The following is a 72089-nucleotide window of genomic DNA, read 5'->3' as shown; positions in this document are numbered from 1 at the left end:
CCACCTGGCCATGCTGCTGCTCCAGTTTCAACTGTTCTGCCTGCGGCTATGGAACCCTGACCTGTTCACCGGACATGCTACCTGTCCCAGACCTGCTGTTTTCAACTCTCTAGAGACAGCAGGAGCTGTAGAGATACTCTGAATGATCGGCTATGAAAAGCCAACTGACAAATACTCCTGAGGTGCTGACTTGCTGCACCCTCAACAACTACTGTGATTATTATTATTTGAACAAGCTGGTCATTTATGAACATTTTAACATCTTGGCCATGTTCTATTATAATCTCCACCCGACACAGCCAGAAGAGGACTGGCCACCCCTCATAGCCTGGTTCCTCTCTAGGTTTCTTCCTACGTTTTGGCCTTTCTAGGGAGTTTTTCCTAGCCACCGTGCTTCTACACCTGCATTGCTTGCTGTTTGGGGTTTTAGGCTGGGTTTCTGTACAGCACTTTGAGATATCAGCTGATGTAAGAAGGGTTATATAAATATATTTGATTTTGATTTGATGTAGCCTATAGTTTAGGGATCCCCATCGTTCCCATGGATGTGCCCTTCCCCGTTCACACCTTAGATAGTCGACCATTAGGGTCAGGGTTGATTAGGGAGGTCATCGCGCCTTTGGGCATGATGACGCAGGGAGGTCATACGGAGAGAATTAGTCTCTTCCTCATTGACACTCCTGCATTTCCCTTGGAGATGGGCCTACCCTGGTTAGCTTGTCATAGCCCCATTGTTTCTTGGCAACAGAGGGCTCTCACGGGGTGGTCACGAGAGTGCTCAGGTAGGTGTTTAGGGGTTTCCGTTGGTGCTACAACGGTGGAGAGTCCAGACCAGGTCTCCATCGTGCGCATCCCCCTGAATATGCCGATTTGGCTCTCGCCTTCTCCAAAAAAAGGCGACTCAATTACCACCTCATCAACTGTGCGATAGACTTCCTGGTAGATGCTGCACTTCCCAGGAGTCACGTGTATCCCCTCTCACAGGCTGAGACGGAGGCTATGGAAACATATGTCCCCGAATCCCTGCATCAGAGGTACATTCAGTCTTCCACTTCACCCGCCTCCTCAAGTTTATTTTTTGTGAAGAAGGAGGAGGGGGGCCTGCGCCCGTGTATTGACTACCAGGGTCTGAATCAGATCACTGAGGTATAGTTACCCACTACCGCTCATAGCCACAGCGATAGAGTCAATGCACGGGGCGCGATTCTTCACCAAACTCAGGAGTACTTACAACCTGGTGCTTATTCTAGAGGGAGACGAGTGGAAGACCGCTTTCAGTACCATCTCTGAGCACTATGAGTACCTCGTCATGCCGTAGGGGTTGATGAATGTGCCATCAGTCTTCCAAGCCTTTGTAGACAAGATTTTCAGCGACCTGCACGGGCAGGGTGTAGTGGTGTATATTGATGACATTTTGATATACTCCGCTACACGCGCTGAGCATGTGTCCCTGGTGCGCAGAGTGCTTGGTCGCCTGTTGGAGCATGACCTGTACATCAAGGCTGAGAAATGCTTGTTTTTCCAACAGTCCGTCTCCTTCCTAAGGACTTGCATTTCCACTTTAGGGTTGGGGATGGAGAGTGACCGAATTGCAGTCGTGCGTAATTGGCCGACTCCCACCATGGTAAAGGGGGTGCAGTGGTTCTTAGGGTTTGCCAAGTACTACCGGAGGTTTATCCCTCCCATTACCTCACTGCTGAAGAGGGGCCCGGTGCGCTTGCAGTGGTCAGCTGAGGCGGACAGGGATTTTAGTCACCTGAGGGCTCTGTTTACCTCAGCTCCTGTGTTGGCCCATCCGGATCCCTCCTTGGCGTTCATAGTGGAGGTGGACGCGTCCGAGGCTGGGATCGGAGCGGTGCTCTCTCAGCGCTCGGGTACGCCACCGAAGCTACGCCCCTGTGCCTTCTTCTCGAAGAAGCTCAGCCCGGCAGAGCGAAACTATGATCTGGGGGACCGGGAGCTGTCGGCTGTTGTCAAGACCTTGAAGGCGTGGAGAAATTGGATTGAGGGGGCTAAACACCCCTTTCTCATCCGGACTGACCACCTCAATCTGGAGTACATACTGGCGGAGATGAGACTGAACCCTCTCCAGGCAAGGTGGGCCATGTTTTTCACCCGTTTTGTATTTACCCTTTCCTACAGACCAGGCTCTCAGAACGTTAAGGCAGACGCATTGTCTGAGATCCCACTCCCATACTCACAGCCTCTTGCCTGGTGGCACCGGTAGTGTGGGAGCATTGCGTACAAAGCCGCTCCCCTTCAGTGTCCGGCTGGGCGTCTGTACGTTCCGTTTGCTGTCCGCGACCGGCTAATGTATTGGGTCCATACATCACCCTCCTCTGGTCATCCTGGTATCGGTCGGACTGTGCGCCGTCTTATTGGGAAGTACTGGTGGCCCACTTTAGCGAAGGCCATGAAGGTTTATGTTACCTCCTGCTCGGTGTGCGTCCAGTGTAAGGCTCCAAGACACCTGCCCAGAGGTAAGTTACAACCCTTACCCGTTCCACAACGGCCATTTCCTGACTGATCTTCCTCCTTCACAGGGTAACACCACGATCCTGTCGTCTCCTCCCTTTGCCCGTTCTCCCTACGGCCCTACAAACTGCGGAGGCTCTATTTACACATGTCTTCCGGCACTACGGGGTGCCTGAGGATATTGTGTCTGATCGGGGTCCCCAGTTCACGTCGAGGGTTTGGAGGGCGTTTATGGAACGTCTTGGGGGTCTCGGTCAGCCTTACCTCAGGTTTTCACCCCGAGAGTAACGGGCAGGTGGAGAGAGTTAACCAGGATGTGGGTAGGTTTCTGAGGCCTTATTGCCAGGACCGGCCGGGGGAGTGGGCAGCCTTCGTGCAGAGATGGCCCAGAACTCGCTCCGCCACTCCTTCACTAACCTTTCTCCCTTCCAGTGTGTATTGGGGTATCATCCGGTTCTGGCTCCTTGGCATCAGAGTCAGACGGTGGGGTGGATGACTGGTTCCGGCGCGCGGAAGAAACATAGGACACCGCCCATGTCCATCTTCAGTGCATCGTACTGCGCCAGAAAGTTGGATGCAGACCGTGACCGCAGTGAGGCCCCGGGGGGTACTGTCATTACTTCCGCTGAAGTCGGTCCCTCTCCTTGTTCGGGTGGTATTCGGCAGTCGACGTCACCGACCTTCTATCCATCACTGATCCATTTTTCATTTTCTATTGGTTTTGTCTTGTCTTCCTTCACACCTGGTTCCACACACATGTTGTGGATTTAACCCTCTGTTTCCCCTCATGTCCTTGTTATGCGCAAGTCATGTGTCGGTGTACGACGGGTTTTGTACCCACTTATATTATTTGTTGTATATTTAGATTTTTTGAGTTTTATGAGCACTTATTAAACGACTCTGTTTAAACCAAGTTCATTTTCCTGCACCTGACTTCCCTGCCACCGACACGCACCCATTACACCCTGCCAATCAATGAACCAACAGCATCGCCTAGGCCTATACATTCTCTGCCAGACTCATGGATAGAAAGTTTGGAGCATAGTATAAGCTAACCAGTCCATCCAGTATGCATAATAATACAGTCCGTACTCAAAGGCGATTACTAGATTTTGTTTCATGTTGGAGTACAGGCTAGACCAATTATGTACCAAAAACATCTTAAATCTATGTAGTAAAAAAAAATCTGCAATGTGCAATAACTGATAGGCTATTAGGCTAGGTATTGTATAACAGTGCAATCATTATAAAACATTTAATTATTATCGGGCTTGTGCTCATATTTAGGCCTATGCATATGCATAAGCTCTAATACGCATATGGGTGTTTTGAATTAATCATCACCTTAGAAAGTGCTGTCCATTTTGTCGTGTTTAGCTTTGAAACAGCGTCCACAATTACCATGTTTTCCTCTCAGTTTCAACCTGTTGTTGAAACTTATCATTACAGTGAAGTGAGCTTTAAAATCATTATACTGTTTTGATGATAAGTGCTTGATGGGATTTTCGATAGCATTTCCATTGACATCAGAGTGGTTAGAGGGACAATAGAGCGCAGAGTACTCCCAATGCATGTCCAGAGTGATATTACTGTGACTCGAAGGTAACATGGAATTTGACTGTGATCAGGACTCCTGACCGCTGGTGTGGCGGTAATATGTTCACCACACCCCAAAAATCACGGGGGCTAGGTCCCATGTCAGTAAATTGGAGAATTTAGCATTTTTTAAACACCTGCGTAGCTTTTTCCTGCAATCATTATGCTTAATTCAATGTTTATTTTTCTCAACGCCGACGGTCTACAGACCTGGCAACTCACATTATGCGCACCTGCTCCCCGTCATTATGCACAACTGGACTTCATCATTACCTTTGATATGGAATACCAGGACGTGCACTCAAAGCATGTGCGGACATTTTAAAACTCTCCCTGACCGAGTCTCTAATACCTACATGTTTCAAACAGACCACCATACTCCCTGTGCCCACAAAAGCGAAGGTAACCTGCCTAAATGTTTACCGCCCCATAGTGCTTTGTAAGGCTGGTCATGGCTCAAAACAACACCATCATGCCGGAAACCCTAGACCCACTCCAATTTGCATACCACCCCAACAGATCCACTGATGACCCAATCTCAATCGCACTCCACACAGGAACACCTATGTGAGAATGCTGTTTGTTGACTCCAGCTCAGTCTTCAACACCATTGTGCCCTCAAAGCCCATCACTAAGCTAAGGACCCTGGGACTAAACACCTCCCTCTGCAACTGGATCCTGGACTTCCTAATGGGCAGGCCCCAGGTGGTAAGGGTAGGCAACAACACATCTGCCACGCTGATCCTCAACACTGGGGCCCATCAGGGGTGCATGCTTAGTCCCCTCCTGTACTCCCTGTTCACCCACAACTGCGTGGCCAAGCACGACTCCAACACCATCATTACGTTTGCTGACGACACAACAGTGGTAGGCCTGATCACTGACAACGATGAAACAGCCTATAGGGAGGAGGTCAGAGACCTGGCAGTGTGGTACCAGGACAACAACCTCTCCCTCAATGTGATCAAGACAAAGGAGCTGATCGTGGACAATAGAAAATGGGGGGCAGAACAGGCCCCCATTAATATCGAAGTGGTTGTAGTGGAGCGGGTTGAGAGTTTCAAGTTCCTTGGTGTCCATATCACCAATGAACTATCATGTTCCAAACACACCAAGACAGTTGTGAAGAGGGCACGACAACACAGTTTCCCCCCAGGAGACTGAAAAGATTCGGCATGGGTCCCTAGATCCTCAAAAAGTTACACAGCTGTACCATCGAGAACATCCTGACCGGTCGCATCACCGCCTGGTTTGGCAACTCCTAGGCATCTGACCATAAGGCGCTACAGAGGGTAATGTTTACGACCCAGTTCATTGCTGGGGCCAAGCTTCCTGCCATCCAGGACCTATATCCTAAGCGGTGTCAGAGGAATGGCCAAACAATTGTCAAAGACTCCAGTCACCCAGGTCATAGAGTGTTCTCTCTGCTAGCGCATGGCAAGCTGGTACCGGAGCACCAAGTCTAGGTCCAAAAGGCTCCTTAATAGCTTCTATCCCCAAGACATATGACTGCTGAAGAATTTAACAAATGACCACCTGGACTATTTACATTGACCCCCCCCCCCCCCCCCCCCCCCTTTGTTTTTACACTGCTTCTACTTGCTCTTTGTTATCTATGCATAGTCACTCTACAGATGACCTCAACGAACCTGTTCCCCCGCACATTGACTCGGTACTAGTGCCACCTGTATATAGCCTCATTATTGTTATGTAACTTTCTTGTGTTAATTTTTTATTCGATTTGATTTTTATCTTTATTTTAGTTTATTTAGTGAATATTTTCTTAACTCTATTTCTTGAACTGCATTGTTTGTTAAGGGGTTGTAAGTATATCTTCATGTTCCTTGTTATTAAACTCACCAACTGTACTTGCTTCCTGACTCCCTGTAACTCCCGTTACTTAAGCATATCTCTTGAGCTGTCTGTGTCCTCCTGACTGGTGGTTATGTTTTTAAAGAAACTAAAAATGCTTCTCTGTATTTCTGCTCAAATCTGGGAAAAAGATTGAAAGGAATGTGAGTCTTATTCAGTACATTTAGTAATTGCTTGCTTTTCTAAAGTCTTCCAATCTTGCCAGCAGGCATGCCAGCTAAGATAGTTAGACAAGCTAGCTACTCTAACTTGACTGATAGCCTGAAATGGCTTCTTGGTAACTAGCTCAGGTTGGGAGATTGGAAACATATCTGAGCTAGCTATTGCCAACTTCCTAAACTTGCTTGGTGGCTAGTTGTATTACAGAGAAACAATAACAACAAATGTATATATGATACATATTTTTAAACAGCACAAATCTGAGGGGGACCAACTCAACATTGTATCTGTCCTATTACGGCGTCTGTGAGAGCATGGTCAGCGCCATTGAGACCATCCCCATTTTGAAGTAGTTCATTTGATTTTTCTACTACTTCTATGACTTGGTAAACAAACTAAAAGTGTACATACTGCCACCTGGAGTGTGTTGTTTGAACAGGTATAAAAACCAAGGTTGGTGATTTACTGCCACTTGCAGTTATAAAATGTTTTGTCATGAGTATAATTAATTGGCTGATCCCTCCTGACGACCTGGAGGGAATTACGTGATCCTTCCTTAACCCAAAAAGAAGTTCCACCCAGGCGACTACTTCAACATGGGGAAAGTCTTCAATGGTGCTGATAAAACGGGCTTTTTGGGCAGTAGAGTCCTCTATCTATCTCTATGTGTTGGACTCAAGTCCCTTTGATGGACCTTTTTATCAGTTGTGTGTACTTGACATCACCTCAACTGTAACCAGCGGAACTACCACACAACGCTGTTGCTGGGTGGTGGCCATCTGAGACTCTCATATCACAGATAAATAATTTTACATATGCAAAATATCAACTTACTCTACGCCATTTTCATTGAATCCCACGGCGGTGTTTTCTTTGAACATTTACCTGACATCAATTATGCCAGCTAATGGGAACTTAGGTGGGAACATAAGTTGGCTCGTGTTGCTGTGTTACACAAAAAAGTCTGTAAAACTGCAAACAGTAAGTGTATCTTCTGTATTTATAAAGTTATGTTTGGATGATAATTAAGTTTAAGTGTTAAGGTTTCTGAAACCGCAAGGAAAAAGCATGGATCAATTTGTTTCCAGATAGTGTTTCACACTTGAATAATCCCCTCAGCTAATCAAAAGGGACATGTAATGTATTGGAGTCATGATAAGGGCAAAGACAACACTTGCTTTTGTACAAGTTGTTGTACATAAATCCATACTATATACAGTATCATAGTCACAGGAGGTTGGTGGCAGCTTAATTGGGGAGGACATGCTCATGATAATGGCTGGAACAGATCAAATGGAATGGTAATCAAACTCATCAAACACATGGTTTTCCATGGTTTCCATGTGCTTGAGACCATTCCATTGATTCCATCCCAGCCATTACTATGAGCCGTCCACTCCTCAGCAGTCTCCGGTGTCATAGCTGATCGACCTTGAAATCATCCAGCTTTTCTGATGTACACAACCACCATGAATGCTACAATTGCCTTTCAACTTCAGCCCATTTATGTCTACTTTCCATGCTCAAACTGCACCCCCTCCAGTATGATAATTCAGAGCATAATGTGACTGTGAGCTGTTCCTGGCTACTCTCTCATTTGTGATGTATTGATCTGATTCTGTCGAGGCTGGCATTTTTTTTCTCTCCAAACCTATTCACTATTCATCCCAGTGGGAACCCTTATAAACTTGTTTAGCAAGCAGTAACTTTCAAAGGCTACCACTTCAAAATCCTAGCGCCACCCAGCTTAGCATTTTCCATCTATACGTGGGAAGCATTTTTAGAAGAAAGTTGTGGTTATTTTAGCATACTTTTGAAGTAATTTGACAGTTTCAAGGATTCCTGCATGACATTTTGTTGCATGTTGAGGAGTTCTTGAAAATATTTCAGCTGAACATCGAATATAACCTCAGGGGTCCATCCTTCACTTTAGTCTTGATTGTCTTCATGTTCCCTCTTGCATCCTCAAAGAACAATCAAAAAGTAAAACGCTACTTGCCAAAAATAGTATTTATTATTGCTGTGAGAGTGTGAGGGAAATTGTGATTGGTTCTCTATTAAAGGGAAAGTGACATTAGGTAATGCAAGCCATTAGTTTTTCTACAGATTCACTTCTATACACAAAAGTAGCATTTCATTTGTATCAATTTAATTTGATTAAACTTGTCATATTTCAATTTTGAATACACAGTGCAAGAAAGACATTCATAGTAATTAATGAAATTACACACACACACATAATTGGGAGATTCCCAACAGCACATTGATATTGAACAGTGATAATGCTTATCTAAAAAAAAAACACAACGTTCTTGATAATAGTCTAGTGCATATATTGGACATATAGGCTGTGCTTTGTCTTTCCGTACGAACGGAAGGATGATCATCTACAGTTCTGGTGATGAATTGGGTCCTTTTTTAGTAGAGATGAGTGCAGATTACTATGATGTATGGAGTAACGACCCATGTCTGCGTCCTCTATCACTTAAAGCTACCTGGATGTCCCCCTTGCATTAGTCAGTGTGTCACCGGTTGCGACTTGCACATAATTGCAAATTAAATTCTGATTATGAAAAGAGTGTCTATGAATCACTTGGTTGGGCTTGGCCTGCAGAACCAATGGGAAAATCAATTCTGGCAATTCGACCGAAGTTATTGATTTATGAGTAGCAATGAAAAAGCATACAGTCATGGATACTCGGGGACCAAAGTTGCTGGTCAGGGCTATGCATTAGCTGAGAGGGGAATGACAGTGTTATCTATCCCGCTCTTAATCAGGTCAAATGAGACTTGTCAGGAGCTGGAGAAGGGAGCGAAAGCGTGGGGTAGGATACGGTCTATTAGCTCATATTTCCTGCTTTCAATATGAGCCGTGTCCTGGTTTTGCAGAAGATGGATCATAGCATAGTATAGCCACTCTTGGGCTCTCAGATGGCAGCACAGAACTCTGACCACAGAAAGCACTCCCCACAACAGTCTATTAGTTCATATTTCTTGCTTGCAGTGTGAGATGTGTCCTATCCTGTTTTGTAGAAGGAATAACATAGCATAGCCCCTCTATGGGTCTTGATGCCAGTTATAGCATTCTGAATATAGCCAGGGCTCTCCTAACCTTCAAATCCTGACTGGATCACTCTAACATGAAGCTTAATTCAGTGTGGATTTCCAGGATAGCACTTGCCACCAGGCCTAACAATACAACCTGTCTACTGCTGTTGATTGTGCTTTCTCAAAATGGCAGGAGTGAGATGTAGGAAATAACGTGCAGGAAGAACCATCTGTTGCACTAAACCTTCATACTGGTGGTGGCGATGATACTGAAAGACAGCGAGTGGGAGAGAGACTCAGCCTCTGACACAATTACAGTGTAATAGAGTGCTACATTATTGCCAGGATTTTGGGCACCCTGTGAACTGAAGTGTGTTATGTACCTCTCAGCTGGGAGGATGGTTTGATCCCGATAAGGTTTACTCACTGACATAACAATGCGTTATGTAACATCGCAGGTCCTCTGTGCATTGTTGGGAAGGATAGCGAGTTGTATCATGCAATAATGCTGCCATGAGATATCCGTTATGCATTGCTTATTCGTTATTGGCAAACATATGCGCAATTGAAATCATGTGACCCGATCTTCTATGAGTTGATTTCAGTAGCTTACACCGTAGGCTAACAAGTGACGTCCCAAATGGCCGTATTTCAAATCTGAATCATTGCTGTGGCAGAGGTGGTTTGGTCAACTACGCTCATTTGATGTGATGAATAACCATGTCCAAAACATTAACTCTGATAGCTAATGCCTAGGCTTTAGCTCAGTGGGCTAATGCAGTTGTCAGTCGAATGTAATACCCAGGATGCATACCCAACTTGTCACACAATTTTAGATCTAACATTGTCATGTTTAAAATAGAACTGTGATTGACGTTACGGTAACTAGTCCTGCTCACTGCTTTTCTTTAAAACACCTCAGGGCATTAGCTACAGGATTTACAGATTGGAACAGAGCAATTGTATTAGAGACTATATAGCCGTATGGATTTCTCCTTGTTGTGGAGGAACAGCCATGGTTATTTGTAGATATGTCGGTGGTTTGATGTGGAGCAGACGGATATTGTGGCTTTCCTTCATTTTCTCATCTCCCAACACCTGAGTTGCAAACTTTGTTTGCGAAGACTAAAGTGAATTTGCTTTGACTGGCATTAGGAACAATTTTTGGGTTATTATGTTTTGGCTTATTGCACTCTTTTTTGTTGCCATTCTGGTTTTGCTCTGTCCACATTTATTGCCTCCTAATGGCGATTTTTGTGTATTTGGCTACGATGTTATGTGTCCATAAAAGTTATCTTTAACCCCCCCCTACCCCCCCCCCCCCCCCCCCCCGTAAAACACAACAGTGTTACGACCATAGGCGCTGTATGATCTGTGAGTAAGTGGCTTGGAGCAGTTGCCACATCTGTATTGACCTCTACCGTGCATTTAAGAGGAACGCCACATAACCGACAAAGGGAATGAGGCACATTCAACGACTTTTTGCTCAGCTATAACTCCATTGCTTATTATCAAGACAAATCAAGTAAGCTTTTAATACCGTGGAAGGTAACAAAAAAAAGGATTGGGCTAAACAGGGGGATTACATTTGCATTACAGGATCCCTATTCTCCACATCTCACGGATTTCAGTTCTTTATCCTGTAATTGTAGACATGCAGTTTGAACATTGCACTACTATCTCGTAGGGCAGTGAGGCATTGGCTTCATATTTGCGCTGTCAACACAAGACGCACCATTTTAACATCTGTAACGTGTCACAATTGCAATTCCTTCTTTTGTTGTTTTATGTGCAGGACCTGTTATCAATCCCCTTTTTTTGAATAGCCCATTACAGGCGTCACCTATCCCTCATGCTTCGGTTCCCTTTCGTTGACATTGTGTCTTATGTAGCTCCGGCTCTGACATAAATCATAGCTCTGCCTACATGACAGCTGAAGGTGAAATCAAAATGGCTCCTGGAGAATATTCTCCCCTACCTCCAGATTTTAAAGAGATGAATTACAGTGGAACCTAACCTTTAGTCTCAACGGCCTTAGGCCAATAGGATATTTCCCATTGTTTGTGGATGCGTGTGCCGTACTATGACCTCCACTGTGCAGTTAGAAGCTGCCTGTGCTATATATAGTAGAAACATATCATTATATCTGAACTATGATTTATCAAACTTTGTGGTAGCATTTCCTTGAAACAATCTCGGGACCTTTTTTTCTTATATTTTCGACTGCGCAAGTTAGAGAATCACAATTTGTACATACAGTATGTCGACACTGGTATGCTGAAGATACTGAATATGAGGTTAAAATTGTCAATTGTTCTTTTTAAAACGTTCTAGTTTTGATTCCCTGTGCACTCTGTACTCATGTCAATTAGGCACCTTGACCGTATCAGTATAGTTTTGTACTTGATCTGTCCGTCTGTCTGTCTGTCTGTCTGTGTGCCTGCCTGTCTGTCCAGACTGGGAGCTGAGGTGAGCAACAGCTTGCTGCTGTGCTGTAAAGGCTGCCAGTATCACACTGCATCATTTATCTCCTTTTTACACCGACCAACTGACCACCATAACCATAGCAACCTATGCTACAGTACATGGGGCTGTGTTATATTGCTGTTTGGTAGTGTGCCTCTCAAACAAACAATCCTAATGACTTTGTATTCAGAGGAGCAGAAAAGGAGAATGGTGAGCTGTAGATGGTACGAGTTAAGCCAAAGCCCCTGTAGTAACTACTCCACAAGACTGTCTTTGTGCCGGTAACAGTCAGAGAGAGGTGAGGCCTAAGCAATTCTGCTCAGAGCCTTCTGGTGCACTTAGAACACTGGTCATTATTAAGGACCGCGTAGAGGAAGCTTTTAAATAAGGCATAACTACATTCCTAGAACTTCTCTTGCTCTGACGAGCACTAGCTGTTGCCAGGGTGCAAGACAGTTTGGGCTGGGGAGCAGACAGACTGACAGAGAGTGGGGGAAAGAGAGGGCCAGAGAGATAAAGAGGGAGAGAGTGCGAGAGAGAGCGAGTCAGAGAGCGAGAGAAAAGGAGAGAGAGAGAATGTGTATGTGTGTGTGTGTGTGTGTGTGTGTGTGTGTGTGTGTGTGTGTGTGTGTGTGTGTGTGTGTGTGTGTGTGTGTGTGTGTGTGTGTCTGTGGCCTGACGGGTGACCACCAGGGTGATGATGCATGAGTCCGAGCTGAAAATGTCGATAGTTAGCTAGCTTCTGCCACTGAGACAGCTACGTGGATAGGGTCGGACAAACTCAAACTGAACCATACACCTCTCTCACTGGCCATTGGGATACGTGAACAGGTACATGGTTCTGTATATGCAGGACTCGAGGAGAGCTCAGACGCCACGATGGAGCGATTATAGCCTTATTTGGACACATTAGAGGCCATTGTAAAGTGACAGGTGTCTCTCAATGGATGACATTTTATTTAATTGAAAGCAAAGCCGACATTTTCATAAATGTCTTTAACTTTATCTCTCTAGTCGTGTCAGAAAACCTGTTCTGCCCTACGTTATATCAGGGGATTGACGGATTGAACTCCTATACTTTAACTGCACATGATTGAGTTTGCTGGCGCAATGGAACCAATGGAATAGTCCCAAAAGTGCAAGCTAAGTCTGCCCATCTGGCACTCCTGGCCGGCTGTTTTTAAGAAAACAAATATTATTATTATTATAACCCAGTTCTGATATCCAAATGACCAGTTAGACTGTTAAACGATCTGTCCTGTTGCTTTCCTATTGGCTTAGGATTCAGTCTGTCCACGTCATTATACCTTGTCCTATTCTTTCGTTTCTATGACGTTGTTCTCTAAATGCGAGCACGTAAGCCTTTATTATACAAAAACGACCCGGAATAAGGAATCTATCTGCATATAATATTAATCGTTATTGTGGCTGTCCTCGGTTAAAGCGCTATCGATCTCGCCGCAATTGCATTCCCGACCACCTCCCCTCAGGAGAAGAGCTAGCAGTTAGAGAGGACAGGAGACACTGAGGCATCTTGCAGCTCAATAAAAAAAAAACCTCTCTCCTCTTGTTAATTAAAAATCATAGCAGTGAGCAAAATATATTTTTCTCTCCCCCAAAGGTAGCTCATTTTCAACTTTATGTTGGACTAATTAACCAGCCATTAGTCAAATAAAGGTTTATATATATATATATATATATATATATTGGATAGGAATTGTCCACTTTAAAAAAAAAATCTCATCTTCTCCTGGATTTGACATTAGCATTACAGACAGAGCCTGATGACAGAAGAGGAAAAGAAGGAGGAGAATGGAGATTCAACCTTTGCTGTGCAGCCGTTTTAATGTTTCAATGATGGACAACGGCAGGTCTGGGACCAGGGTTTTGTTTTGGAAATAACTTCATAGCCTTTGAGGCTTTTGCTTAACTTTGTTTTATCTGCAGCACAGATCACAGTTGTTGAGAGGCTACGGTAGCATTGTATTTGTCTAACTTTTGTTACGCATTGTATTGGGTACCATTATTGTTATTGTGTTGGCATCCAATCCATCTCTTCCGGTATTTGACAATGGACTTTCTAAAATGTGATTTAAAATGCACAAGATATTTCCATTACAAACTGTCTAGACTCCAGAAGGTAGCAGACAGGGAGGTCGTCTGCCTCTCCTTAGTTGCGATGATAACATTCCCCAAGTAATCTGTCTAATAATATAAACTATTGGTCAATATGCTAATATACACAGAAATACACCCAACAGAACAATGGTAGACAAAAGGTTCCAGAAGTGTACAACTAAAACGTAAACGTCTAATATTTTTCATACAGACTGTGATTGACATTGACCACAATATAACGGCAAACGCATATCTCCACTATGTTGACAGAATGCAACAACAACAAAAACAAGATAGCTTAAACCACAACCACGTCCAAAGCTCTAGAATTCCATTTAATCTGTTGGGCAGCCTTCATGTACTACTGTAGCCCTCTTCAGATTCCCCACACCCCCGCTCTCCCTCCAATCCCTCGCTCCCTCCTCTTTTCCCTGTACACAAAGCCAAGACTCAGAAGGGAAAGGAACAGATTAGCCTCCCCCTGCCTCTCCCTCACACCGCTCACACCCGTGGAGTGCTCTTTCCAGGGTGGCTGGTTGAGCGATGAGGAAGGGAGAGCCGGGTAGCAGGAAATAACCCTCTGGTACAACGTCAGCAGAGGCGTGCGCTGCATTGTCAATGGCGTGTCTACTGCCGACTCTGTCTCACAAAAGCTGTGTGGGAAGCCTGCGCAGTCGTCTTGCAGGGGGGTGATGTATGACAGTGTTGGACAGATTTAAAGGAGGTTGTGCAGCGTGACCTGTTGTTTGTCTCTACTCTCTGCTGGGCTGCAGTGGCAAATAATGTGCAACTATGACACATCCATTTGCATTTCATTCATTTATGTCAGAATATTGATTTTCGTCGCTTTTCTCTCTGTTACCCACGATCCCTCTCTCTATATCGCACACTTGCTATCCCTCTTTATTCTATATCTCTTTCTCTATCCTTCTCTCGCTCTATCTGTCTGTCTCTATCCCGCTGTCGCAGGTTCCATCTGTCTGTCTCAATCCCACTTTCTCTGGTTATGTCTGTCTGTCTCTATCCCACCTTCACTCGTTCTGTCTGTCTGTCTGTCTGTCTGTCTCTAATCTACTATTGCTCCTTAAATCTGTCTGTTTCTGTCCCACTGTCGCTGTTTCTATCTGCCTGTCTATATCCCTCTGTCGCTAGTTCTATCTGTCTGTCTCAATCCCTCTGTCGCTAGTTCTATCTCTCTGTCTCTATCCCACTGTTGCAAGTTCTATCTGTCTGTCTCTATCCCACTGTCACTCGTTATATTTGTCTGTCTCTATTCCTCTGTCACTGGTTCTAACTGTCTGTCTCTATCCCACTGTCACATGTTCCATCTGTCTGTCTCATCCCACTGTCGCTGGTTCTAACTGTCTGTCTCTATCCCACTGTCACTGGTTATATCTCTCTATCTCTATCCCACTGTCACATGTTCCATCTGTCTGTCTCATCCCACTGTCGCTGGCTATATATGTCTGTCTCTATCCCACTGTCACATGTTCCATCTGTCTGTCTCTATCCCACTGTCACTGGTTCTAACTGTCTGTCTCTATCCCACTGTCACTCGTTATATTTGTCTGTCTCTATCCCACGGTTGATGGTTCTATCTCTCTGTCTCTTTCCCACTGTTGCTAGTTATATCTGTCTGTCTCTTTCCCACTGTCACTGGTTCTATCTGTCTGTCTCTATCCCACTGTCACTTGTTATATTTGTCTGTCTCTATCCCACTGTCGATGGTTCTATCTCTCTATCTCTATCCCACTGTCGCTGGTTCTATCTGTCTGTCTCAATCCCACTTTCGCTCGTTCTGACTGTCTGTCTCAATCCCACTTTCGCTCGTTCTGTCTGTTTGTCTGTCTCTAATCTACTATTGCTCCTTAAATCTGTCTGTCTCTTTCCCACTGTCACATGTTCCATCTGTCTGTCTCATCCCACTGTCGCTGGTTCTATGTCTCTGTCTCTATCCCACTGCCACTGGTGCTGTCTGTCTGTCTCTATCCCACTGTCACATGTTCCATCTGTCTGTCTCTATCCCACTGTCACTGGTTCTATCTGTCTGTCTCTATAAGACTGTTGCTCCTTCTATCTGTCTGTCTCTATCCCACATTCTCTCGTTCCGTCTGTCTGCCTCTGTCCTACTGTCGCTCCTTCAATCTATCTGTCTCTATTCTACTGTCAATGGTTCTATCTGTCTGTTTCTATCCCACTGTCACTGGTTATTTCTGTCTGTCTCTATCCCACTGTCACTGGTTCTTTCTGTCTGTCTCTATCCCACTTTCGCTCGTTCTGTCTGTCTGTCTCTGTCCCACTGTCACTCGTTCTCTTTGTCTGTCTCTATCCCTCTGTCGCCGGTTCTATCTGTCTGTCTCTATCCAACTGTCGCAGTGTCCATCTGTCTGTCTATACCACTTTCCTGGTTCTATCTCTCTGTCTCCATACCACTGTCACTGGTTCTATCTGTCTGTCTCTATCCCACTGTCGCTGGTTCTATCTGTCTGTCTCTATCCCACTGTCACTCAATTCTATATATCTGTCCTTATCCCTCTGTCACTCGTTCTATCTGTCTGTCTCTATCCCACTGTCATTCGTTCTATCTGTCTGTCTCTATCCCACTGTTGATGGTTCTATCTCTCTGTCTCTATCCCACTGTTGCTTGTTCTATCTGTCTGTCTCTATCCCACTGTCACTCGTTATATTTGTCTGTCTCTATTCCTCTGTCGCTGGTTCAATCTATCTGTCTCTGTCCCACTGTCGCTGGTTCTATCTGTCTTTCTTTTTCCCACTGTCACATGTTCCATCTGTCTGTCTCATCCCACTGTCGCTGGTTCTATCTGTCTGTCTCCATCCCACTGTAGCTGGTTCTTTCTGTCTATCTCTTACGCACGGTTGCTCGTATCTGTCTGTCTCAATCCCACATTTGCTCGTTCTTGTCACGTTCTGACCTTAGTTCCTTTGTTTTGTCTTTGTTTTAGTATGGTCAGGGCGTGAGTTGGGGTGGGCAGTCTATATTCGTTTTTCTATTTTGGTTTTTGTGTTCGGCCTAGTGTGGTTCTCAATCAGAGGCAGGTGTCGTTAGTTGTCTCTGATTGGGAATTATACTTAGGTAGCCTTTTTCCCCCTGGGTTTCGAGGGTGTTTATTTTCTGTCTTTGTGTTACGTGTGTATGTCACCAGACAGGACTGTTTCGTTTCGTTCAGTTTGTTATTTTTGTATTGATTCAGTGCTTTCTTTGATCAAAATTATGAACACTTACCACGCTGCGCTTTGATCCTCCTCTCTATCTCCAGACAACATCCGTTACAGAAACACCCACCAACCAAGGACCAAGCACCGTGGTAAAGGGCAGCAGCAGCAGCGGCTAAAATCACAGGACTCCTGGACATGGGAGGAGATATTTGATGGCAAGGAACCCTGGGCACAGGCTGGGCAATATCGCCGCCCCAAGGCAGAGCTGGAGGCAACGAAAGCTGAGTGGCGGGGATATGAGGAGGCAGCACGGCAGCTCGACAGGCACGAGAGGCACACGGAGAGTGGGGCAGAGCCAGGTTGGAGACCTGAGCCCACTCCTCGTGCTTATCGGAAGAAGTGCAGTACTGGTCAGGCACCGTATTATGCGGTCAAACGCACGGTGTCACCAGTACTCGCTCACAGCCCGGTGGACTATAGGCCAGCCCCCCGCAAGTGCCATGCGAGAGTGGGTATCCAGCCAGGGTGTGTTGTGCCAGCCCAGCGTGCTTGGTCTCCAGTACGCCGTTTCGGTCCAGGGTATCCTGCGCCGGCGCTGCGTGCTGTGTCTCCAGGGCGCTGGGAGGGTGCAGTGCGTTCTATGCCTGCGCTCCGCCCGTGCCAGGCGAATGTGGGTATTGAGCCGAAGGGAGAGGTGCGCGTGGTAGGCACCAGATCTCCAGTGCTCACCCACAGCCCGGTTCAACCTGTGCCTGCACTTGGGAGGGTCCGGGCTAAAGTGGTCATCCAGCCTGGAGGAGTGGTGCCAAGGCTGCGCACCAGAGCTTCAGTGCTCCCCCACAGCCCAGTCCGTCCGGTGCCTCCTCCGCGCACCAGGCCTCCTGTAAGTCTACCCAGCCTGGTGGGCACTGTGGCAGCCCCACGCACCAGGCTGTCTCTCTGTCTCCTCCCTACAGGTGCTCCCGCCTGCACGGCGCTGCCGGAGTCTCCCGCCTGTCCGGCGCTGCCGGAATCTCCCATCCATTAAGGACCCGTGGCGAGGATCCCCAGTCCGAGGTCAGCGGCGAGGGTCGGCGCTCATAAGAGGCCACGGGCGCGGTTGAGGAGGCGGACAAAAACTATGGTGAAGTGGGGTCCACGTCCTGCGCCAGAGCCACCACCGCGGACAGACGCCCACCCAGACCCTTTGGGGGGGGGGTACTGTCACGTTCTGACCTTAGTTCCTTTGTTTTGTCTTTGTTTTAGTATGGTCAGGGCGTGAGTTGGGGTGGGCAGTCTGTTTGTTTTTCTATGTTGGTTTTTGTGTTCGGCCTATTGTGGTTCTCAATCAGATGCAGGTGTCGTTAGTTGTCTCTGATTGAGAATCATACTTAGGTAGCCTTTTTCCACCTGGGTTTCGTGGGTGTTTATTTTCTATCTTTGTGTTACTTGTGTATGTCACCAAACAGGACTGTTTCGTTCGTTCATTTTGTTATTTTTGTATTGATTCAGTGTTCAGTGCTTTCTTTGATTAAAATGATGAACACTTACGACGCTGCGCTTTGGTCCTCCTCTCTATCTCCAGACGACATCCGTTACAGTTCTGTCTGTCTCTAATCTACTGTTGCTCCTTAAATCTGTCGGTTTCTGTCGCACTGTCACTGGTTCTATCTGCCTGTCTCTATCACACTGACACCTGTTGTATCTGTCTGTCTCTTTCCCACTGTCGCTGATTTATGCTGTCTATCTCTATCCCACTTTCGCATGTTCTATCTGTCTGTCTCTATCCAACTTCCGCTGTTTCTGTCTGACTGTCTCTATCCCACTGTCGCAGGTTCCATCTGTTTGTCTCTATACCACTGTCGCAGGTTCCATCTGTCTGTCTCTATACCACTGTCGCAGGTTCCATCTGTCTGTCCCTATACCACTGTCGCAGGTTCCATCTGTCTGTCTCTATACCACTGTCACAGGTTCCATCTGTCTGTCTCTATACCACTGTCGCTGGTTCTGTCTGTCTTCATACCACTGTCGCTGGTTCTGTCTGTCTTCATACCACTGTCGCTGGTTCTGTCTGTCTTCATACCACTGTCGCTGTTTCAATCTCTCTGTCTCTATAACACTGTTGCTCCTTCTATCTGTCCTTGTCTATCCCACTGTCGCTGGTTCTGTCTGTCTCTATCCCACTGTCGCTGGTTCTGTCTTTCCGTCTCTATGCCACTGTTGCTGGTTCTGTCTGTCTGTCTCTATCCCACTGTCGCAGGTTCTGTCTGTCTTTATCCAACTATCGCTGGTTATATCTGTCTGTCTTTAACCCACTGTCGCTCTTTCATTCTTTCTGTTTATATCCTACTGTCGCTGGTTCTGTCTGTCTGTCTCTATCCCACTGTCGCTGGATCTGTCTGTCCCTATCCCATTTTCGCTCATTCTGTCTCTTTTCCAATGTTGCTCCTTCTATTCTTCTGTCTCTGTCCAACTGTCGCTTGTTCTGTCTGTCTGTATGTATCCCACTTTCGCTCGTTCTGTCTGCCCGTCTCTATCCTCCTGTCGCTGGTTCTATCTGTCTTTCTCTATCCCACTGTCTCTGGTTCTATCTGTCTGTCTCTATCCCACTGTTGCTGGATCTGTCTGTCTCTATCCCACTGTCTCTGGTTCTATCTGTCTGTCTCTATAAAACTGTGACTGGTTCCATCTGTCCGTATCAATCCCACTGTCTCTGATTCTAACTGTCTGTATCTATCCCACTTTCACTGTCTGTCTGTCTGTCTGTCTGTCTGTCTGTCTGTCTGTCTGTCTGTCTGTCTGTCTGTCTGTCTGTCTGTTTCTATTCCACTGTTGCTCCTTCTGTCTCTGTCCCATTGTCACTGGTTCTATCTGTCTGTCTCTGTCCCACTGTCGCTGATTCTGTCTGTCTGCGGGTCTGTCTCTATTCAATTCAAGGGGCTTTATTGGTATGGGAGACATGTGTTAACATTGCCAAAGCAAGTGAGGTAGGTAATATACAAAAGTGAAATTATCTGAGGGAAATATTTGTCTCTACATTGGGCAGGAAGTTAGGAAGTGCATATAGCCTGTCTTCTCTTGAGAGCCATGTCTGCCTACGGCGGCCTTTCTCAATAGCAAGGCTGTGCTCACTGAGTGTACATAGTCAAAGCTTTCCTTAAGTTTGGGTCAGTCACAGTGGTCAGGTATTCTGCCACTATAATCTCTGTTTAGGGCCAAATAGCATTCTAGTTTGTTCTGTTTTTTTAAATAACTCTTTCCAATGTGTCAAGTAATGATCTTTTTGTTTTCTCATGATTTGCTTGGGTCCAATTCTGCTGCTATCCTGGGGCTCTGTGGGGTGTGTTTGTGAACAGAACCCCGGGACCAGCTTGCTTAGGGGACTCTTCTCCAGGTTCATCCCTCTGTAGGTGATGGCTTTGTTATGGTAGGTTTGGGAATCGCTTCCTTTTAGGTGGTTGTAGAATTCAACGGCTCTTTTCTGGATAATGATAATTAGTGGGCATCGGCCTAATTCTGCTCTGCATGCATTAATTGGTGTTCTACATTGTACACGGAGGATATTCTTGCAGAATTCTGCATGCAGAGTCTCAATTTCGTTTTTGTCCCATTTTGTGAACTCTTGGTTGGTGAGCGGACCCCAAACCTCACAACCAAAAAGGACAATGGGCTGTATGACTGATTCAAGTATTTTTAGACAGATCCTAATTGGTATGTCGAATTTTATGTTCCTTTTGATGGCATAGAATGCCCTTCTTGCCTTCTCTATCCCACGCCGTCTGTCTCTATTCCACTGTTGCTCCTTCTATCTCTCTGTCTCTAACACCACTGTCACTATTCTGACTGTCTCTTTCCCACTGTCGCTGGTGACATGACGTTGGCCTCTTTGGGCATAGCAAGCCCCATCCCCCTCTCCCTGCCTCCCCCTTGCCTCCTTCAACTAGGCTGCTGTGGTCAGAGAGACGTCGTAAATTCCTGAGGATCTCCTCATGGACACAGTACAGAGAGAGTCAATTTTCATAGAGAACAAAGGAATTCCTTCCACCTCACAGAACTTGAGGTACGAACAAATTTCATGTTCTGGAGAAAGTATAAAAGATCGGTGAAGAATCCAACTACGAACTGGTCCGTTTGTCACAACTTGGGGAAGCTCATGGGAGACGGTGAGGCCACATTACCATAACGCTATTTATATAATAGCCTCAGATATGAGGTTTACATCTAATTGTTGTATAAGATGAATGAGTGAGTATGATACTGTTTACACAATTTTACGATGTGATTTTGGACTGTTTAATGAAAAAGGGATTGGAGTTAACTAAATCAGAGGACCGCCCCATGAGCACAGTTAGGGTCAGGCGTCCTGGGATAGCCCTTTTCTGCCATTCCGAATTAAACTTTGAGAAATTATCACGAGACCATGTTTTTCTCCATTAGGGGAGGACAAAGGTTGTGGACCATTGCTGAATCTTTTAACCATACCACGTGGTTAAACTCAGACTATCGAAACCGACAGAATAAGAACAAGTCTTTGATATTAATTATTAGTCTGCAACTAGGAATTCGGTATCATTGAACGCGAAGAACAACAACCGCCGAAACATCCACTCTATAACGAATTAATGTCACTCTGAACTATCCCCTATAACCACGACAGAGAGAGAGAGAGCGAGGGAGCGAGACGGACAATTCTACAAAAGAAACAAACTTTTCACCAGCGATCAAGACGACACACTGAGCGTAAATATATATATTGACTGCAATTGTTCCCGAATGAGTGAGCGTTCCTGTGCAAAGGATTAGCATTTAAATTGTTATAATTATCACTCTGTAGTGGCTTCTTAGTCGACCCCTATTTCCCCTTTTGTCTAACAAGCCTCGATGCCGGTTTAGCCCACTAGGGCACATTCCCCTATCATTTCTTGTAACCACATTTACCTTGTTTGACTGTTTGTTTATGCATTTCTATGAATTACTTAGTTAGTAATAAATAAATGATTTAAGACAATTGATGTATGGATGACTCATAGTGAAGACTGGGTTCGTGCAGATAACCAACAATTTACAACGTTTGGAATGAGACTAACGTGAGGTAAAGTAAATAATTCATTAATCAGAAGACTTGGAAATTATAACCCTGTAATCTGAATATTTTTCCTTGGTGCCCCGACTTCCTAGTTAATTAGTTACATGATTAATCAGTCTACCAACATAGACAGGGCTCTAACTCCTCTAGCTCCACAATGAAATAGGGTGCAGGCCAGGCAGCAGGCTGTTAGCCAGCCTGCCAGCTTAGTGGAGTCTGCCACTAGCACAGTCAGTGTAGTCAGCTCAGCTATCCCCATTGAGACTGTGTCTGTGCCTCAACCTGGGTTGGGCAAAACTAAACATGGCAGTGTTCACCTTAGCAATCTCACTAGGATAAAGACCTACTCCATTCCTGTCATTATTGAAAGATATCGTCATACCTCACATCTCAAAATAGGGCTACTTAATGTTAGATCCCTTACTTCAAAGGCAATTATAGTCAATGAACTAATCACTGATCATAATCTTGATGTGATTGGACTGACTGAAACATGGCTTAAGCCTGATGAATTTACTTTGATAAATGAGGCCTCACCTCCTGGTTACACTAGTGACCATATCCCCCGTGCATCCCGCAAAGGCGGAGGTGTTGCTAACATTTAAGATAGCAAATTTAAATTTACAAAAAAAAATGAGTTTTTCGTCTTTTAAGCTTCTAGTCATGAAATCTATGCAGCCAACTCAAACACTTTTTATAGCTACTGTTTACAGGCCTCCTGGGCTATATACAGCGTTCCTCATTGAGTTCCCTGAATTCCTATAGGACCTTGTAGTCATAGTAGATAATATTCCATTTTTGGTGACTTTAATATTCACATGGAAAGGTCCACAGACCCACTCCAAAAGGCTTTCGGAGCCATCATTGACTCAGTGGGTTTTTTCCAACACATCTCTGGACCTACTCACTGTCACAGTCATACTCTGGACCTAGTTTTGTCCCATGGAATAAATGTTGTGGATCTTAATGTTTTTCCTCATAATCCAGGACTATCGGACCTCCATTTTATTACGTTTGCAATTGCAAAAATAATCTGCTCCGACCCCAACCAAGGAGCATCAAAATTCATGCTATAAATTCAGAGACAACAGAAAGATTCCTTAATTTCTCATAAGAAATTAGCTCCCTGGTATACAGAAAATACCCAAGCTCTGAAGCAAGCTTCCAGAAAATTGGAACGGAAATGGCGCCACACCAAACTGGAAGTCTTCCGACTAGCTTGGAAAGACAGTACCGTGCAGTATCGAAGAGCCCTTACTGCTGCTCGATCATCCCATTTTTCCAACTTAATTGAGGAAAATAAGAACAATCCGAAATGTATTTTTGATACTGTCGCAAAGCTAACTAAAAAGCAGCATTCCCCAAGTGAGGATGGCTTACACTTCAGCAGTAATAAATTCATGTATTTCTTTGAGGAAAAGATCATGATTATTAGAAAGCAAATTACGGACTCCTCTTTAAATCTGCATATTCCTTCAAAGCTCAGTTGTCCTGAACCTGCACAACTCTCCCAGGACCTAGGATCAAGAGAGACACTCAAGTGTTTTAGTACTATATCTCTTGACACAATGATGAAAATAATCATGGCCTCTAAACCTTCAAGCTGCATACTGTACCCTATTCCAATTAAACTACTGAAATAGCTGCTTCCTGTGCTTGGCCCTCCTATGTTGAACATAATAAACGGCTCTCTATCCACCGGATGTCTACCAAACTCACTAAAAGTGGCAGTAATAAAGCCTCTCTTGAAAAAGCCAAACCTTGACCAAGAAAATATAAAAAACTATCGGCCTATATTGAATCTTCCATTCCTCTCAAACATTTTAGAAAAGGCTGTTGCTCAGCAACTCACTGCCTTCCAGAAGACAAACAATGTATACGAAATGCTTCAGTCTGGTTTTAGACCCCATCATAGCACTGAGACTGCACTTGTGAAGGTGGTAAATGACCTTTTCATGGCATCAGACCCAGGCTCTGCATCTGTCCTCGTGCTCCTAGACCTTAGTGCTGCTTTTGATACCATCGATCACCACATTCTTTTGGAGAGATTGGAAACCCAAATTGGTCTACACGGACAAGTTCTGGCCTGGTTTAGATCTTATCTGTCAGAAAGATATCCGTTTGTCTCTGTGAATGGTTTGTCCTCTGACAAATCAACTGTAAATTTCGGTGTTCCTCAAGGTTCTGTTTTAGGACCACTATTGTTTTCACTATATATTTGACCTCTTGGGGATGTCATTCGAAAACATAATGTTAACTTTCACTGCTATGCGGATGACACACAGCTGTACATTTCAATGAAACATGGTGAAGCCCCAAAATTGCCCTCGCTAGAAGCCTGTGTTTCAGACATAAGGAAGTGGATGGCTGCAAACGTTCTACTTTTAAACTCGGACAAAACAGAGATGCTTGTTCTAGGTCCCAAGAAACAAAGAGATCTTCTGCTGAATCTGACAATTAATCTTAATGGTTGTACAGTCGTCTCAAATAAAACTGTGAAGGACCTTGGCGTTACTCTGGACCCTGATCTCTCTTTTGATGAACATATCAAGACTGTTTCAAGGACAGCTTTTTTCCATCTACGTAACATTGCAAAAATCAGAAACGTTCTGTCCAAAAATGATGCAGAAAAATGGATCCATGCTTTTGTTACTTCTAGGTTAGACTCCTGCAATGCTCTACTTTCCGGCTACCCGGATAAAGCGCTAAATAAACTTCAGTTAGTCCACCTGGTCGTGCTGCTGCTCCAGTTTCAACTGTTCTGCCTGCGGCTATGGAATTCTGACCTGTTCACCGGACGTGCTACCTGTCCCAGACCTATTATTTGACCATGCTGGTCATTTATGAACATTTGAACATCTTGGCCATGTTCTGTTATAATCTCCACCCGGCACAACCAGAAGAGGACTGGCCACCTATCATGGCCTCGTTCCTCTCTAGGTTTCTTCCTAGGTTTTGGCCTTTCTAGGGAGTTTTTCCTAGCCAACGTGCTTCAACACCTGCATTGCTTGCTGTTTGGGGTTTTAGGCTGGGTTTCTGTACAGCACTTTGGGATATCAGCTGATGTACGAAGGGCTATATAAATAAATTTGATATGATTTAATTGCGTAATACTAATTACAGAGAATCTTTGATAAAAATGATAATTCTTCAGTTTAATGATAGTAAACACACAACACTGGTTCTTTCTGTCTGTCTCTATTCCACTTCGGCTCCTTCTATCTGTCTGTCTCTATTCCAGAATCACTCGTTCTGTCTGTCTGTCAGTCTGTCTCTATCACACCGTTGATCCTTCTATTATATGTCTGTCTCTGTCCCAATGTCACTTGTTCTATCTGTCTGTCTCTATCCCTCTTTCGTTCGATCTATCTGTCTGTCTCTATCCCACTGTCACTAGTTCAATCTGTCTGTCTCTATCCCAATGCCTCTCCTTCTGTCTGTCTGTCTGTCTGTCTGTCTGTCTGTCTGTCTGTCTGTCTGTCTGTCTGTCTGTCTGTCTGTCTCTATCCCAATGTTGCTCCTTCAAACTGCCTGTCTCTATCCCACTGTTGCTGGTTCTATTTGTCTATCTCTATCCCACTGTTGCTTCTTCTCTCTGTCTGTCTTGATCCCACTTTCCCTCGTTCTCTCTGTCTGTCTGTCTCTGTCCCACTGTCGCTGGTTCTACAGGTCTCTTTTTCCCACTCTCAGGTCAATCTATTTGTATGTCTCTATCCCACTGTCGCTGGTTCAATCTGTCTGTCTCTATCCCACTGTCGCTGGTTCTATCTGTCTGTCTCTATCCCACTGTCGCTGATTCTGTCTGTCTCTCTCCCACTGTTGCTGGTTCAATCTGTTTGTCTCTATCCCACTGTCACTGGTTCTATCTGTCTGTCTCTATCCCACTGTCGCTGGTTCAATCTGTCTGTCTCTCTCCCACTGTCGCTGGTTCATTCTGTCTGTCTCTGTCCAACTGTCGCTGATTCTGTCTGTCTCTCTCCCACTGTCGCTGGTTCATTCTGTCTGTCTCTGTCCCACTGTTTCTGGTTCTACCTGTCTTTCTCTATCCTACTGTCACTTGATCTATCTGTCTCTTTTTCCCACTCTCTCATCGTCACTTGTTTTTTCTGTCTGTCTCTATCCCACTTTCACTCGTTCTATCTGTCTGTCTCTATCCAACTGTTGCTCCTTCTCTCTGTCTGTCTCTATCCCACTCACTCTTTCTGTCTGTCTGTCTGTCTCTGTCCCACTGTCGCTGGTTCTATATGTCAGTCTCTATCCCACTGTCGCTGGTTCTATCTGTCTGTCTCTGTACCACTGTCGCTGATTCTGTCTGTCTGTCTCTATCCCACTGTCACTGGTTCCATCCGTCTGTCTCTATCCCACTGTCGCTGGTTCTGTCTGTCTCTCTCTATCCCATTGTCGCTGGTTCTGTGTCTTTCACACTTTCTCTCTGTTTTTGTGTCCTGTAATTATGCTCTCCATCCTCTCCTCTCTCTCTTCCCCTTCTCTCTCTCTTCCCTTCTCTCTCTCTCTCTTCCCCTTCTCTCTCTCTCTTCCCTTCTCTCTCTCTCGTCCCTTCTCTCTCTCTCTCTTCCCCTTCTCTCTCTCTCGTCCCTTCTCTCTCTCTCTCTCTTCCCTTCTCTCTTCCCTTCTCTCTCTCTCGTCCCTTCTCTCTCTCTCTCTCTTCCCCTTCTCTCTCTTTTCCTCTTCTTTCTCTGTTCCCCTTCTCTACCCCTCTCTCTCCCCCTTCTCTCTCTTCTCATTCTCTCTATCTCTCTTGCTCTACGTCTTCTCTCTCACTCTGTCCCTCCCTGTCACATGTGTATATTTTTGTCTCTGTGTATCTACAGACAGAGTTGTGTATAGTGTGCAGGCATGCGTGCATGCAGTTTGTGTGTGTGAGATTGCATATGTTCTGGTTGGGTGCATGTCAAGCCATGTTATCACCAGCTGCACACCGTGGAAATGCTTTTGGCAGTGCCTGCACCTGTGGGCAGCAACGGGGTCATTTGTGATGTGTCTGCGCCTGTGTGTTGGTGTGTGCATGACTGCCTTCATGTGTGTGTTCTAATTGACTGCCTGTAATACCATCCGATTAAAATGTCATCATGTCATACAAAACGTAGGGGCTAGAAATACTGTCTGTGCTCATGGGTCTGTCAATGTTCCTCCGTGTCTGTGCGTGTTTGTGTGTGCACGCCCGTGCACGCCTGTGTGCATGCAATTATCAAGGACCTGACTGGTGACCGCAACGACGACCATGGATCTGTGTCACCGTGTGTGTGTGAGTTGGGTGGAAAAGAGAATGACTAAATGTGTGTAGCGACGGCAGATTGCCAGCAGTTGAAACACAACAAGAAGTGTTCGTGAGTGTGGCTGTATCCCTGGGCTATGTCTCTGTCATCGGTAATTACGCTGATGGTCGTTGTGTGTGTGTGTGCACCAGTGTCCACATGCTGCTGCAGGTGAGAGAAATGCATTATGGTCCACTCTGCGCCGCCGCCACCCAAGGTCCCGTAAGTACTGCCAAACTGTCGCCCCCTGTGCCCCTTGCTGTCATACTGTCAAATGTCCATTTGTAGGGGATGATTGAGGCTTTATTTGACAGCATGCAAACCCTGCTGTACATCCCCTTCCCTCCCCTCCCTGTCTCTGATCAGTCATTATCACGCAATGACAAAAATAGAATAGCAAATGAATTAAATTAATAAATACAAGCTTGATCTGCTTTCACACCAGTCGTCTGTTTTGTCGGCCCTAATCCAGAAACATGGATGCTATTAATCAGCTGATTCTGAGTTGGAGAGGAGAATGAGGGGAGAGGAAATGGGATGATGAGGGGAGAGCTGGATGAAGCAATGGGTGGGAATTTAGGTTGTGACCCTGGAACACTCAGGCTGATCTGTGGGGGCTTGTGTATGAGGCAGGGAGGCATGGGGAGGCAAGCAGGGGGGCCTGTATAGAGAGAGAGTGATGAGATACATCAACCTGCAGGCTTAATTTGCCCTCTAGCAGCAATGTGAAGAGAGAGAGATGGAAGATGGATGGGTGGGGGGGTTAGAGAGGGAGCGAGATGGAGGCTAATAGAGATGGAGAGAAGTGGTAGAGAGAAAGGGAAAGAGAGCGGGGGGGAGATGAATGGAAGGGCAGAGAGGGGGAGAGAGACATATGAGAGATGAATGGGGGGGAGATAGGGAGAGATGAGTGGGGGGAGGGAGGGGAAGAGAGAGATGGAGGAGAGGAGAGAGGGGGAGAGAGAGATGGAGGAGAGGAGAGAGGGGGAGAGAGAGATGGAGGAGAGTGAAAGATGAACGGGGAATATTAGATGGAGATGGTGAGGGAATAAAAACAAGAAAGAAGGAGGGAGGAGAGTGACAGATGAGCCAAACCCTGGAGGATAGAGAGATCATTTTGTCTGGGTATCCTAAGCAGCCGAGAAGGTCAGCAAAGTAAAAACCAGATGCCCTGTCAAGTGAGACATAACTAAACAGCCAAAGTTCATTCACAATTACAGCACATAATTACCCAATCATTGCACTGATGCAATTCCAATTGAGATGTCCTTCTGCAGTTTTTACTCGTGTCTCTGATAGTTCAAAAGGCTGCTTATGACCAGCGCCAGAGTGCGATGGCACTCTCTCAAGCCATGCAGAAATTATTCAAGTTAATTTATGAATGCAGCGTATGGCTTCCACCCATTTGCTGTTATGTAATGGAACTTCAATGCCTGATGTGTAAGCTATCGTTACAGTTCTGTTACAGTAGATTGAGGAAGATAATTATCATTAAATAGCATTACAGCAAGGGCACTTGGTGCAGTTGGATTTGTGGGCTGATACACTACAGAACTATTTTATTTCCATAAGGCAATTGTTCTGTGTTTCTTAATCACAAGATCTAAGAAGAACAGTATTTGAGTAATTTTCCTTCTGTAGCTTCGCAATCCCCAATTCCCTTTGAAATCAATAGCGGTCTTCTTTCTCACGTTTCAGAGGTGCATCATTCTTTCAAAGCCTGTCTATACTACAGCTTTACAATGGTGTGGTAAGACCAAATCCAGCAAAAACAAAATGAACACAACAACATAGCCTACATCCTGTATAAAGATCCATACACAATGAGATGTACCACAGGGAGGCAGGCCAGCTAGCAAAGAAATGCGTAGGCTGTCATACACCACTGCTGAATGCAGACAACTCCACAAATTAAACTCTTGGGAGACCCAGAGAGAGGCCTAGAGACACACAGCAGCATCTCATACGGAATATACAGAGGAGAGAGTGGGAGGATCATTGCTTTTCTTTCTTTCTTTTCGACTGTGTCTTTTCTAACACCACAGGCTAGAATCATTTCATCTTTAACACGCAAAGAACCACCAGCCGGTTTACACCTTGGATGACATAAACAGGAACTCTTATGGAGGAGATCACAGAGAGATTCCTAGGACAAATAGATCACATGGGACTTCCTGTGTGATTTACAGCAGTCAGCCACCGCTAGCAGGCTCACGGGGCATCGTTGAGTCGTTCATCACCAAGCTATCAGAGAGGGACAGTGACAGAGCATGGATCGCCTTATCCTTTACAGGGAGATGACAGGTGACAAGGTCTTTGCGCTTTATCACGATCAGACATGGCTTGACTCAACATCAAATCCAGGGATAATGCGGCTAGCTCTTCTATAGCTAGCACTAGCACTGTACTGAATCAGGACTGTGCTGTCCTTAGTACTGCTTCAGTCATATTCCACCACCACCTCCTCTCCAGTGGAGGATCCTCAGTGGAGGAAGGGGAGGACCATCCTACTCAGTGAATTTTTTTTTTTTTTTAAATGTAAAAAAGGAAAAGTTATAGTTTTAGATAAAAATATTCTAAATATATTCACATCACCAAATAATTGATTAAAATACACTATTTTTCAAATAAGGTCTACAGTAGCCTCAACAGCACTCTGTAGGGTAGCACCATGGTGTACCCGGAGGACAGCTAGCTTCCGTCCTCCCCAGCGGAGGACGGAAGCTAGCTGTCCTCCGGGTACACCATGGTGCTACATTGACTTCAATACAAAAGCTTGGAGGCTCCTGGTTCTCACCCCCTTCCATAGACTTATACAGTAATTATGACAACTTCCGGAGGACGTCCTCTACCCTATCAGAGCTCTTGCAGGATGAACTGACATGTTGTCCACCCAATCAAAGGATCAGAGAATGATCCTAGTACTGAAAACATAAGTTACAGCTAGCTACCACTGCAGAACATGAAATGTAGTGAGTAGTTGATTCAACGAGAGAGAAAGACAATAGTTGAGCAGTTTTGAACAAATTAATTTCTTCCAAAATGAAGGAGAAGCACAAGAGAAATAGAAAGAGAGATATTGTCTGTTTAATTCAGTTTCACTTACTTAACTAGAAAATGCAGCTACAAGTTTAGCCTACTGAAAGAAACGCCTCAAACAGAGGGATGCTATGTCAGCTAGATGGCTATGACAATCCAACACAATACTGGAAGTTTACCAAGTCAAGGAAAGCATTTAGTTTACTAATATATTATCACTGGGGCTCACCGGTGTAACTGCTTACTGACTGAATACTGTAATGTTACTACATGATTGTAGTAGGTTTACTAATGCTTTAGTTATATTAGCTATGCTGACTATGATGTTACTTTAGCTAATATGGTGACAACAATGTAGGCTGTGTCTAGTGGTTTGGCTTGGAAAGTTTTTTTTTTTGCCTGGTCACATACAGCTGATGTGATGTGCATTGAGGTTCACATGATAATGTGAGAGGAGGAGAGCGCATAGATGCGAGAAGGAATACAATGTGGCTGCTATGAAAGTGAACTGTGTTTACCGGTGATCAGCGGTGTGTTCATTCCGTCGATTCTGTTGAGAAGCATTTCTTAAACGGAAGCAAACGGAACACAATGAGGTTAAACATACCTAAATTTGTCCAATACAAACTCTCGTTTGCAACTGTTGGACTATTGACTACATCCTATATAAGATAGATACAGGCATACAGTGTGCAAGGCGGTTTTGAAAGCTACCGTCTGTCCATGTGTCACTGTCTTTCACATCAAATTTGTCTCTTGACCTGTGTGCAGCTACATTATAATCGTTCATTCATAGGCTTGGTTGTAGCAGCCTCATGAGTATAGGGAACATTTGAGTGTCATGTAGTAGCCTAAACCTATCGCTGTTACATTGAACTGGGTGAATGGAATATGAATGACAGTCATCCAATATGATGTAATAGAAATAAGGCCATGCTCATAAAAAAAAAATCATCCTCCCTCATCTTAAACGGCGCAGACCGCAAACTGCTCCTCTCCCACACCTTTTCTTAGATGACACGGCTCAAAGGTTGTTTTCATTATTTGTCAGGTGGTATTACAGCTAGACACAGCTAACTGAAGCTCTACCTCCTGTCCAGGTCTAGCCACAGCCTCTACACTGACAGTGGTCTGCTCAGTTAAACCAAAATGACTCCTTCAATCTATTAATAGCCATGATCAAATGTACACAAGCTTCCCACAGCTTAGTTCCCACTGTCAAAAGAGCTACAGTTGGGTAGAGCTATATATAATGTAAGCCTGGAGGCTTCTAGCTCCATGGCTAGTTCTGCAAATCCAAGTCATTCCAATATATTTTGAAATGGCCAGGTCGTATTGACTCCAATGTCACATCAAATTCCCCAAATCTACATAGAAATCTATACCACTTGCCCTTGGCCATGCTCCTTAAACGCTTGGCAGGGAAAGCAATCAGAGCAAATTGGCCAGGCCATGGGAATGATGTTTAGGCACCGATCAAGGACCTCACAGGCACTGCAGTAACAGACTGGCCCAGAAGATTGTTTGATAGTTGACAACATGCTATTGTGTTCACATTAAATGCCATGTAAGACCAAATCCACCTACAGTAAGATAACTGTTAGAAATTCAGCAAACACAGAATGAATGCACCATGAAATAGTAAGACATACGTTGCAATTTGCAATAATTTGCAGGATTGTTCATTCTGCTGCAGGAGAGCCTTTGCAATCACTTTTATATGCTCCTCAAACAGTGATCACAAGGCAATTGTGGATCCATGTATGGTGTTTCAGTCTTTGCCTTTGGATTTAGATTCCAACAGAGACCTCAAACCACCAAAGACATGACTATGTATCTTACAGTGAACATACAAGACTAGCCCCTATTCAGTTATTTATAGCCAACTTCCTGATCTTGAGTAAATTGCATCTTTGAAACGTTTACATGTTTGTCTTTGTATTCCCTACATTAGGTCTATTTCACAAATCTATCTCACAAAAAAAGACAATTGGCTGCAGTTTTAATAGCATGGGAATGTAAAACCTACTAATCTGCTTGTACCCTGCTGTCGTTCATCCCTCACATAGCGTATGGATGAGAATAAAAATCCATTGTTCTTGGGATGAGCCCAAAGCTGAACACTCACAGCATCTGTTGACCCAGCTAACATTCCCAGCTAACATAAAATGTATTTTGGCTCCCATGTCTCTGGTACTGAAGGTTAGGGATAACATTTCTCTAACGTTTGTTTGTCTACTTCTCTCAGCATTCCAAGGACATAACATTCCATAACATTCCAACAATATTCTAGATGAGTTTTCGGAGCTATAGAAGGAGTTTATTTTGTAAATAGAAAGACAGTGTTTAATTGAATTCAAACCAGACCTAGATGAACATGTTGTTTGCTAATGAACCAACTGACATCCTCCCCTTAATAGGGACTGAAAACCACATAAATATGTATATTTGAGGAGATGTTGGGAGGTCCATTGAGCAACACTCAAAAGAAACCATGATCTGACAGTTAACGTCCTCGAGCGAGTGAAGGCCACTGACTGAATACATGATACTGGTTTGCTTCAGAATAGAGAGAAAACATGATGACTTTAAATAGGAGAGGAGAATATAAGAGATGGCTAAGACAGGCCTATTTCCCAGCAGATGCCTCAAAAGAACATCATTGTCAACTAGTATGTCAGAGTAAACAATTTCTCTGACATTTACAGTACACAAACGCAGCATGGGTAGCATTGAGGATCCAGGTGTACTTCTCTCACTGCCTGCCACTCTCATGAGCACACACTGAGTGTGTGGCATGATCAATATGCTCTCTTTGAACAATTTATTGATACATTGGCCATCAATGACCAGACTGCTCTAACAACAGCCTATAACCAACACTGAGAAAGGAGATGGAAAACAATCAATGAAACCACAACTGAGACAGGAAATCCTTCAGCTCTCTGTGTCCATATATTATTTTGTGTGTCATAGTTTGCTTTCCCATCTGCCTGGAGAAGTCTAGGGGCTGTCCTCAGATCTGATCTCAACCCATATTCACAATGTGTCTCAGAGTAGGAATGCTGATCTAGGATCGGTTTTGCCTTTTAGAGCATAATGATTTACATTACATGAAAAGAGGATACCTGATCCTAGATTAGCACAGCTACTGTGAGATGCTTTGTGAATACAAGCCAAGGGTTTCATGTACAAAAGAAGGCACTGAAAGGAAAGCTTGCCATGAGATTACCAGACGCCCTGGAATCCATGAAAAACAATCAAGGCAAACTAAATCCAAGCATAGTAATAGTCATATTTCTCCTCCTTCAACCTAATTGGCTTTATATGTGGTATTACTTGCTACATTACAGAATTACAGAGAACCATTTTACCATCTAAAATTAAATTGTAATACCTTCTTTCTATGTGTGTGTGTGTGTGTTTGTGTGTGTGTGTGTGTGTGTGTGTGTGTGTGTGTGTGTGTGTGTGTGTGCGCGTGTGTGCGCGTGTGTGCGTGTGGGTTCCATCAATAGGACATGTTAACCTTGGCCCAGTTACGATCAGCACTTTGACCAGCCCGATAATTGTAAAAAGCAATGGAGGTAGGTTTCCCTTGGGCCAGAACAGAGAACCAAGAAAGCTTCAGCAAATTATAATGAGGCAGGTTGGAGGGGTGGGGGCAGTTGGTCTCTCACATCCAACCTACCTTGGTCTACATTTCCTACTTCCTTCCAGGCTACTACATAAACCTTACAGCACCAACTTGGCAAAAGTCAATTTTACAAGTCTACAAAAACCTTCATGCCAGCGAAGGATGATCGCTATCTTAGTCTAAACGTCTTATTTCAGTATCTATGCAACATTGTATCATTTGTGTTATTGTTACCGACAAAGGCAAGACACATTATATTGAGCAGGTAGAAATGACAAAAGCTTCAAAAGCCTCTGAAAGATGGAAACAATAGTGCAGCGTGCGGCTCAAAACAAAGTCAATGATCGAGTCAATAGATCCAATCAATACGTGGAGGCTGAGAATTGAAGAGGTTAGGTCACAGGCAGCACTTGGTGGTCCGATCAGTCATACTGATCAACAACAGCTGTGGTATTTACACCGGCATTGGGAGTAATCGGGAAAGTAAACTCCCGAGGTGTGCTGCTGATGGGTGCCGTGCTGCGAGGGTTGCAACAAGCTGCCAGCTTCTCAGGGAGATGATCAGTTAAGTGTGTGTAGCCTGCTGGGGTTGCAGAGAGCAAAACAAGAGTAAGTTAAGCTCTGGTCAGAACTGTACAGAGCACAGCTGGGGTTCATAGCTAAAATACAAATCACTGCAGTGAGCAAATCCACAGTAAGGTTAGGCTTTGATCTGTAAACTGCAGCACATAACTGGACAGTAGTTGATATCAAACATCTAAATGACTTTTCCAAGGAATTTGGTTTCCAAGGAATAACCTGTCAAGTCTCTACTTCACAAATGAACAAAGGATCAGCACCTTTGCATTGCTATACAGTAAAACAAAGGCTCGCATTTGATAAAAACTGAGAGCAGTGAATGCTTTGGTCAAACATCATGTAATACTGCATATGAGGATAAGAGGAGGAAGCCAGTGTTGGGGTCATTCTTGAACTCTGATGTTGCAAGCACCATAATACTCCTGCCATCAAAAGCAACATAATATTCTGTGTTTTGAATGTACCCAAACACAGGTATAACTGTGGACAGCATTGCATTACCTCAGAGATGAAACCACGGAGCACAATGAGCACCCCATATAACTGCTATCTCATTAGTAGAGACATGTGCTGTCCACGGTGCTGAAATAAGTTGGCTGCAATAGCATTTTTCTGCTAATGCAATCGCACAGCAATCAGTGTATGCACCACGGACAACACAGACCAAGTGGTTATTATCGAAACAAAACAAGCACATTTAGCACACACATATCCAATAATACTGTGTTTCAGTTCAACCCAGGTAAGAAGGAAATGTCTTAGAGACGCATAGATTTCACTCAACCTCAACCACATTTTATTTAACAAAATAGAAGCAGGTCAAATGTAGTAAAGCATATAAATGTAACTCTGGGACACAGCGTTGAGATATGACCAATAATTCATGAGCCATGGTAAAACGTTCCACAGTGGAGACTGATAATTACCCTTTGAAGCAATACACCAACAGACTCGAGTCTGAAGTGATGGACAGCACTGTTGTTGCCAAAGACCTGCTAAGATAATACTCCCCAAGGTCAGCCTATGTGATTGGTTACATTTAGTGATGGGGGGGTGAGTGTGTGAGCATACAGACAGACACACACATGTAGACAGACACTAGTGCACATGCACACACATTTAATCAATAATTTGAATTATTTAAATGCATACATACACACACACACAGCCCAGACACTCGACAATGAACATTGTTCTGCTAATGCAGTCACACAGCTAACCATATAGTCTATCAGTCCACAGTGTTAAAAAGGCATGGGGGAAATGCTTGTTGCTGTATTAAGATAAATGATGAATCAGACAGGGTGGAGACATGTTTGATATTGAACTGGCTCTGAGCACTTTGACCTTTTGCAGGCCAGTGCATGTCTGACTTGTAATGCCTTATTGACATATATATGCACATATATGCACATATGCTTATTTATAAGAAAATTAAAAACAGTGGGTACATTGATGGACCTGATCCTAATGAAAAATAAAAACCAGTATGAACAAAACGAATTCAGTGCTTGAATTTACAGAGTATTCATATAAAACCAAAACATTTCACAGTCGTGTGATCTGTACCGTTTTACTGCAGAATCAGTGACATTGATCAATTTGAATGGATTATCAGAATATCACGTTTAATGCTAACCATTATTGTACACTGTAATCATCATCTTGATATCACTATAGTTGTTCAGTAAAATGTCATTGCATTGGGCAACAGACCGACTGCTGAACACTTCTAATATTGAAGAATATATATGTTTCTTAATGCAACATTGCCCATTCACACCCGATTAAATTAACATCTCAAGATAAAAATTCCCATTCCAAAACGCCCTCTTGCAAAACACCTATACCTCAGCCCTCCCTCCAATGGAGAAGATGCAACAACAGCGACATCGTGAGTTTCCTCGTCTAGAGTAATGCGGTGATCCTGCCATGTCTTCCCTATGGCATCAGACTAATACTGTTGATTGTTAAGACGTGTTTTTATGTCATTTTTTACTGTATGCAAACTGACCATTGCCCAATCTATTTTAAGCACGTTAGTTAAAAAAAATGTAAGTCCATTTGTCATATTTGGACACAATAGATGGCTTTACAAAAGCTCACATAAATGGAGGTGAATCATAGCCTACGCTTTGTGGAGGAATACTTTTTACATAAAAAAAGCATTTTAGTCTACCTGCGCTCTGTACATAGATCAAACTGCACATACCATTACTTCCATTGAAAACATTTTAATTTTGAAAAAATATGCAGTTAGAAAAAAACCCATATAATTCGGTAAAGCCTTCTCCTCTCCCCCAAAGCAGGCTATAGTCATTAACACACAAAACCACGAACTGTTTTTAGCTACATTAACCTTGCAGCATAACCATGAGTGACGTTAATTGGTCATGCTCATCTGCATCCTGAATATCTGAAATTCAACAATTGGCACACCATAAAATAACACATTGTACATTCATAAAGAGCTGAATGTGCAGATATGATGAGATCTGCACCAATTATAAATAACCCCGATATTTATCGACAATCAACTGATAAAACAAACTAAAAAAGAACATGCGTGGACAGCGTTTATCTTCTTTTTCGTCCCAATGTGTTCTTTTTCCGTTTTTTTTACCGTTTTAAAACAACAAATACAAATCCTATAACGCAGTTCACAAAAAAATAGAGAAATGGCACTTTGTATATATTCATATATAGTTTTATATGCATATATATACTGTATATATTCATATTGACAACATGAAAGAAGGGTCGAGTTGGCTTCTTCGTTACTTATGGTATGGTTCCCCTGTGTGTGTTGAAACCATGCGAAATCATGCAGATCTGATAGTCAGTTATTTACATTACATTCATGCGCTCGTGCACAATTTCCCGATTCTTCTCTCTCAGATCGTCAGTCTGATTGCGGCAAATAGCTGTACTGGGATTCGGGGGCGGGGAGGGGGTCTATACATATATTACAGTTGGTTCTGTAGCAGACTCATTGGCACCACAGTCAACTGGAGCAAACAAAAAATGGTCTATCTCCGACAAAAAGCGAATGAAGAAGCTTCGTAACATAGCATTTGTTTATTTTTCTTCAATTGCCATTGTGTCAAGAGAACGCAGTATATTTGTCTGTATGCTTGTATTCCAGGTTTAATTGTCAATAGTCGTTTTACGCATCATTTGTTGTGGAGAAATGGGCGCTACAGTCAAACCCTCTTTGCGCGCCCCCGTCCGCATGGTAAGGCCCGCTATGCCAATAAGACGAGTCGCACACTGTCTGCAAGGAATTGATCTCTGACGCAGAGGAATTACCATCCCTCCGCTTTGATCTCTTGCGATTCCGCAAAATGAAGACAAGCATCCCTACAACAGTGAACGCAGACGTGACAAATACCAGTAGTAGCCCAGGGACTAGTACAGAGATGGATACCCTGTTCGGCTCCACATAGGAGTTCGAGCGCGTACCCGTGTCTGCGGTGAATGTGCTGTTTTTGGAGAGAGAGGTGGGGTAGACTTTATCATACAACTTGGGACACATCAGATCATTTCGGACGTGACGGAAATCCCTTTTCCAGAACTCTTCTGGGGACTCACACTTGAGATCACTAACGATCACATCTGCCCCCAGTTTCTCCGTCCACTGTTTGAAAGGGACAATATTACACGAGCAATCCCAAGGGTTCCCATGCAAATCAATTTGTATGATCGAATTGAGTTGATCTAAGACCCCTGCGACAGGGAGATATGTGAAATAATTATTATGCAAGCTAATCTTTGATAAAGACACTCCAAGGAAAGCATCCACAGGTAGCGCTTTCAGCAAGTTATTGTTGAGGAAAAGCACTCGCAGATTAGGCAGAGGGCTGAATGTGCCTGCCAGTATCAACTGTATGTCATTATATTCCAAACTGAGATATTCCAGATTTTGAAGTCCAGTGAACATTTCCGCAATGAGCGTATCCAGGTAATTCTTATCCATGTACAACCATCTTAATTCGGTGAGATTTTGAAAAGTACTGTTGTCTATCAATTTGATGTTGTTTCCACCCAAATCAAGGAGATTCAGACTTGAATAGCCATTGAGATGGTTCTTTTTTATAGCATGGACGTTGTTATCTCTCATGTTTAATTCGTGCGCAGTGATGGGTTTGGGTTTTAGGTTAGCCAAGCTCTCTATCTTCTTGCCCTCGCAGTTAACCCCTAACCCCTGCCTGGATCCAATGAGCTTGCAGCTGCATGGCACAGGACATGATGCGTTCTGCACAATCTGCAGCTGCTCTCTCTCTCCATTCACACCTGTCATAGATGTGGGCTTCGTTTTCAACTGCCAGTGCGATTTAGAGCGTCCCTTTTGCCCATTCCCTGGGGTTGGGGACCCCGGATCACCACTAGCTTTATAAGGCGTTGGAACGGGCCCAGGTACAGAGGTCTCCTCTTGGGTAGGAGGTGCAACCAAACTCTCGTCAGCACCACTTTTCATTGAAGGACACAGATCCATCTCCGATGTCTCGTTCAAGTCGTTCCCTTGCAGTGGCGTTGGAGCCTCGCAGATCACCCGGCCGATAAGCGCGTTCTGCGGTATATTCTCCAGCCATTCCTTCAGGGAAACCAGGTCGCAGTTGCAGTCCCAGGGGTTATCCTCCAATAAAACCTCCGCAATGCCCGGTATTTGTTCGAGAACTCCCTCATAAGGCACCGTTTTGATTCGGTTCCCTCGCAGGTCGAGGTGGGTGATGGGGACGTGTTGAAACACATTTATAGGTAGTGCACTGATGAGGTTATCATTTAGAATTAACACTTCAAGTTTATTTAAGTCCCTGAACACGGCCGGGTCAATGTCTCTCAATAGATTAAAATCAGCCTGAAGATATTCCAAGTCATCTAAACCAAGAAAGGTGCTTTTCCTAAATGACCGTATCTTGTTATTATTTATGTGTAGCCTTTTCACGAGTTGCAGTCCCAGAAAAGCACCAGGGACAATGTCATGCAAACCGTTGTTTTCCAAATGCAAGCTTACGGCATTGTAAAAGTTAGCAAACTCATTGGGAAAAAGCCTGGATAAAGAATTCCCATGCAATAGCAAGTGATAAAACTGGGAACTGGGACCAGTCAAATGGTGCAGATTAGTAAAGCTCCTTTTTTCGCAGTCAATGTGCAAATCGCCTTCAATCTCATTGCAGGAGCATATCTGCTCCTTACAAATGTCCCTTGTAACATTTCCAATGGCCACACAAAGAGCCGCCTTCAGCAAGACAATCCAAAGCAGCATTTTCAATACAAACAATTCATCCCCGATTTCAAGACATGAAAACGAGCTGTTGAATCAATGTTTTTTAGTCCAGTTTATCCCCAAAAAGATAGACCGAGGGGTCTAAAAGAAAAGGCGACAGTCCTTTATAATATCCATGCTCTTCTAGCCCGTTATGGCCAGGCGTCCAGCTTTAAAATGACCATATATAATGCCTCAGATGGAATGGATCCTTTTGCTGGTATGAAAATAATTGAAAACAACAAACCGCAATAGCATCTGACACATTTTTAGGTTTTTGTTCGGTAATGACTGACCTTGCAAATTTTATAAATCCGTGATTTTCTCGTAGTGCAGCGGTAGCAGTGGGTGCTGTTCTTTCCCCCTCGGTGCTGAATTCACGCCGACGCTGGGTATTTAGTGCTGATCACACTGCCACTGAAAAAAAAATAAACGCATTCCTCACACCTTTCGGTGTTTCCTTGCGTTTGTTTCCAGTGCTTTTCTTTGGTAATTTTGAATCACAAAGAGGTTACACAGAGACTGTGCTCGTTCTTGCCCGGTGCTCTTAGAAAGATCTCACACCCTCTACTGAGCTGCAATGGAAAAAATCCACCGTCTGAGGGAATGCTGAAAAAAATCTATCCACATACAGGACTAGCAAGCGTTAAAATGTTCACACTAAAAGCTGTTGATCTGTTCAGTCTTTTTTTGACCAATAATATTCATATTCTAAAGCCAGCAAGGTTATGGATTCCAAACGACGTTCCTTATGTCATGTTACTGCTTAGGCTGAATCCTTGCTTTAGATCCGCTTCTGTTTTTTATTTTATTTTTAATTTTTAAAGTAGACTAGACGACATAACGCATTGCCAACGTATTGGAGACAACTCTTTTCCAAATCGGAGGTTGGTTATAACCTCATCTAATTATTAATTTGCGCATTTTATGAAGACTAATAATCTCTGATGTGTGTATTGCATCAAACCCAGCATACGAGTGCCCTCCAGCGTGAATGTTACTTTCTCTCTGCTAGGAACCGCTGTTGAATGCGGTAAAATAATTAACTACATAGACTACAACGTACACGCCACAACTCAGCCAAATGATACGGCTCTCAGTTGACTACAACAAACAATGTGTCTATGTATAAACGTCACGATTTCAAAGGGGATTGCAAAATGAAAATAAAAATTGCAATTAAAAAGCAAAAGTGCTTTGCGTCAACTAACCCAAATGTTTCGCTGTGGATTTTTTGTCATAGTCTCTGCTTCGATTCTATTGTTAAAACACACCTTGCAGTTATAGGCTAACTCAACCTAGTTGGTAGCACTAGATTTATGGAACATCATCGTTTGCTTTTGTTTTATTCATGTGGTAGGCCTGGTCTACATATTTGATAGATAAAACAAAATTACAACATAACTGGAGTTATGAGATTGACATCACATCTCTGACATAATATAAATAACGTCCAAAAGAGGAGGAATTCTGACAGGGTCGGGCTCAACAACTCATATTGATTACTTTGCTAATTCTACATGCATCAGTGTCTGTGGCATTTCAAACTGTAGCACATGCCAATAGCTAAGGATAAACCTGGGCTCAGGGGTAGACTTAACAAAGTAAATGTAAATCCAGGACACTCCAATTAGTATGATATGTTACGCTTCCTATGGTATGTATTCATGTTTGGATGTCCATCAACCATTTCATATGATATGTTGTGAATTACAATAAATTTGTTATGAATTGTATGATATGCTACAATTCATACAATATGTTACTCATTTGCAAAGCATTTGATCTTTTTACGAATTCCTATTTGTTGTGGTTAACGTTAGCTAAGTGTCTAACACTAATGTTAGCTAGGTGGCTAACGTTAGCTAGGCTAGGGGTTAGGGTTAAGATTAGGAGTTAGGAGTTAAGTTAAAGGAGTAATGTTAGTGTTAGGGGAAGGGTTAACTAACATGCTAAGTTGTCCCAAAATAGCTAAAATGCTGAAGTTATTTGTGACGAGATTCAAATACTCAACCTTTGGGTTGCTAGACAATCATTTTATACACCTACCCATCCAGCCCGACCAACCACCCTACTTTCATTTTTTTGCTTTAAGTAACCTTATGTCTTATGTAACCATATCAAATGTAACATACCATTCTAATTTGAGGGCCGGATTTACATCTCCTGCGTTACGTCTCGTCTATGAGACCAGGCTGTAAGGATAGAAGCAACCAGCACTATTTTCAACCAGGGTCAAATGCCGCATTCTCATTTAGGGTATTCTAACGAGGCTCTCTCACAAATGATCATCATTTGTTTACAAATATGGAGATGTGCAGTAGAGATTGCCCAATTTTGCCTAAAGTTGCTCTGTAATGGGTAGTGCTATTGTAGTCCATACAAAAAAACTGTATGGTTTCACAGTAACACATTACATATAGTCCCAGATTCCAATTTCTAAAGAAGTCTTTATCAAGAGAATGTAGTAGCAAGATCATGTACTGCTGGCTAAGACATACTAAACATGAACCAAATGAGGACATAACCTTAACTTGACCAGCAAACACACACAGTTCAGTTTTCATTAAGCCTTTAAAATGTCAGAGAAATAATCTCTGAAAGCATCAGGAAATTGGCATAAAATGTTTTTAATTATCTTGTTCTTTGGCCATTTAGAATCATTCTATGAACATTCAGTAACCTAAGTATTTTTTGTTGTTTATCAGTCTTTTGTGTGTCAGTCCTTCAACCCAGCATGTGTTCAGATATCATCCTTTCAGAGTCAATCATAAAAACAACAAAAACAACTCCCACACACAGAAGAACAAGGAGGTTTGCAAAATGCCACAAGTCAAATGTTGAAATCACACACACAGACACACAGACACACACAGACACACACACTTCCGCATGCACACACTCACACACACACACACACACACACACGCACGCACGCACGCACGCACGCGCACGCACGCACGCACGTACGCACACACACACACACAAAAACACACACACACACACACACACACATACACACACACTCGTGGTCTCTTATCCCTATTGAAACCTATAGCCAGTTCAAAACAGGCAGGGATGTGTTCAAGCTAAACTATGTAACCAATAGTCAATTTGGCCAGTCAAACAAACACCGCACAGAGGAGGAACAGGCATCCAAGGGCACATCAATCATGCACACTCATCAATGGGTGTGTGTGTGAGAGATAGAGACTGCAAAAAAAGGGAGACTAAACCATGGCTGAGTCATGATCGATGATTAATATTCACAGCAAAACACAGTTATTCATGCTTCCTAGGGTTTATTTAGTCCACATATTTAATATTTTCAACATGCAGTTGTTAACAGATAGTGTCAGAGTGATTTGTAGCGGTTCTCCCTCATATAGCTTATTGTTACAGTATTCTATGTATAGTCACTTTAATATAAATTGGACATAAATAGGCATACTTGAGTTACACCAGGGTATTAAAAGCATCTTAATCTGGAAACTCACATTGTGGAGCAGCAGATATGGTGTTGTCTAGCGTTATGTTGATTCAATATTTAATATGTGAAAAAACACCTTTAGACATACGGTTTGAAGTCAATGCAACATCTGCCTTTTGAAAACTTCATCTTGGTCTTAAAGGAAGGATAGTAACTCACAGAAACGCCTGACAATGGGGCTGTCCATAGTGCTGAAATTGTTTCATGAGTGATTTTATTATCAGATTATTTTAGCAGATCATTTGGTGTGTGTGTGTGTGTGTGTGTGTGTGTGTGTGTGTGTGTGTGTGTGTGTGTGTGTGTGTGTGTGTGTGTGTGTGTGTGTGTGTGTGTAACACATCTGAATGATTTTCCTCATGATAATACATCTACATGATCTTGATTAGACTATTACCCTCCTATAATGAACATCTGTGTAACAGACCCATATTGCTAAAATCAGTTAGAAATAGTGTTGTCAGTAAGGCATCACAAGGTCAGACATGACTGGCCAGCAGAAGGCTGAAAGTCAGTTTAACATCATGCCTCCAAACATGTTCATCCCTGTCTGATCCTTGATATGTCTTCTAAATAAAGTAACAACCTACATGATAACACAAGAGTTTCCCACAGGTTTTTTTAACCACTGTAATCTGACCGATAGGTACTGTCCATGGTGCTGAAATGGATTGCTTTGTGATTTCAGCATCAGAACAATGCTCTCTCTGTGTGTGTGCATGAGTGTGCGTTAACCTTATCCTCAACTCTAACTACAAGTTTAACCCATCTATTTGCATGCACACATGTCTATGAATTATGCTAAAATGTTCATGAATCTCAATGCCAATGTAAAGTTAATGCCAACAACATCCGCAGTACCAGTTTTGTAACTATTTTTGTCTTTGAATTTGTTTGGTTATTCAATGATGAAACGCACTTAGTACATCAATAAACTATTCAAAAGTGTTCAATGCGTCACACGGTTTTATAGACCAATCTGAGTACTGTGTCATTACAGTAAATACACAGTTTGGACAAATCTGGCTTATTTTGATCAATAACGCCTTTTGAATGTCTTTAGCAAAGGGTGATACACACTGAGCCTTTGTAGTAATGGCTGATCAATAAGTTCCAACTAAGTGGTTTGATAATGTCCAAATATTCTCATCCCAGATTGCCCTTTTCTCAACACTCATATTGAGCAAGCATCAGGAACATGGTTGGGGTCTATTCCATTTAATTTCCAGTTAATTCAGAAAGTAAACCAAATTCCAATTCCGATTAAAAATGTTCCTCATTGAAAAGCTTTGAAGATAAATGTATTGGAATTTCAGTGTACTTCATAAATTGACCAGAATTTGCAATGCTTTGCAAAAGTATTCACCCCCCTAGGCATTTTTCCTATTTTGTTGCCTTATAACCTGGAATGCCTCTCTTGGGTAGGGGGCAGTATTTTGAAGTTTGGATGACAAACGTGCACAAAGTAAACTGCCTGTTACTCAGGCCCAGAAGCTAGGATATGCATATGCATGGTAGTATTGGATAGAAAACACTCTAAGGTTTCCAAAACCGTTAAACTAATGTCTGTGAGTATAACAGAAAAATAAAAAGTTAGTCTTTAAGCCGATGTATAACACTTGTATATTTTAGGAATATTTATTATGAGTATTTCTGTATTTTGAATTTGGCGCTCTGCAATTTCAGCGGATTTTGGCCAGGTGTGACGCTACTGACCCACCTGCCCATAAGAAGTTAAAATATATTTTGGGGGGGTTTGTAATCATTTGATTTACACAACATGCCTACCACTTTGAAGATGCAAAATATTTTTTATTGTGAAACAAACTAAATAATAATAAGACAAAAGAAGAGAAAACTTGAGCGTGCATAACTATTCACCCCCCCCACAAAGAAAATACTTTGTAGAGCCACCTTTTGCAGTAGTTGCAGCTGCAAGTCTCTTGAGGTATGTCTCTATGAGCTTGGCACATCTAGCCACTGGGAATTTTGCCCATTCTTCAAAGCAAAACTGCTCCTGCTCCTTCAATTTGGATGAGTTCCTGCTAGTGTACAGCAATCTTTAAGTCATACCACAGATTCTCAATTGGATTGAGGTCTGGGCTTTGACTAGGCCATTCCAAGACATTTAAATGTTCCCTTAAACTTCTCGAATGTTGCTTTAGCAGTTTGCTTAGGGTCATTGTCCTGCTGGAAGGTGAACCTCCATCCCATTCTAAAATCTCTGGAAGACTTAAACAGGTTTCCCTCAAAAAACTGACCAGTTTCTCAGTCCCTGCCGATGAAAACATCCCCACAGCATGATGCTGCCACCACCATGCTTCAATGTGGAGATGGTGTTCTCAGGGTGATGACATAGCATTTTATGTCTGGCATTTTCCTTGACGGCCAAAAAGATAAATTCCACTCTTACCTGACCAGAGTACCTTCTTCCATGTGTTTGGGGAGTCTCCCACATGCCTTTTGGTGAACACCAAACGTGTTTGCTTATTTTTTTCTTTAGGCAATGGCTTTTTTCTGGCCACTCTTCCGTAATGCCCAGCTCTGTGGAGTGTACGGCTTAAAGTGGTCAGCTCCTTCAGGGTTATCTTTAGTCTCTTTGTTGCCTTTCTGATTAATGCCCTCCTTGCCTGGTCCATGAGTTTTGCTGGGTGGCCCTCTCTTGGCAGGTATGATGTGGTGCCATATTCTTTCCATTTTTTAATAATGTATTTAATGGTGGTCCGTGTGATGTTCAAAGTTTCTGATATTTTTTTATAACACAACCCTGATCTGTACTTCTCCACAACCTTGTCCCTGACCTGTTTGGAGAGCTCCTTGGTCTTCATGGTGTCGCTTGCTTGTTGGTGCCCCTTGCTTAGTTGTGTGGCAGACTCTGGGGCATTTCAGAACAGGTGTGTACATACCAAGATCATGTGACAGATCATGTGACACTGAGATCGCACACAGGTGGAATTTATTTAATAAATGATGTAACTTCTGGAGATAATTGGTTGCACCAGATCTTATTTAGGGGCTTCATAGCAAAGGGGGTGAATACATACAGTATGCATGCACCACTTTTCCGTTTAGGTTTTAACAAGTTCTTTTTTTGATTTCACTTCACCAATTTGGACTATTTTGTGTATGTCTATTACATGAAATCCAAATAAAAATATAGTTAAATTACAGGTTGTAATGCAACCAAATGTTAAAAATGATGAATATTTTTGCAAGGCATTGTACATGTTCAGGTTCCATACTCACAAAGTGAATATGATCAGGGCCCATATTCAAATAATCAGGGCCCATATTCACAAAGTGTCTCAGAGTACAAATGTTGGGGTATATTCATTTGTGCAAAATGTGAAAAATAAGATTAAAAAAAGATAGTTGTTTTTGTTGGACAAATGAATGAATGTCCCTCCCTATTTAGGCCTGTTTGGTTCTGTTTGATTCCTACTGAATACACCCTTTATCTAGGATCAGTTTAGCCTTTTAGATAACCATGAATAAGACAGTGGGACCTGATCCTAGATCAGCATCCTACTCTGAGATACTTTGCGAATCCAGGCATGATTTCAAACCCATGCTTCGCACAAACCATATGCTATGCAGCCCTGAATGAAATGTTTGTAATGTTTCAAATCAGTGACTCCCTTTGAGATTTAAGAAAGACCAAAACAAACAAATAAATATCTAGCTACATCCGAACAGAGGTGTGAGGGAGATGAAGCTTGTGTGATCAATCACATGGGTTTCTGTGTATTATGCAGAGGAGCCAAGCCAAGGCGGGGCCTTACCTGGGGGTGAGTGCATGGTCTGTGGTCTATGGTCTGTGAAAATGTTTGGCATTGATGAATAGAAAGCATACAAACCGTAAAAATTGAAGATTTACTCACATGGCAACCACGGTGAAATCCTTGGGAGATCAGACAGAGAAACAATCCACAATCTGAGTGTTTCTCCCAGCGTTTTGTCACATGGTATATCAGAGACTAGCACTGGCAATGGTGCTGAAATCGGTGTGCGGTGTTCTTAGCCGAACATGGATCGTGTGTGTGCACGCATGTGTGTGTAAAGCATAACTTGACACGTGTTGCCATTATACAGTCCACCTTTGAATCATAATCAAGTTCATGAAAAGCAATGCCAATAAACTCAATATCATTGTCAGCACCAGTCCATCCATGTTTGTCCTTGATGAGAAAGTATACAAGCGGTGAACGTTGACTCATATAGCAACTGCTTTGGCATCCGTGGAACATCAGACTATGAATTTCCCCTGCCCATTCTTTTCTTGCCACACTTTTCACATGCAGGAAAGTATTGCAGGTGTATCATGTACAGAAATAGATAGGTCAAGTGGCGACTTTAAACCAATAGGCAGATTGGCAGGGCGGTAGCACCTCTTGATATACTGAACTGCAATGTTTCATGGGGAATCAGCTAAGTGTCCTTGATAATCTGTCAAGCTGTTTGCAGCCATTGGCATAGCGCACCTTTACGCTAACGTGCGTCTTCCTCAGACTCCTCATCATAGCTTGTGAGTTTTTTTTCGAAGAACACAAATCATTGTTTGGATATACACTGATAACCCTGTCAGGCCATAGAGTGACATTTCCCCCTCTGACAGTGTCTTCTGTGTAATTACGACTAGTGTGTTGTTCAATGCAGCAGCTGCATCGCTCATGATATCAATACTAATGCACATGATATGAGTGACGGAGGAGGCTAAGCCTAGCTAATTGTATGCACAGTGCTGAAACCTCTGCCTTCAGATGTCTCAATTAACTCCATCATCATTTCGGTTACCATGGTACCCTCCTCTCACCACTGAATAATAAGAGCACACTTAGATTAAAACCACAGTTAGCACGGGAGTAGCACTTAATGTTGGAAACTCTCTCTTATAACATGTCTAACAATATTATCAATATTCACAAGTGCCCCTTATGTACTGTACTTGCATGGTAGTTACATAGACAGGCACAGTTTGTTTACATTGGTACATAGAGTAATTCTAGCTGTTATATCTGTTTGAGATTTGTAACACATTGGTATGTGTACAGTCATGGCCAAAAGTTTTGAGAATGACGCAAATATACATTTTCACAAAATCTGCTGCCTCAGTTTGTATGATGGCAATTTGCATATACTCCAGAATGTTATGAAGAGTGATCAGATGAATTGCAATTAATTGCAAAGTCCCTCTTTGCCATGCAAATGAACTGAATCCCCAAAAAACATTTCCACTGCATTTCAGCCCTGCCACAAAAGGACCAGCTGACATCATGTCACTGATTCACTCGTTACCACAGGTATGAGTGTTGATGAGAACAAGGCTGGAGATCACTCTGTCATGCTGATTGAGTTGGACTGGAAGCTTCAAAAGGAGGGTGATGCTTGGAATCATTGTTCTTCCTCTGTCAATCATGGTTACCTGCAAGGAAACATGTGCCGTCATCATTGCTTTGCACAAAAAGGGCTTCACAGGCAAGGATATTGCTGCCAGTAAGATTGCACCTAAATCAACCATTTATCAGATCATCAATAACTTCAAGGAGAGTGGTTCAATTGTTGTGAAGAAGACTTCAGGGTGCCCAAGAAAGTCCATCAAGCACCAGGACCATCTCCTAAATTCAGCTGCGGGATCGGGGCACCACCAGTACAGAGCTTGCTCAGGAATGGCAGCAGGCAAGTGTGAGTGCATCTGCATGCACAGTTAGGCAAAGACTTTTGGAGGATGGCCTGGTGTCAAGAACGGCAGCAAAGAAGCCCCTTCTCTCCAGGAAAAACATCAGGGACAGACTGATATTTTACAAAAGGTACAGAGATTGGACTGCTGAGGACTGGGGTAAAGTCATTTTCTCTGATGAATCCCCTTTCGGATTATTTGGGGCATCTGGAAAAAAGCTTGTCCGGAGAAGACAAGGTTAGAGCTACCATCAGTTCTGTGTCATGCCAACAGTAAAGCATCCTGAGATCATTCATGTGTGGGGTTGCTTCTCAGCCAAGGGAGTGGGCTCACTCACCATTTTTCCTAAGAACACAGCCATGAATAAAGAATGGTACCAATATATCCTCCGAGAGCAACTTCTCCCAACCATCCAGGAACAGTTTGGTGACAAACAATGCCTTTTCCAGCATGATGGAGCACCTTGCAATGAGGAAAAAGTGATAACTAAGTGGCTCAGGGAACAAAACATCAATATTTTGGGTCCATGGCCAGGAAACTCCCCAGAGCTTAATCCTCAAGAGGCGGGTGGACAAACAAAAACCCACAAATTCTGACAAACTCCAAGCATTGATTATGCAAGAAGGGGCTGCCATCAGTCAGGATGTGGCCCAGAAGTTAATTGACAGCATGCCAGGGCAGATTGCAGAGGTCTTGAAAAAGAAGGGTAAACACTGCAAACATGGACTCTATGCATCAACTTCATGTCATTTTCAATAATAGCCTTTGATACTTATGAAATGCTTGTAATTATACTTCAGTATTCCATAGTAACATCTGACAAAAATATCTAAAGACACTGAAGCAGCAAACTGGTGGAAATTAATATTTGTGTCATTCTCAAAACGTATGGCCACAACCTTATAGATTTGCAAAACAAACAACGGTGGCTCAACCTCCTTTCACACTAGTATGTCTGTTTGAAATCACCCAGATATCTTCATTGTGAGTTAAACTGCAAATTCCTGGAATTAGTGATATGTCAGTTGCATCGCAAGTAAGTGGTTTGGATTGATCAGGGCCTAAATGTGTGGTAAAGAGTGAGGTGCTTGCCAGGGACATACAGAGACCAGTGGAGCCCTGGACAGAGCCCTGGCTGCATGGGATTCAATTAAGTCCGAGTTTTCATCAAGCAACTCAGTCCTCGTCATTGTTTCCAAAAATCAATAGGCATTAAATGAGTCCGGGCTTCCGTGAATTAGAGTCGCCATGTGGCAACAAACCCGGCGTATGAACGTTGTATAAACTGTCTCCAAACCACCTGGGGTTTTATGCTTCAAATTATCACCGACTCCATGCGGAGTGTAAACAACACATTGTGCTTGCTCGTGGAGTTGAATGACGATTGCAGTAGCTGACAAAATAGGAGGCTCTGTCTGCTTCAATGAGTGGTTGAGTGGCTCGAGGTTTTGATGGTGTGATAATTATGTATGGAGTGTTTTTTTTCTTTTCGTTTTTCGTTTTTTTTTAGCCCAGCATCACTTTCAGAAGCGTACCTGTGTGAAAGAGATTTAAAAACATGATGTTAATACTCTGTACATGTACATTTAAGTAATTTAGCAGACGTTCTTATCCACAGCGACTTATAGGAGCAAACGGGGTTAAGTGCCTTGCTTAAGGGCATTGGCCCAACGCTCTTAACCGCTAGGCTACCTGTCACAGTCATAAGATTTGTATAATGTTCAGTAGAGTAATACTGTGTAGCAGCTAAACTAACACTGAGACTTGAGGCTTTGCGGTAAAGGACATTTATCTACAGAGGGTTTTATGTTTATATATTGTAATACAACTTCAAAGTGATTCTCCAGTGGGGCTGTGTATATCAAGTATCATTATATGAAATGACTTGAAACATATAATGGAATAAATGACCGAAATACCATCAAAGTGGATGGGGCTTGGTTAGTTAACCATCTTCCATGTCTGTCTGTCCTATCATGACCAAATGGCTTGTGCAAGGACGGAATAGAGAAATAGGAAAAGAAAAACAGAGACAAAACACGCACCATATGGTTTGTCTGCATGAGTAGTGACAATGTTTCAAAGAAGTGGGTTGATGAATTTAGATCAGGGGATATCATTGTATAATACTTTCGCCATATTTCTTAGTGTTATGACACTGTTGTAAGGATACTTGTTGGTGTTATGACACTGTGGTAAGGATACCTGTTGGTGTTATGACACTGTGGTAAGGATACTTGTTGGTGTTATGACACTGTGGTAAGGATACCTGTTGGTGTTATGACACTGTGGTAAGGATACTTGTTGCTGTTGTGACACTGTGGTAAGGATACTTGTTGCTGTTGTGACACTGTGGTAAGGATACTTGTTGCTGTTGTGACACTGTGGTAAGGATACTTGTTGGTGTTATGGCACTGTTGTAAGGATACTTGTTGGTGTTATGACACTGTTGTAAGGATACTTGTTGGTGTTATGACACTGTGGTAAGGATACTTGTTGGTGTTATGACACTGTGGTAAGGACACTTGTTGGTGTTGTGACACTGTTGTTAGGATACTTGTTTGTGTTATGACACTGTTGTAAGGATACGTGTTGGTGTAATGACACTGTTGTAAGGATACTTGTTGATGTTATGACACTGTGGTAAGGATACTTGTTGGTGGTATGACACTGTTGTAAGGATACTTGTTGGTGTTATGACACTGTTGTAAGGATACTTGTTGGTTTTATGACTCTGTTGTAAGAATACTTGTTGAGGTTGTTATGACACTGTTGTAAGGATACTTGTTGAGGTTGTTATGACACTGTTGTAAGGATACTTGTTGGTGTTATAACACTGTTTTAAGGATACTTGTTGGTGTTATGAGACTGTTGTAAGGATACTTGTTGGTGTTATGACACTGTGTAAGGATACTTGTTGGTGTTATGAGATTCATAAGATTTGTATAATGTTCAGTAGAGTAATACTGTGTAGCAGCTAAACTAAACACTGAGACTTGAGGCTTTGCGGTAAAGGACATTTATCTACAGAGGGTTTTATGTTTATATATTGTAATACAACTTCAAAGTGATTCTCCAGTGGGGCTGTGTATATCAAGTATCATTATATGAAATGACTTGAAACATATAATGGAATAAATGACCGAAATACCATCAAAGTGGATGGGGCTTGGTTAGTTAACCATCTTCCATGTCTGTCTGTCCTATCATGACCAAATGGCTTGTGCAAGGACAGAATAGAGAAATAGGAAAAGAAAAACAGAGACAAAACACGCACCATATGGTTTGTCTGCATGAGTAGTGACAATGTTTCAAAGAAGTGGGTTGATGAATTTAGATCAGGGGATATCATTGTATAATACTTTCGCCATATTTCTTAGTGTTATGACACTGTTGTAAGGATACTTGTTGGTGTTATGACACTGTGGTAAGGATACCTGTTGGTGTTATGACACTGTGGTAAGGATACTTGTTGGTGTTATGACACTGTGGTAAGGATACCTGTTGGTGTTATGACACTGTGGTAAGGATACTTGTTGCTGTTGTGACACTGTGGTAAGGATACTTGTTGCTGTTGTGACACTGTGGTAAGGATACTTGTTGCTGTTGTGACACTGTGGTAAGGATACTTGTTGGTGTTATGGCACTGTTGTAAGGATACTTGTTGGTGTTATGACACTGTTGTAAGGATACTTGTTGGTGTTATGACACTGTGGTAAGGATACTTGTTGGTGTTATGACACTGTGGTAAGGACACTTGTTGGTGTTGTGACACTGTTGTTAGGATACTTGTTTGTGTTATGACACTGTTGTAAGGATACGTGTTGGTGTAATGACACTGTTGTAAGGATACTTGTTGATGTTATGACACTGTGGTAAGGATACTTGTTGGTGGTATGACACTGTTGTAAGGATACTTGTTGGTGTTATGACACTGTTGTAAGGATACTTGTTGGTTTTATGACTCTGTTGTAAGAATACTTGTTGAGGTTGTTATGACACTGTTGTAAGGATACTTGTTGAGGTTGTTATGACACTGTTGTAAGGATACTTGTTGGTGTTATAACACTGTTGTAAGGATACTTGTTGGTGTTATGAGACTGTTGTAAGGATACTTGTTGGTGTTATGACACTGTGTAAGGATACTTGTTGGTGTTATGACACTGTTGTAAGGATACTTGTTGGTGTTATGACACTGTTGTAAGGATACTTGTTGAGGTTGTTATGACACTGTTATAAGGATACTTGTTGGTGTTATGACACTGTTGTAAGGATACTTGTTGGTGTTATGATACTGTTGTAAGGATACTTGTTGGTGTTATGACACTGTTGTAAGAATACTTGTTTGTGTTATGACACTGTTGTAAGGATACTTTTTGGTGTTATGACACTGTTGTAAGGATACCTGTTGGTGTTATGACACTGTTGTAAGGATACTTGTTGGTGTTATGACACTGTTGTAAGAATACTTGTTGGTGTTATGACACTGTTGTAAGGATACTTGTTGGTGTTATGACCCTGTTGTAAGGATACTTGTTGATGTTATGACACTGTTGTAAGGACACTTGTTGGTGTTATGACACTGTTATAAGGATACTTGTTGGTGTTATGACACTGTTGTAAGGATACTTGTTGGTGTTATGACACTGTTGTAAGGATACTTGTTGAGGGTGTTATGACACTGTTGTAAGGATACTTGCTGGTGTTATGACACTGTTGTAAGGATACTTGTTGGTGTTATGACACTGTTGTAAGGATACTTGTTGTTGGTGTTATGACACTGTTGTAAGGATACTTGTTGAGGGTGTTATGACACTGTTGTAAGGATTCTTGTTGATGTTATGACACTGTTGTAAGGATACCTGTTGGTGTTATGACACTGTTGTAAGGATACTTGTTGGTGTTATGACACTGTTGTAAGAATACTTGTTGGTGTTATGACATTGTTGTAAGGATACTTGTTGGTGTTATGACCCTGTTGTAAGGATACTTGTTGATGTTATGACACTGTTGTAAGGATACTTGTTGGTGTTATGACACTGTTATAAGGATACTTGTTGGTGTTATGACACTGTTGTAAGGATACTTGTTGGTGTTATGACACTGTTGTAAGGATACTTGTTGAGGGTGTTATGACACTGTTGTAAGGATACTTGTTGGTGTTATGACACTGTTGTAAGGATACTTGTTGAGGTTGTTATGACACTGTTGTAAGGATACTTGTTGAGGGTGTTATGACACTGTTGTAAGGATACTTGTTGAGGGTGTTATGACACTGTTGTAAGGATACTTGTTGGTGTTATGACACTGTTGTAAGAATACTTGTTGGTGTTATGACATTGTTGTAAGGATACTTGTTGGTGTTATGACCCTGTTGTAAGGATACTTGTTGCTGTTGTGACACTGTGGTAAGGATACTTGTTGGTGTTATGGCACTGTTGTAAGGATACTTGTTGGTGTTATGACACTGTTGTAAGGATACTTGTTGGTGTTATGACACTGTGGTAAGGATACTTGTTGGTGTTATGACACTGTGGTAAGGACACTTGTTGGTGTTGTGACACTGTTGTTAGGATACTTGTTTGTGTTATGACACTGTTGTAAGGATACGTGTTGGTGTAATGACACTGTTGTAAGGATAATTGTTGATGTTATGACACTGTGGTAAGGATACTTGTTGGTGGTATGACACTGTTGTAAGGATACTTGTTGGTGTTATGACACTGTTGTAAGGATACTTGTTGGTTTTATGACTCTGTTGTAAGAATACTTGTTGAGGTTGTTATGACACTGTTGTAAGGATACTTGTTGAGGTTGTTATGACACTGTTGTAAGGATACTTGTTGGTGTTATAACACTGTTGTAAGGATACTTGTTGGTGTTATGAGACTGTTGTAAGGATACTTGTTGGTGTTATGACACTGTGTAAGGATACTTGTTGGTGTTATGACACTGTTGTAATGATACTTGTTGGTGTTATGACACTGTTGTAAGGATACTTGTTGAGGTTGTTATGACACTGTTATAAGGATACTTGTTGGTGTTATGACACTGTTGTAAGGATACTTGTTGGTGTTATGATACTGTTGTAAGGATACTTGTTGGTGTTATGACACTGTTGTAAGAATACTTGTTTGTGTTATGACACTGTTGTAAGGATACTTTTTGGTGTTATGACACTGTTGTAAGGATACCTGTTGGTGTTATGACACTGTTGTAAGGATACTTGTTGGTGTTATGACACTGTTGTAAGAATACTTGTTGGTGTTATGACACTGTTGTAAGGATACTTGTTGGTGTTATGACCCTGTTGTAAGGATACTTGTTGATGTTATGACACTGTTGTAAGGACACTTGTTGGTGTTATGACACTGTTATAAGGATACTTGTTGGTGTTATGACACTGTTGTAAGGATACTTGTTGGTGTTATGACACTGTTGTAAGGATACTTGTTGAGGGTGTTATGACACTGTTGTAAGGATACTTGCTGGTGTTATGACACTGTTGTAAGGATACTTGTTGGTGTTATGACACTGTTGTAAGGATACTTGTTGAGGGTGTTATGACACTGTTGTAAGGATACTTGTTGAGGGTGTTATGACACTGTTGTAAGGATTCTTGTTGATGTTATGACACTGTTGTAAGGATACCTGTTGGTTTTATGACACTGTTGTAAGGATACTTGTTGGTGTTATGACACTGTTGTAAGAATACTTGTTGGTGTTATGACATTGTTGTAAGGATACTTGTTGGTGTTATGACCCTGTTGTAAGGATACTTGTTGATGTTATGACACTGTTGTAAGGATACTTGTTGGTGTTATGACACTGTTATAAGGATACTTGTTGGTGTTATGACACTGTTGTAAGGATACTTGTTGGTGTTATGACACTGTTGTAAGGATACTTGTTGAGGGTGTTATGACACTGTTGTAAGGATACTTGTTGGTGTTATGACACTGTTGTAAGGATACTTGTTGAGGTTGTTATGACACTGTTGTAAGGATACTTGTTGAGGGTGTTATGACACTGTTGTAAGGATACTTGTTGAGGGTGTTATGACACTGTTGTAAGGATACTTGTTGAGGGTGTTATGACACTGTTGTAAGGATACTTGTTGAGGGTGTTATGACACTGTTGTAAGGATACTTGTTGAGGGTGTTATGACACTGTTGTAAGGATACTTATTGAGGTTGTTATGACACTGTTGTAAAGATATTTGTATTTTCCAAAGGTGTGCCATGAGTACATGATAAAAATGCATTCCAGTCATATGGGGTTGCTATATAACATTTCCCCAGTTGCATCATTTGCTCGAAGTCTGAAGAACGATAGCAAGCTCAGGATAACATATCCCTTAGAGGACAAATCCAATCCAGTGCCTATCCCTACTACACAGTTCATATAACTGCTTTCTCTCCACTCCCAGATACAAATGTGTGTTCTCATATATTAAATGATTTCTGGGCATATATCCAATTCCTTTCTTTACTCTGTACTCACCCCACCGACAATAATGTAAGCGTAAATAGACAGCAAGACAACTTTGCTAATATTGCTAAGCTTGTGTTTGCTGTGCATGGATTGTTTCCCAAATGGGATGCAAATAGATATCTTCTAGATAATAAAACGGCACTTGCAAGTAAGTAAATGAGAATTCAATGCAGCACTATGGACATCACCATAGACAGTGGATATACTGTATCTGGTTGGCTAAAGCTAGCTGACCACAGTAGACTTTGAGTCTACCCCCTCTTCCCCGCTGCCTCATTCCCACCCCTCTCATTTCTTAACAAAACAGTGTGAATTGTTGCATGAGTTAGAAATCTCACTGTTATATAGGAACTAGCTGACTTACACAGATCACTAACACCGAGTTCTAATTACAGTCTCTACCCAGCTGATGTTAGGTTTCATTACTAAGGTGAAAAGACGCCAACATCCCTTACAATTACCAGTTATACTGCAGGGTAGCCTGATGTATGATTATATGGTGTGTTACGGCTGTTAATGGTAATATTTGCTTAGATAAAATCCCTGCATTTAAATTAGACACAGGATAGAATTAGACATAGCATAGAATTCCTGCTATTGGATGATACATTCCAATAGCAGATTGCTCTCCTCTCTCTCTCTCTCTCTTCCTCCCTTTAGATTTAAACCAGTAACAGTAACCGGATTGGAGCCATTTAATTATACTTAACCTTTCCATCCTGGTTGCTATCTAATAAGCCTCAGATGACGAGGCTGTGATTTTGAGATAAGTGGGTCTTAAAATCCCTCAGCCAAACGCGGAGGGTGACCTTGGAGTCTATAATTATATATTATTTTAAAATCGGGGACTAATTGAAGCTCCACCAGGAGATGGGTTTTACTCCTGTGTCCCTGAATGTGAATAATCTGAAGTGGATAAAGAAATATTTTTGTTCTGTCCCGTAGCTCAGATCCATCGTGACTGTTCATAGAGACACGGGGATGAAAAGGAAGCCTGTATGGATCAAACGTCACAACTTAGACACTTTTTCAATTTCCTAACAATCAAAAACATTCATTGATGGTATAATAACCCCACTACCCAGGCGGTTTACGGATTGGAAAACGCATCGCACCAGCCCTGTAAATCCAAAACAAGTGACTACAGACAGCAGGGACTGCAGATCACAGAAGCAATACAAATAATGACAATTCAGGGGGGCTTGGAACATCAGTTGCAGGGATGCAGAAATAACCAGAGTGTGTCAGGAAAAAAGGAAAAATCAGATTTTGACAGCAGTCTGTCAAACAGCCTGTGTCAGGGGGTTATAATACGATCTGGAGTTAGGGTTCAGGCGTCCTTGGACCTTGTGTGCTGTGCCTGCACTGGGACTGCGGAGACAACCAGCTACAGGTAAAGTGCCAATCTATAGCAGCAGTGAAAGCACAGAGGGGAATTCAAAAACCAAAACACATGATGGATGGTCCCCATCAACCTGCAAGTGTTGTAGAGCAATGGTGCTGTAATGATTTGTTCTGACTGTGGCCCTTATGACTTTCTGTTATGTGGGGTCGGGTTCGTTCATTGATTGCACCGTCAAATTAAATTAGAGGAACGTATCATTATTTTAAATGCAAACATGAGCACAAATGGGCTCGTATTGGTATATGTTTAATAACACACACACATGCACTTTTCAACAAAGTCCTGGATGTGATACTGAATTGGTGTACATTCGTATTCGTGATTTATTCATGTCTTGTTACAGTGGTAGAAATACTCCATTTTCTAATGCATCTATTATTTAAGGATAGGCCCCGCAGGACATAACTCAACAGATTGTGGTCTAAAAAAAATGCATTCAAAACCACACGTGTGTGTGTGTGTGTGTGCGCGCCTGTGTGTGTGTGTGTTCCCTTTGAACCCAAGTGGAATGAATTTCCTTCAAGACAATCTATAATGCATCAAATTCCTACCAACTCCCAGTAAACACACCTGTTTGTTGAGATAAGGTATTCTTACAATTCAAGGCGTCAGAGAGGGCAATCCTTCCCCAGCATCTTTATTCAGCTTTTGAGTATGACATGAATGTTATGTCCTCATACAGTGAGGTCCAAAAGTATTTGGACAGTGAGTATTTTTTGGTTTTGTTTTCAGCTCTGTACTCCAGCACTTTAGATTTGAAATGATATAATGACTATGACGTTAAAGTGCAGAACGTCAGATTTAATTTGAGGGTATTTTCCTCCATATCGATGAACCATTTAGAACCATGTATCACTTTTTTGTACCTAGTCCCCCAATTTTAGGGAACCAAAAATATTTGGACAAATTCACTTATGTGTATTAAAGTAGTCATAAGTATGGTATTTGGTCCCATATTCCTAGCACGCAAATTAATTGTAAATAATGCCTTGTGTCATTTTGGAGTCCCTTTTCTTGTAAATAAGAATACAATATATTTATGAACACTTGTACATTAATGTGGATGGTACCATGATTACACATAATCCTGAATGAATTCTCAATAGCCTTCGCTCTCGCAGCACGTCCAGGGCTAGGGGATGAAGGCTGTTAAATGCTAGATAAATACGAGGCCAAAGCCAAGAAAGTAGAGCTTCACTGAATAGTGCCTGCACTTTGCCATTGTGGCACAGCCTTTTCAGGGAGAGCAGGCCATTGGGGGACGCTCCCAATTAACCTTACTATGCACCCGGCACATTGTGTGACCTTTTGTGTCACAAGAATACAAGGGAATCCTGGGCGAGGAACACTGCTCTAAATTATCTTGGGTTTGACAACACACAATTACTACCTAATTACGCTTTTGGTCCGTGTCTCTTATGACACTGTTATGCTCATGTCATAATGATATCACAGTGCAGGGAGAACCTATAGTACACACAGCCTCTATGAGTGAGTCATCAAGTTGTCCTGTTTTTTTAGAGTTACTGTTGTAATATGACGGACAAAAGCCACGATCATGTAGATGGCTTACAGCGGACCTCATAAGAAAGCCAGCCATAAACACCAACCCATATACAGTGCCTTGCAAAAGTATTCACCCCCCTTGGTGTCTTTCCACAGACACGGAAACAATCACCCACAAAGTACCCACAGAATATGGCTGCCTAAATATGGTTGCCAATCAGAGACAACGATAGACAGCTGCCGCTAATTGAGAACCAATCTAGGCAACCATAGACCTACACTATACCAAGAAAGGAAACAGCCCCATAAACTTACAAAACACATACATCACCATTGTCACACCCTGACCTAACCAAAGTAACAAGGAAAACAAAGAATACTAAGGTCAGGGTGTGACAGTACCCCCCCCCCCCCCCCCCCCCAAACCTATAGGGGAGGGTCTGGGTGGGCGTCTGTCCATAGTGGCGGCTCTGGTGCTGGACGTGGACCCCACCACAGTCTTTGTCCGCTTTAAATGAGTAAGACATTTAAACGTGTTAACCCTCGCAAGGCTGCAGGCCCAGACGGCATCCCCAGCCGCGCCCTCAGAGCATGCGCAGACCAGCTGGCCGGTGTGTTTACGGACATATTCAATCAATCCCTATACCAGTCTGCTGTTCCCACATGCTTCAAGAGGGCCACCATTGTTCCTGTTCCCAAGAAAGCTAAGGTAACTGAGCTAAACGACTACCGCCCCGTAGCACTCACATCCGTCATCATGAAGTGCTTTGAGAGACTAGTCAAGGACCATATCACCTCCACCCTACCTGACACCCTAGACCCACTCCAATTTGCTTACCGCCCAAATAGGTCCACAGACGATGCAATCTCAACCACACTGCACACTGCCCTAACCCATCTGGACAAGAGGAATACCTATGTGAGAAAGCTGTTCATCGACTACAGCTCGGCATTCAACACCATAGTACCCTCCAAGCTTGTCATCAAGCTCGAGACCCTGGGTCTCGACCCCGCCCTGTGCAACTGGGTACTGGACTTCCTGACGGGCCGCCCCCAGGTGGTGAGGGTAGGCAACAACATCTCCTCCCCGCTGATCCTCAACACTGGGGCCCCACAAGGGTGCGTTCTGAGCCCTCTCCTGTACTCCCTGTTCACCCACGACTGCGTGGCCACGCACGCCTCCAACTCAATCATCAAGTTTGCGGACGACACAACAGTGGTAGGCTTGATTACCAACAACGACGAGACGGCCTACAGGGAGGAGGTGAGGGCCCTCGGAGTGTGGTGTCAGGAAAATAACCTCACACTCAACGTCAACAAAACTAAGGAGATGATTGTGGACTTCAGGAAACAGCAGAGGGAACACCCCCCTATCCACATCGATGGAACAGTAGTGGAGAGGGTAGCAAGTTTTAAGTTCCTCGGCATACACATCACAGACAAACTGAATTGGTCCACTCACACAGACAGCATCGTGAAGAAGGCGCAGCAGCGCCTCTTCAACCTCAGGAGGCTGAAGAAATTTGGCTTGTCACCAAAAGCACTCACAAACTTCTACAGATGCACAATCGAGAGCATCCTGGCGGGCTGTATCACCGCCTGGTATGGCAACTGCACCGCCCTCAACCGTAAGGCTCTCCAGAGGGTAGTGAGGTCTGCACAACGCATCACCGGGGGCAAACTACCTGCCCTCCAGGACACCTACACCACCCGATGTCACAGGAAGGCCATAAAGATCATCAAGGACATCAACCACCCGAGCCACTGCCTGTTCACCCCGCTATCATCCAGAAGGCGAGGTCAGTACAGGTGCATCAAAGCTGGGACCGAGAGACTGAAAAACAGCTTCTATCTCAAGGCCATCAGACTGTTAAACAGCCACCACTAACACTGAGTGGCTGCTGCCAACACACTGACACTGACTCAACTCCAGCCACTTTAATAATGGGAATTGATGGGAAATGATGTAAATATATCACTAGCCACTTTAAACAATTCTACCTTATATAATGTTACTTACCCTACATTATTCATCTCATATGCATACGTATATACTGTACTCTATATCATTGACTGTATCCTTATGTAATACATGTATCACTAGCCACTTTAAACTATGCCACTTTGTTTACATACTCATCTCATTTGTACATACTGTACTCAATACCATCTACTGTATCTTGCCTATGCTGCTCTGTACCATCACTCATTCATATATCCTTATGTACATATTCTTTATCCCCTTACACTGTGTACAAGACAGTAGTTTTGGAATTGTTAGTTAGATTACTTGTTATTACTGCATTGTCGGAACTAGAAGCACAAGCATTTCGCTACACTCGCATTAACATCTGCTAACCATGTGTATGTGACAAATAAAATTTGATTTCCTAGGAACGGCGACCCTCGCCGTCAACCTAGGATTGGCAACCCTGCTAAATGGCCCCACTGAACTGAGGGGCAGCTCCGGACTGAGGGGCAACTCCGGACTGAGGGGCAGCTCGGGACTGAGGAGCAGCTCGGGACTGAGGGGCAGCTCGGGACTGAGGGGCAGCTCGGGACTGAAGGGCAGCTCCGGACTGGCTGACGACTCTGGCGGATCCTGGCTGACTGACGACTCTGGCGGATCCTGGCTGACTGGCGGCTCTGGCGGATCCTGGCTGACTGGCGACCCTGGCGTATCCTGGCTGACAGGCGGCTCTGGCCGATCCTGGCTGACTGGCGGCTCTGGCGGCTCCTTGCAGACTGCCGGCTCTGGCGGCTCCTTGCAGACTGGCGGCTCTGGCGGCTCCTTGCAGACTGGCGGCTCTGGCGGCTCCTTGCAGACTGGCGACTCTGGCGGCTCCTTGCAGACTGGCGGCTCTGGCGGATCCTTGCAGACTGGAGGCTCTGGCGGCTCTAGCAGCTCTGGACAGGCAGCTCGACTCTAGCAGCTCTGGACAGGCGGGAGACTCTAGCAGCTCTGGACAGGCGGGAGACTCTAGCAGCTCTGGAGAGACGGGAGAATCTGACGGCGCTGGAGAGGAGGAAGGCTCTAGCAGCGCTGGACAGGCGAGGCGCACTGTAAGCCTGGTGCGTGGTGCCGGCACTGGTGGTACTGGGCTGAGGACACGCACCTCAGGGCGAGTGCGGGGAAGAGGAACAGGGAGTACTGAGCTCTGGACACGCACAGGAAGCCTGGTGCGGGGGGCTGCCACCGGAGGGCAGGCGCACTGGAGCTCTTGAGCACCGAGCCTGCCCAACCCTACCTGGTTGAATACTCCCGGTCGCCCTGCCAGTGCGGTGAGGTGGAATAGCCCACACTGGGCTGTGCTGGCGAACTGGGGACACCATGCGTAAGGCGGGTGCCATGTATGCCGGCCCAAGGAGACACACTGGAGACCAGATGCGTAGGGCCGGCTTCAAGGCACCTGGCTCGATGCCCACTCTAGCCCGGCCGATACGAGGAGCTGGTATGTACCGCACCGGGCTATGCACCCGCACTGGGGACACCATGCACTCCACAGCATAACACGGTGCCTGCCCGGTCCCTCTCGCTCTCCGGTAAGCACAGGAAGTTGGCGCAGGTCTCCTACCTGGCTTCGCACTACTCCCTGTGTGCCCACCCCAATACATTTTTGGGGCTGACTCTCGGGCTTCCATCCGTGCCGCCGTGCTGCCTCCTCATACCAGCGCCTCTCCGCCTCCGCTTTGGGGCGGCGATATTCACCTGGCTGTGCCCAGGGTCCTTTTCCGTCCAGAATTTCCTCCCAAGTCCACTTCTCTAAATTTTGCTGCCTCTCCCGCTACTGCTGCCTCTCCTGCTGCTGTTTACCACGCTGCTTGATCCTTGGTTGGTGGGTGATTCTGTCACGGCTGATTTCCTCCTCTTTTGCTGAAGAGGCGGTGTAGCAGGGATCGGACCAAAATGCAGCATGGTAAGTGTCCATAGTTGTTTTTAATTAATAAACCGAAACACTACAAAACAATAAACGAAACGTGAATAACCGAAACAGTACCGTGTGGTGAAAACAAACACAAACACAGACACGGAAACAATCACCCACAAAGTACCCACAGAATATCGCTGCCTAAATATGCTAAATATGGTTCCCAATCAGAGACAACTGCCTCTAATTGAGAACCAATCTAGGCAACAATAGACATACAATATACCTAGAAAGGAAACAGCCTCATAAACTTACAAAACCCCTAGACATGTCACACCCTGACCTAACCAAAATAACAAGGTTAACAAAGAATACTAAGGTCAGAGTGTGACACTAAGCAAGGGGCACCACCAAGCAAGCGACACCATGAAGACCAAGGAGCTCTCCAAACAGGTCAGGGACAAAGTTGTGGAGAAGTACAGATCAGGGTTGTGTTATAAAAAAATATCAGAAACTTTGAACATCACACGGACCACCATTAAATACATTATTAAAAACTGAAAGAATATGGCACCACAACAAACTTGCCAAGAGAGGGCCACCCAGCAAAACTCACGAACCAGGCAAGGAGGGCATTAATCAGAAAGGCAACAAAGAGACCAAAGATAACCCTGAAGGAGCTGCAAAGCTCCACAGTGGAGATTTGAGTGTCTGTCCATAGGACCACTTTAAGCCGTACACTCCACAGAGATGGGCTTTGCGGAAGAGTGGAGAGAAAAAAGCTATTGCTTCATGAAAAAATAAGCAAACACGTTTGGTGTTCGCCAAAAGGCACGTGGGAGACTCCCCAAACATATGGAAGAAGGTACTCTGGTCAGATGAGACTGAAATTGAGCTTTTTGGCCATAAAAGAAAACACTATGTCAGGCGCAAACCCTACAACTCATCACCCTGAGAATACCATCCCCGCAGTGAAGCATGGTTGTGGCAGCATAATTTTGTGGGAATGTTTTTCATTGGCAGGGACTGGGAAACTGGTCAGAATTGAAGGAATGAAGGATTTCACTGTCTTGGAATGGCCTAGTCAAAGCCCAGACCTCAATCCACTTGAGAATCTGTGGTATGACTTAAAGATTGCTGTACACTAGAAGCAACCCATCCAACTAGAAGGAGTTGGAGCTGTTTTGCCTTGAAGAATGGGCAAAAATCCCATTTGCTAGATGTGCCAAGCTTATAGAGACATACCCCAAGAGACTTGCATCTGTAATTGCTGAAAAAGGTGGATCTGCAAAGTATTGACTTGCGGGGGGTGAATAGTTATGCACGCTCAAGTTTTCTGCTTTTTTGTCTTGTTTGAATCACAATAAAACATATTTTTCATCGCAAAGTGGTAGGCATGTTGTGGAAATCAAATTATACAAAAAAATCTATTTTAATTCCAGGTTGTAAGGCAACAAAATAGGAAAAATGCCAAGGGGGTGAATGCTTTCGCAAGCCACTGTAGAACCACAGTACAATACACTCTTTGAAGAAAGGGTTCCCAAAGGGTTCTTCAGCTGTCCCCATAGGATAACCCTTTTTGGTTCCCAAAACAGTTCTACCTGGAACCAAAAAGGAATCTTCAAAGGGTTCTCATATGGCGACAGCCGAAGCACCCTTTTAGGTGGTAGATAACACCTTTTTTTCTAATAGGTCGGCCTTACTAAAGCATAAATGGTGGTGTTTGGATGAGGGTTAGAGAGGGGAAGTGCAAGACATATTTCCGGATGAAAAGCCCATATCTTTGCATGACATCATATGAAAGCAAGCCATAAAAAGTCCCCACAAACCCATATAGATCCACAATACAGTAGTCTAGCCTCACAAAAAATAATTGGTGGTGTTTGGATGAGGGTTAGAGAGAGGAAGTGCAATACATTTTTATGACTCTAGAGAGTGATTTATAAGACACAGTGGTCCTCTACATACGCATCAGTATCATAACTTTCTATATGACCCGTGGAATATGGATATTTCATTTTTATACTCTGTCTCCCCAACTTTAAGATGTCACCTTTCGCAGACATTCCGAGCTTCGCTATATTGCTCAGTTTCCAAATCTAATTAATTTTTTGCTGACGGAATGTTCTGTTGACGCGGCGATTGAGTGTCAAGGAATTAAGTTTGCCAGTCTTCTTGGACAGGAAGACTAATGCATAAAATGGGAATGATCGCCATTGATAAGAATACTTTATGAACTAAGAGCAGTTGGTTAGTATTCTGTATCGAATATTCTTAAAGCTTTACAAGAGTGAAGCCATTTAGCCACTGTGAAACTGCAGATGCCCTTTGGGTTGTTTTAGTACAGTAATGTGAAGCAGAGATCAGTATATGGGACTCAACATAAAATTAAGCAAGTGCAAGAAATTGCTCCCTACATACAATATACACTGTGGAAATGTTTCCTTGGGCATAAGTCAACAATGATCCTACTTTGTCATTTAATCACCAGTCGTTGGTCATGCCACAAGGGCCAAAAACCTACTACGTTCTCAAATGAACAGCTCCTTAGGAATAGCTTTTCAGATATGCCCTAGCTTGAAGGGGTGTGACTGGGTGGATTTGTGTGTGTGTGTGTGTGTGTGTGTGTGTGTGTGTGTGTGTGTGTGTGTGTGTGTGTGTGTGTGTGTGTGTGTGTGTGTGTGTGTGTGTGTGTGCGTGCGTGTGTGTACTTGCATGCATACGAGTGTGTGTACACACTATTATGATGCATTACTGCTGGTAATTATACTGCACTTTAAATAAAATACAGGCCACCTCGTGACAAAGGAGTCCCATATTTTTCTCTCAGTCATTATGATTCATTTCTCATAATGAAGCTGTATGCTACTTTTCCAAGGTGGCTTTTATTTGTAATATTCCCAATGGAAAAATAGACTGACAACCTTTGACTTCAACATGAATATAGATATGCCATTCATTCTAAGAAGATACAAAAAACACAAGTCTTTCAATGGAAGCATGTTGCATAGATATTCATTTGTGTTCAATTTAATTATGTGTCAAGTCCATTATCTACTGTGATTGTGACGTCAAGCTGCTCACAGATTTCACCCTTCAATGGAGCCTACCCAGCTAATGACCTTCACTCATCCTCTTAACATGAGTTTTCCCCCGACATGAGGACTGCCAGTCGCCATCTCTAAAACTAGAAGCCCACGTCAAGCGAAGCATGAAAGAGTTTAGCAAAAGGGCGTTTTTTCATTTCATGTCTGGTTCGCCAGCCAACCAGGGGAGCTCAAGGAGCGAGGAGAAGGAAGAGGAACACTTGAGTAACAATGGAAAGAGAGAGTTAACCGAGCCGAGAGCTGGGACATCGTAGCCCTCTCTCCCTCTCTCCCCGTCAGAGCTAGTGAGTTTGTTTGTCTCGGAGCATCTGTCAGTACCTCTCGAGAAGCATTACTCTTGAAGCCTCGCCTCCTCTCTCTCTCGCTGCCCGGCTAGCCGCTCTGTTCTTTTGGCATGTGGGCCACACGCGTCAAGCCGCTGCAGAGTTGGCTTGAGTCAGGCCACAGGACTGCAGGACCGTGAGCTTTTCCCTTTGCATTTGTTCCAGTACCAATCATGCCACTGCCGCAGGCGTCCCAGCCCTGAACCATGGCATACAGCTAGCCCAGTGCTGGATTACCTAATCTTACACCGACCCCTCTGCATCAATCTATGCTGATAGGATGCATTCCTTAGTATCGGCTGCTTACCCTGTTTATAAGATGTGCACGTGCACTGTGTGTGTGTGTATGTGTGTATGTGTGTGTGTGTGTGTGTATGTGTGTATGTGTGTGTGTGTGTGTGTGTGTGTGTGTGTGTGTGTGTGTGTGTGTGTGTGTGTGTTTGTGTGTGTGTGTGTGTACTATAGCCATGTATTACCACATTACCACCAGGCAATGTTTCAAATAGTTTGGGAGTGCAAGGGTCTATGATAATATCCTGTCTACCTCCCCTGTGAATCGTATGTGTGTGTGTGTGTGTGTGTGTGTGTGTGTGTGTGTGTGTGTGTGTGTGTGTGTGTGTGTGTGTGTGTGTGTGTTTGTGTGTGTGTGTGTGTGTGTGTGTGTGTATGTTTGCACCCAGCATACTGTTCCACCTTATTACCACAGGGGGTAATCCTTCATAAGCTTAGCAACAAGACAGGGTGTGTGATATTGTACATTCCTTTCCCCCCTGTAATTTATGTGTGTGTCAGAGTGTGTGTATTCATGTGTGCACATGCGTACATATGTCTAGGCTGTTTATGTGTTGCGTGTGTGTGTTTCTGTGTTGTTTATACACATGTGTACAGTTGACTAACAGTACTCCTACTGTAGGTGGAAGGATGCTGCATACTACTGCTGCAGTGTGTTACCATGTAATGTAATCTTTGTTAGGTTTAAGGAGCACAGGGGCCTATACCAAGGCCTTCCATAATGACACCTGCACAACAGAGGGATAGGAGTGATTGAATTTCTCATTTTACCTTGAGATTATCCTGTTATGCATGGCTGGCTTGGGAGTCTTTTGATTTGCTGATATGCTGATTTCCATAATGATGACAATTATGATGATAGAAAGTGCCCATGCAATTGCAGTCCTTTTATTTTGCTATAAATTGATTTGTTTTGTATCAGTTTGATATTCTCTCTGGATATTGTTATATTGTATTTTGTGAGAGGTGAGTTTCGTTCATATTTGAGCTTTGTTTGCCCTTGCTATTGTAAGAGTCCAACAGGTGGGTTTATGTCCAGGCAGGAGTCCAACACGGAGTCACTATATCGGGAGTCTACAACGTGCACCACCACTGATGCCTTCCACACAGCACAGACACTGTATGGTTGAATAGTGTCATTCCACTGTACTCTGTCTCTGACATCACTGATATTGCATGTCTGGCACGGTCAACATGGACAGCTGGAGAAAGACTTGCACAATAAAGGGTTAATCGGCGATTTTTGCATCCATTTTTTAGACGTTTAAATGATTGTTAAATTGCCATTGATTCTTGAGGAATATAACTTCACGAGCGTAGATCAACTGTCTAACTCCATCACAACACAAAATGTAAACTTGTTTCACTCTGTGGCGACTGTTTTGTTGTTTGAATCCCAGATGGCCACGGTTTGCGATGTAGTGTTTGCAGTCAATTGTACAAAGGACGTGTGTTTGGGAAAACACATGAGGATATTGAACCTTCCCATTTCCTCGTCCTGTCCAAGATTATGTGAGAATCATGATTCCCTTGTGAGTTCCATTTATATATGGAGACTGAGATAACGGAGATGGAGATACTAAACAGCTTCCCAGCAGACCTTCGATCCCAATACAAAAGCAAACAGTTTGTGCTTTTATCCCTTTGATTGTATTGAGAAATTCTGAGTGCAAGATTATTCATTTTGAGTGCATCTCCAACCATTGTTCCATTGTGACTGACCTCTTGAGGTTACAGGACGACAATGATTTTCCACAGACATCAAGGGCTCAGATTTTTTGACTAGTACAGACAGCTTTTCAGCCAACGCGTATATGTGATGGTATGCTTTAGGGCTTGGTGTCACACCCTGATCTGTTTCACCTGTCTTTGTGCTTGCCTCCACCCCCCTCCAGGTGACGCCCCTAAATATAAAATATTTTAATTCAGGTAATCTGTTCTCAAGTATTCCTACAAATACAAAGAGAGACATACGATGACTATACAAAGCATGAAGTATACAAAATATCCAAAATAAGTGGTGATCCCTCTTGTTAAATCCACTTCAATCAGTGTAGATGAAGTGAAGGAGACAGGAAAAATAAGGATTTTTAAGCCTTGAGACAATTGAGATATGGATTGTGTATGTGTGCCATTCAGAGGGTGAATGGGCAAGACAGAAGTTTTAATGTGTTTGAACAGGGTATGGTAGTAGGTGCCAGGTGCACCAGTTTGTGTCTAGAACTGCAATTCTGCTTCGTTTTTCACACTCAACAGTTTTCCGTGTGTATCAAGAATGGTCCACCACCCAAAGGACATCCAGCCAACATTACACGACTGTTGGAATAATTTAAGTCAATATGGACCAGCATCCCTGTGGAATGCTTTCGACACCTTGTAGAGTCCATGCCCCGACGAACTGAGGCTGTTCTGAGGGCAAAAGGGGGTGCAACTTTGTATTAGGAAGGTGTTCCTAATGTTTGGTGTACTCTGTGTATATGATCGTTGGAAATCATTGTTATTTTCAAATACGTTCTCTTTTTGGACTTACTTGTTGTCAATTTTCTGGGTACAAATCTTTATAAGTCTCTTTATAATTATAGTTCCGGCCGACCATTCGCTAGGTCAAAGTTCGGCACGTAGCTGAGTCAGGTTGACCCCCCCCTGATACTGTAGGTCCTCATGAGAACACACAAACTCACAAAGATGTAGTATTGTACAGCATAGCCTTTTTCTAACATCCCCATGCATCTTTGGCTGTATTCTCTTAAACCCAACCTATTAACATAAGACATCAATTCAATTCAAGAATGAAGTCAAGCTCTTAAAATAATGATTTCAAAGAGGGTAAATTAATCGTGCTTTAATATTCCAGGTTTGAAACCCCTTCATACATGTGTGTGACAATATACTGTGAAAGAAAATGACTCATTCAAGTAAATCATACTTTAGTGGTTCTTGAAATACGATAACAATACAATGTTCCATACTGTGACTATATCAGAAGATGAATACGCTTACAACATTGAGCACATATACAGTTGGTTACGAAATTATTGCCACCCTTCATGAAGATGAGCAAAAATGACATAGTATTATTTGATGTGCAAAATAAATAATTGAAAAACAAAGCTATATTGTATGCTATTTTTAGATTATTATAAATTTGATTATTTTATACTAATACAATTGCTAAGAGAATATATTTTGTTAAAGTAGATGTCCGCGCCCCAGCGGAAATCTAATTAATATAATAATACAAAAATGTGTCAGTTTGTCAGACCTTGAGACATACCAAAAATCGTCTTCTCACAAAACTGTCTGTATGACCCCTCTATGGAAAGATGAGACTCTCACAAACACAAAGGTGTTCAGGGGACCTTCAGACTCCTCAGTCAAATATTTTTTTTGTATGTTTTATTTGATACTTCAAGGGGTCTTAATAAATTCAAAATCAAATAGATCCATGATCTGTCACGCCCTGACCTTAGAGATCCTTTTAATTCTCTATTTGGTTAGGTCAGGGTGTGACTAGGGTGGGCAATCTATGTTTTCTATTTCTTTGTTGGCCTGGTATGGTTCCCAATCATAGGCAGCTGTCTATCGTTGTCTCTGATTGGGGATCATATTTAGGCAGCCTTTTCCCACCTGTTTGTGGGATCTTGTTTTTTTGTAGCTGCCTGTGAGCAGCCCAGAACGTCACGTTTCGTTTTTCTTCTGCATTGTTTTTTTGTTGGTGAGTTTCATATTTATTAAACATAAGGCGCTGCGTCTTGGTCCATTAATTCAGACGAGCGTGACTCGATCCTTGGTATGACCTTCATAAAACAATTCCATATAGCTTAGTAGTACCCCCCAACCCTCCCCTGGCTTAGACAGGGCTTAGTCTCTTATGTGTTAACAAGTAATAATATTGACACCCCTGTTTTTGATACCTCACCTTGCAAGAACAACAGCACTGAGCCTTTGTTTTTTTGTTTTATGAGTTGGAGAACAAATTGGGAGGGATCTTAGACCAGTCCTCCATACAAAATCCTTCCAGATCCTTGATATTCTTCATCTGTACTCATGGACTGCCCTCATCAATTCAAACCAAAGACTGAGATGGCTGTTGCAAAATGTTGATTTTGTGGCCAATCAACACTTGTGTGGTGTTCATGTTTTTGTTATTCACCCAATGTTCGCGGGTCTGATGAACCCACATTATTTGGTTTTTAAAACAAAACGGCCATAACAATTTATGTAAAAATACTTAACACTTAATACTTAGATGTTGACTTATATCAATTACAAGCAATATAGAGAGCAAACATGGTTAATATTTGCCATTTACCTGCTAGATCACATTTATCAATAAAAGCGCTATTGTTTTTTAAAATATCTATTTGATTTATACAATTATAATCGAGACATGGGTGGAATAAATCATGTTTATCTTGAACAAATATAAATGAAACAAGGTTTTCATCACTATTTATGTTTATTGATTTGAACTGAACAAATTGGAAGGACAAATTTTACATACAGTATTTTAGGGAAATTATAATTAGCCACATTGAACACAAATTAAGGCCAATCTACACACCACATGAGGGACATAGTTCTACTGTGTGTGTTTTGCAAATGTATTTCTTGACTTGCATGCATGTGTACTGTGTCTTCCTGTCCTTCTTTGGTCGCACATGCATCGCAGCGCTTCTTCTTGTTGCCACCGGCTGCAATCTAGAATGATGAAAACACTTAGTTCAGGAATTTAACTAACATCTCACTCACATATATAGTTACAGCAGGCCAAGGTAAGAGAGTCAGACACACACACATGTAACAACATCACTCATACTTACCTCCGGTATTGGAGTCGTTGGCTCAGTGGGTCGGGCGAATGGGACACCAGCATCATCCTCCTGAATCCTCCTCACGATGGCTGCAGAAGCTGGGGTCCTTGGGATATGTTGTCTGCAGTGGATTTGAGGTCTAACCAATGCCTTGCCCAACTCCTCTAGAAAGAGCCGTCTCCTCTGGAGTTTCCCTCTGTTCCAATCTGGGTTCGACGCCATCCAGATGACAAACGCGTTGTACGCCAAGATGTCCAAGATGCTGAAGAATTTCACAAGTGGCCAGCGTAGGGTTCATCTTTTGAAGCTGCAGTCAGTCACCAACTAACCTAAATTGTCCACCACT

The 72089-nt window shown here is 43.2% G+C and overlaps 1 protein-coding gene across 1 annotated transcript; it reads right to left on the bottom strand.

Moving 5' to 3' along the window:
• Positions 1–35574: 35574 nt before the first annotated feature.
• Positions 35575–40263, bottom strand: LOC139414143 (SLIT and NTRK-like protein 1). The gene has a single exon (XM_071162024.1). The coding sequence runs from the start codon at positions 39768–39770 to the stop codon at positions 37671–37673; it is 2100 nt and encodes a 699-aa protein (XP_071018125.1). The 5' UTR covers positions 39771–40263; the 3' UTR covers positions 35575–37670.
• Between the last annotated feature and the right edge of the window lie 31826 nt (positions 40264–72089).

Source organism: Oncorhynchus clarkii, chromosome 7 (genome assembly GCF_045791955.1).
Source record: "Oncorhynchus clarkii lewisi isolate Uvic-CL-2024 chromosome 7, UVic_Ocla_1.0, whole genome shotgun sequence".
Taxonomy (NCBI): domain Eukaryota; kingdom Metazoa; phylum Chordata; class Actinopteri; order Salmoniformes; family Salmonidae; genus Oncorhynchus; species Oncorhynchus clarkii.
Note: the sequence above shows the minus strand (reverse complement) of the source record. Positions and strands in the feature narration are given on the sequence as shown.

Coding starts and splice junctions, on each gene's coding strand:
- LOC139414143 (XM_071162024.1), bottom strand. CDS start 39,770: ATGCTGCTTTGGATTGTCTTGCTGAAGGCGGCTCTTTGTGTGGCCATT.